This window comes from Ptychodera flava, chromosome 11 (assembly GCF_041260155.1).
Source record: "Ptychodera flava strain L36383 chromosome 11, AS_Pfla_20210202, whole genome shotgun sequence".
NCBI lineage: Eukaryota > Metazoa > Hemichordata > Enteropneusta > Ptychoderidae > Ptychodera > Ptychodera flava.
Window position 1 is genome coordinate 27,139,869 of NC_091938.1, and position 72,089 is coordinate 27,211,957.

The window sequence follows — 72,089 nt, forward strand, 5'->3', positions numbered from 1 at the left end:
TAGGTAATAGCTGATAATTATGAATTGGAGCTTGGGAATACGAACTCTTAAAATGCAAGAAGTGCAGAGGTGAATAAAAGATTGATACATAAATGCGACCAAGAACTGGATGGAACAGAAAAGGACTAAGAGACGGTAGACAGACAGGAATGCATGGAGAAAGTTGAAAGAAGTAGCCTACAGTATTGACAAAAATGTCGAAAATTAATATTCATGAAGGGAAACTAAACATACCAAAAAAGTACATAGACAAAGTGCAGTGATATTGAGTACGATATGAAACCAGAGCACAAGAGAGAGAGAGAGAGAGAGAGAGAGAGAGAGAGAGAGAGAGAGAGAGAGAGAGAGAGAGAGAGAGAGAGAGAGAGAGAGAGAGAGAGAGAGAGAGAGAGAGAGAGAACGGGGTAGACTGGCAGTATATCTCTATGATGTGATTGTTAGCGAGCTGATACGTGACGAATAATATTGCATGCATCAGAATCAATCACTTTATTAGTGATAAAATTGGCATCACACCCTAAAGGCATGACTTCGATACCATCAAATCTACCAACTGGTTAGAACGTTCTAAACACATTTTATGTCGTTTCATCGCATCAATTAATAGTAAATATGGCCAAACAAAGGATGGGGGCGCTGTTTTTCCCTACAAAAATTGAATGAAATAAAGCAATACCCTGATCTAATCAACTGATTTACAGCAACTAATGTTAACAGAAAAAAGAAACAGGCAAAAGGTAAAATAGAAAGAAACGTTTTGTTTCATTAAACAGCCTTTCACTATATGTTTTTACAATACATTTGAAAGCAGGCACAGGTATTGACGCGAAAGCTATCTCTATGCAGAAAGAAATTACTAGGGGTCAAAGAGCTGTAGTCGGGGATAGATCAGTTATGACATAACACCATGTCGCACACATTTGGCATCAGTCAACAAAGATTGACAACTTAACGAATCTGGCTTTTCTCGTTGAAGAAAGATGACTTTCCTAATGAAACCAAAAGTTGGGCTAATTTGATTTAAGTGTCAAAACAAACTAATCATTGACAGATTAGTACAACTTTACTGTTAACACAATACGCCAACCATGATCAAAATAAGGAAACAACTCTTGAAACAACCTTGAAAAGCACTAACGGTCACTAAAATTTGAGGAAACGAGCAGTAGTAAAGCTTGATATATGTCCTATACAAAGCGTCCAGGACAAGACTGATAAGGGATCAATTATGACACCAAACGCAGGATCGCACACATGTAGAGTCAGTCAACAATGATTGGCTCTGTAAATAACAAATCTGTCTTCTCCTTTCCGAGAGAAGATGACTATCATCGAACCAAAAGGATGGGACCTTAATTTGGTACCAAAACATCGTTGGGAATAAAACCAAACATAAAAAACCTAGCTCAGCTCTATCACGAGACTTTTAGACTATGCTGATCTAAATTTATTAGTTGCATGTATTTTTGCAGCCACCAATAAGGTTGAAGAAAGCATTTCGCCGAAATGTTGTTTGAATTCCTATGTCGTGCTAGGTTAATGAACCTATTATCAGCGCTATGTGCCAGGAGATATGAAGAGACATGGTTAGCTATTCTACTAAATAATAAAGTATTCTAACGGAATCAATTATCTGACTGACTAATTCGTTTTAATGAAGCCCCGTCTGATATGTCTCTTATACCGCAGTCTACATAGGGCGGCCAAGGTAGGCTTAGAAAGGACAGCTTTTACCAACTGATGTTACAAAATCTAAATTACTTAACATATCTGTACAACGTAAATCTTTATCAAAATAAAGTACGTTATTTTACAGAACCTTAAAGTTATCAATTTTGATAAAGTAATGCGTTTTGAGGTCATATAAAACTGTTCGTCACAACAATCCCTACTGTCACTAACTTCAAACATTTGTGAGCTCTTTCAAAGATTGCACTTTTGGTAATTGCGTTCTTGAATGAAGGATATTTTTGATTGCTTGAGCGCGAAATGCTTTTAAGTGATAGGCAGTTTTCAGGACCCTCGTAACTCGAAAAGAGCTTTTGACGAATTCTGTAAAAAAATCTGGGAAGTCTAAGAATTTTGTGTAGATCGGCTTTAGCGCAAGCACTTGTCTGCAGTTCGTCAAATTTTCGCGTTAATAATCTTGTCGAATGATTTGACCTTAAGGTTCCGAATCAAATGCAGCAATGAAAAGCAAAATGTACATACATTGTGCCTAAATTAGACTATGTGCCTTTACCTTAAAAAAAAACTTGCGCCTCCCTTACATAGATAGAATCTAGAAATTTAGCAAAACGCTTCAGCATCTTAAGGGAGTCTCGAGTCTAGCTATTTATGCAAATATTTCTGCACTTTTTTGCTTGCAAAGTTAGTTTCACAGCATGATTATTACTCCAATTTATTTTATGAATAGGCAACTTAATTAAATTATTATCTGCAGTCAATCACATTATATTAGGATCCAAGAGACGGGGCCTACTAAGGACTTGTTGTTCTGGCTCGTGTGCTGACTTTATTTAATGATAGCTTTCGAAATCGCTGATTTCAACAGGATAGAGTTGAATGACTACGGGGAGAGGAACAACCTTGACCCGTTATAGCATTCTATAGGTAAGAAAAAGTGTATATACTTAATATAATTTCACTTGGAGAAAAGTAAAATGGTACTGCGGCATTGATATCTCGGATAAGTAGTTCGACCAAGTTCTGCGTGCCAACCTCGTTTAACGGAATAGCAGCGAGGCTGTGATCATTATTAAAATATTGACCAGACAGAACTCTCCTCTAGGCAAGGGAGATAAAGGGTATTTGGTCCGCTATTACATTTGCTATTAGAGGTTGCGTCATTGGCCCGATCACATGAGCCCCGTCACAGTGTCATTTCCTTGAGCAGGACACTTTATTCCTCATTGCTTCTCTCAACCAGTGATGGGCACCCGGTAAGATAGTGGTTGTAATGTGTGTGCGTTTTCCTTTGCTGCGCTGAGCTATTGTTTGCTCCTCAGGGTACCAAATTAGGTCCAGTGACCAGGGGTTATAATTATTTTAAAGCGCCTTGAGCACAAGTACTCAAGAACCCGTAATTGTAAAGCACTTCGAGCGCAAGTACTCAAGAACCCATTATTATTAGCTACCCCTATTATAGTTCCACTAGTTTCGCATACGGTTTCATGAATCAAACGGCCAAAGTCACTGTGCCTCAGTGACTTTGTTAGGGCGGCTACTTTTCGTAAGCGTTATATTGTTCATTTATTAACGTGTTTATGGTGTGACATGTTCGAATAAAATAACTCGTTAAGTAGTAATCACATACATCTATTCCCATGGTTACTTGCTCTTAGGATAGGCAATAATTCAGTTATCGTTTTACTTGATATAAAGAGACACTAAAATTTAAAAGTGAGCTCATGGTGTCATCATTCTTTCATAAATTAGAGCTCTGGGGATCACTTCAGTAATGATAAACCGATTAATGATAAAATATCTTGCCTGTGGCTACTATGGAGAATACCCTTACTTTTCTAAAAACCATACTTGAGAAAATGAAGAGGGGTTTATCTGGGCCGCCATTGTAATTATTAGGCGATCGATGAGTGTCGATAAAGGACCTGTGGTGGCGTGGAGAACTTTCCCTAAAATGCCACTACAATAGTAAGAGGACAAACTCTTGAAATGCAAGGAAAGCAGAGGTAAATACAAAATTAATGGATAAATGCAACTAAGATTAGGATGAAACAGAAAAGGAGTAAGAGAAATGGATTGATCAGTACAGTAGACAGACGAGAATGCATGGAGAAAGTTGAAAGGAGTAACCGAGCCCACAGAATATGTAAAAATGGATCAGACACAATGTCGAAAATGTGGGGAAATTGAAAATACAGACCGAATATATAGGCAAGTACAGGTGGTATTGTAACCGATATAAAACCAGTGTGTGACTCTGAGAGAGAGAGAGAGAGAGAGAGAGAGAGAGAGAGAGAGAGAGAGAGAGAGAGAGAGAGACTGGGATAGACTTGAAGATTCATACTGTGATAACTCTATGATGTGATTGTTGATGAGTCGATATACGTGACGACGAATATTGCATGTATCAGAATCAATCACTTTATTAGTAATAAAAATAGCATCACACCCTAAAGCACGAATTTGTTACTATCAAATCTTCCGACATGTGTTCTTCTAGTCTAAGAACATTTTACTTTCATTTGACGTCGTTTTATCGCACCAATGCCATATAAATCTGGCCGAACAATGGGTGGTGGCGCTGTTTCCCCGACAAAAATTGAATAAATTAAATCAACACACTCATCTAATCAAACTGATTTACAAGGCCATCTACAGCAGCTATTGTAAACAGAAATAAATCAAACCGACGAAAGGTTACAAAAGAAATAAAACTTTCTCGAAACAGCCATTCACAACATGTCTTTATCATACATTTGAAAGCAGGCACATGTATCGACCCGAGGGCTATCTCAAATGGATGCAGAAAAATTACTGAGCGTCGAGTACTACAGCCGGAGATAGATCAATTATGACATCATATACCAGATCGCACACATATGGAATCAGTCAACAATGATTGACCATGTAACGAATCTGGTTTCTCCTCGTTAAAGGAAGATGACTTTCTTAGTAAAACTAAAAGTTCGCGAAATTGGATTAAGTGCCGAAAACAACTAATCGTTGAGAGATTAGTACAGCATTTGCTGTTAACACAACGCGCGAACCAGTAAAATGTCAAAACCAGGGAAATAAACTATATCTCTTCAAACAGCGTTGAACAGCACTAAAGGTCTCTGAAATTAAAGAAACGAACACTATTAAAGTTTGAAATATGTACCAATACAAAAATACAAGGCGTCAAAAACAAGGTCGAGAATGAGTTAATTATGACATCACAGATCGCACACATATAGAGTCAATCAACAATGATTGTCTCTGTAACTAGCGAATATGACTTTCGCGTTACGAGAGAAGATGACTATCATCAAACCGAAAGAAAGGGATCCTAATTTGGTCCCAAAACATCATTGGGACAAACAACAAACATAAAAACCTTGCTCCGCTTTATCGCAAGACTTTTAGACCATGCTAATCATAAAGTATCAGTTGCACGTATAGGTGCAGCCACGATTTTCAAATACCAATAAGTTTGAAGAAAGCATTTCAGGGCTCGAAATTAACTTGTTTCCCTGGTAGTCCACTTGGGATACCATTTTCTGAAGTTGGTAGCCCAGTGACAAGGTCTAGTAGCCCATGCATGAATGAAAAATATTTTGTAAAGGATATTTTTATTTATCTAGACGATGAAAGATTATTTATTTTTCATGATTATATCCAGGAAAGTTTCAATAGAGCTGTGTTGATCTTGGCTGATACAATATTTTCAAGGGTAGCACAGTGTTGGCTTTCGAAGACAACAGTCTCCTTCATCAGATGTAATAGCAGAATCGACAAAGAAGCACAAGGCCAAGTGCATTGTGGGTAATGGACAATGCCAAAGGAAAGTGTCAAAGTGAATCAAAGAGTTTAAGCAAAGGTGTGAAAACACTGTATGTTGAGTGAGAACAATGGTAGGAAAAACTGGGGCAAACAAAGCCAACATAGTTATTCGTAATGTGTTAAAAATCTGTAATCTCGATTGAGTCCTTCTTTGACACAATCGAAAGTTCGTATGATATTGAGTTCTTCAGTCTCTCTTCGGATGGTGCTTTTAATATGGATCTTTCACAGTACGGCCACACGAAAATCATTGATAGAATGTCCAGCTAGGTAAAAGTGTTGAGCAAGAGGTTCATATATTGTGTTGCTCTGTATGTCGAACTTGTGATTGTTGATGCGTTTCCGCAATGGCTGTCCTGTTCGGCCAATGTATACAGCGGATAGACATACAGGTGATAGCACAGATGACGTTGGTGGAGTCACAGTCATATGATCGTTTGATGTTGAAAGTCTTCTGATGGGGTCCGACTACAGTGGTGGCGGTATTGATGACAGGGCACAGTTTGCATTTGGTTTCATTACAGGGTGTTGTTCCATGCGATCGGATGGTCGTAGGGAGTTTACTGGTGACAATGCGTTGTTTGAGGTTCGGAGGCTGCCTGTAAGCTATGATCGTTTTTGCTGCGAAAACTGTTGTCTTCGAAAGCTAATGTTACAGTAAAACAGTTGATCGACATTGTGCTACCCTTAACAATGTTTGTATATATCAAGGAAGTGAATTTTCTAGTCATTTAACATCAATACCTGCAGATCATAGCCTTAGGAGACCGGTATAGCATGTGTAGTGGACAACGGTGACGCCTCAAAGTTTGACGATCTATTCACACATACGCAGAGTTTATATGCAATGTTTTATGTTCGCCCTGACAACGACTTTTTATTCAGCACGTGTAAACATAACATGGCTAAAAACGGATTAGCTATGAATTTCAGGATTGCAACTTGGTACCGTCATGTTCCAAACACTTTCGTGGCAATTTTGGCTATATTTTTCATGGGATGATCTGGTACACTTCGGAAAGAGTAATTTGTGGATGGCCCGACAGCTTTTTCTTTGCAGTTTAAATAATTTTGTGTTTAATTGTGATTGATACATTGTGAATAAATAACTATAAAAATGAATTTGCATTGGCCATCATTTCCCGAGCCTGTCATCCAAGTACATCACTTCAGATAATATTTTATTGAGTTTTTCCTAACAAATTCGATTGCACTGTCGCCTTTTAATGAAGTTATAGTATACCCTTTCTGTGTCCACCTGGGTTTACTGTATGGGCGTCCGTCATCTCACAGCGATCAACATCATATCTACCACAATAATTTTATGCCCCAGGCTTTGGTAGTACGTGTGGCCTACCATTTAATGGGTTTTGGTACCCCCGGGGAAAAGTTGGTAGTCTATGGACGCCGGACTACCGCTAATTTCGAGCCCTGCATTTCGTCGAAATGTTATTTGAAATTCCTATGTCCATCTAGGTTAATGAACCTATTATCAGCTCTATATGCCAGGAGATATGAGAAGACATGGTTAGCTATTCTACTAAATAATAAAGTATTCCAACGGAATCAATTATCCGACTGACACATTCGTTTTAATGAAGCCCCGTCTGATATGTCTCTTATACCGGAGTCTATTCAAGGCGGCAAGGGTAGGTACAGAAACGACACCCTTTAGTAACTGATGTTACAAAAACTAAATTCCTTCAGCTAGCTGTACATCATAAATTCTTATCAAAATAAAGTATGTTATTTTACAGAACGTAAAAGTTATCAATTTTGATAAAGTAACGCTTTTTATGTCATATAAAAATTTTCGTCACAACAAATGCTGTCACTAACTTCAAACATTTGTGAGCTCTTGCATAGATTGTACTTTCGGTAATTGCGTATTTTAATGAAGAAAATTTTTATTTGCTTGAACGCGATATGCTTTTAAGTGATAGGCAGTTTTCAGGACACGTTCAACTTAAAAAGAGCTTTTCACCGATTCTGTCGAAATTCTACGAATCCTGAGGACTTTCTTCAGATCGGCTTTAACGCAAGCACTTGTCTGCAATTCGTGAAGTTTTCGCTTTAATGATCCCGTTGCATGATTTGACCTTATGGTTCCGAACCAAATGAAGCAATAAAAAACAAAGTGCACATACTATGTGCATAATATTAAGTTACTTGCCTTTACTTTATCAGAAAAAACTTGCCCCTCCGTTATTCAGATGGAAGCTAGAAATTTTAGCAAAACGCTTCAGCATTTCAAGGGAGTAGTAAATCTAGCTATTTAAGCAAGCATCTCTACACATACCTGCTTGCAAAGTTAGCTTCACAGACGGATGATTACTCCAATTTATTTTATGAATAAGCAACTTAATTAATTTATTATCTGCAGTCAATTATATTATATAGTAGGATCCAAGTGACGGGGCCCGCTGAAGGACTTGTGGGTCTGCCTCCTGTGCCACTTTTATTTAAAAACAGCTTTCGAAATCGTTTTTTTTAACAGGACAGAGTTAATGACCTAGCAGAATGCCATTGTATACGGGGAGAGGGACAACATTGACCCATTAAAGCACCCGATAGGTTAGAAAAAGTCTAAATATTTAATATCGTTTCACTAAGAAAAAAACTTGGTAATGCGTCATAGATATATCGGATAATTATTTTTATCTAGTTCTGTGTGCTAATCTCTTTAAACAGAATAGCAGGAAAGTTCTAGTCATTATTGAAATATTGACCGGTCAGAATACTCCTCAAGGTAGGGGTATAGAGGGCATTTCGTCCGCTATTACATTAGTTACCACTGTACGTTCCACCAGACTGTATGTCTACCTACATTCTAACACGTCTGAAAAGGTCCTTCTCTCATTCGGTGTATGAATCAAAGGGCCAAACCCAAATCCTCTACGTTATGCAAAGAATTTGCCTCAGTGACCTTTTTAAGGCTACTTTAGTAAGCGTCTAATTGTTCATTTATTCGAGTTTTCACGTTGTGACATAATTCGCATAAAAAAGCTCGGCGTAAGAAGTTATCGCTGATATCTATTCCAATTATTTCTTGCTCCTGGAAGTCAGCCCATTGTGTCAATATTCCGTCGTAGATTTGAGCTGCTGGGGATCACTTCACTAATGATAAACCGATTCATGATAAAATATCTTGATTGAGGTTACTGTGGAGAATACCCTAACTTTTCTAATAACCATTGTTTCTAGCGAAAATGAAAATGAGTTTATAAGGTATAGAGAACTTTCCCTTGATGGTAATCATGAATCGGAGACTGAGAATACGAACTCTTGGAATGCAAGAAAAACAGAGGTAAATGATTGATTCATGCATAAATGCGACTGAGAAAGTTGAAAGAAGTAGCACACACCGGATCGCACACACATGGCATCAGTGAACAAAGATTGACCATGTAACGAATCTGGCTTTCCCTCGTAGAAGAAAAATGACTTTATTCATGAAACCAAAAGTAGGGGTAATTTGATTTAAGTGCCTAAAACAAACTAATAATTGACAGATTAGTAGCTGTTTACACAACACACGAAGCAGTGAAAGGTCAAAAACAAAATAAACGATATCTCTTAAAAACAGCCTTGAACAGTACTAAAGGCCACCATTAAAGATTACAATATACCCCAATACAAAAATACAAACCGTACGTAGGGGGTCAATTATGACACTACACACCGGATCGCACACTTATAGAGTCAGTAAACGATGCTTGGCGCTGTAATTAACGAATCTGGCTTCTGCTTTCGAAGAGATGATGTCTATCATCAAACCAAAAGGAAGGAACCGTAAATTGGTCCCAAATCACAGGTGGGTCGAATAATAAAGTTAACATAAATAAAAAGTTTTTCGAGGACCAAGGTCAAATGAACAAAGTCAAAGCACTCTCGATATACCGGTCGCTTGGCATGTTTTCCGCGCAAAGTAACCACAATAATGATCCAGTCATTCAGGAAATTGAAACTGCCTTAATTTCCTTTATTGTACGTAAATATTATTACATTTGCATAAATGTAAAACTGATATGGCAAAAATATGTTCCGATATAACAACTTTTCATGACGTCAATCAGCTTGTAGACTTTCGTTGTTTTTTGTAGCATGAACTTGTTTTTGTAATCTGATAAAACCAACTATACAGTACCATACAATAATTTAGTAGTTGTGGCAAAATGTTTGGCGAATACGTAAAATGGATACTGGCACAGTTAAGTTTCAGTTTTCAGATAGAAATTCCACATACGTTCCCTAATTGAAAACACTTTCTGTTAATGATTCATAGAAAAGTCATCTACAAATTCACACTGTAACACCTCGAAGTGTTTGAAAACGTGGCTTTATTTTTCAAAGTTACAGAACAAGGTCTTCATATAGTACAAATAAATTGTTGTCGGCGATTTGAAATTCTGAGAAATACAATGAATTAACCACAGCTAGTACGTGATAATACATGAAAATAAAACTGTAGATGATGTACAGTGGTTATAGATATGATTTTCTGCAAATGCTGAACTCTATCCTATAGCGAACAATTGATATAAGAACTATTATAAGAATACGATGTAAGTACACTATAATTAATACTGGTCCAGTACTAAGCGTGTATGTTTCAAGATGCCAAGAAGGATTACTCTTCGCAGTTTGCTGTATATTGTGACAAACATGAAATATGTATAAATGGTTTCCCCATGTGTGCATATACCGTAAACACTTTTGAATAATTATAAGCTGCTTATTTCTTTAGCGTAACTTTCCATGATTCTGATTACAAATAACATGTTGTTAAGTTTACAAATAATGCTTAGTAAATCTCGGAAAATAATAAATGGGCAACATCTTAAATCAGAGACCTGACCAACTTGGCTAAATTAGCTGAAGTAGGATGTTAACTAAAATACACGTATACCGTAGTCGTACCATTTTGAAATTTCTAAATAATCGAAATCGATCGTGTTAATGAAAAAATATTCATTGTAAAGTTACCGCATCTAAAAACGTAGCCTCTTGAAATTGACAATTGTCCGTAATAGTTGAATAATATACATCTTCATCAGTTTCAGGTTGCAACTCGTCAGTTGACTCGGGATCGTTTTGCGACCCGAGCGCGTGCCGGAAAGGGGATTCGATGTATGATTCATAAACAATGTTAGCAACTGAACCGGTGTCTCCGCTTAAGGGGATTTTGTCTCTTTCTCCATAGCTGTGACGTAGGCTGCCAGGTATTAGAGACTCACCATGGCGTCTTAATGTATCATTTCCATGGCTATGCACGCTTTCTGGTTTAAAGTTGTCGTCTGATGAATGTGTGACATGTTGATTTTCAGGTAACAGGCAAACGTCGTTTATTTTGCCACGGTCCAGATGGTCTGTATGTTTGTCCGGACTTGTCGAACCTTCATACAGCATATTATCAGCGGAACTAACATCCTGATCCTCCAATACTGCATACTCTACCACCTTAAAACCGTCTGCTGATTCGTAAATCTCATTCTCTTTAAAACGGGCTTCCTGGAAATCGATATCGGGTATACCATTTTTAACAAAATGTCGCATGGTATTGCTGCTAGTCCTATATCTATTTACGCTCCCTCTAACTTCCTTTCTTGAGGACCGTGTGGTTGTGTCACCGGCCTCGTCCTCTGAATCAGGCGCTTTTATAGTTGCAAATTGTTTCGCAAGCCCAATGGTTTGTTCAGAAGAAGTATACGACACATGCGAATGTGATGAACCTACTTTATTCTCGATGTTCGACAATTCGACTTCCTCAGAAGCTAGCATTGTTCTGTTCCGCCTACCCGATGCCAGTGTAACATCCCTGGTATTCTGGGTATTTGACGTCTTACATAAGAACCTGTAAATGCAAAGAGAAATAATAATTTGCCCTTCATTAGAGTTTGGATTTATAACTGATGAAGGATTTTATTTAAACGCCTGAGCAAAATATTCGGATAATTTCAAGGGCAATTTTCAAATGCCTTTCACCAACAACCCATTGAACTCATGCAAGTGGTTAACGTTGCATCACTATATGCACGTGGTGGATGGAATAGGCTAATCATTGCATTGTCGGCCAATAAAACTTCGTCGTATTCTGACGACAAGTTTTTCAAACAGACGGGTATTAATGTTGCCAATGCACAGGTAAAGGAAGTTGTGAAAAATCGAGTACAATGACAGACAAAAGCACAACACTCACCTTTGGCGCCAGCAGATGATCAACAAAATAAGAATGACGATAAACGCTGATCCAGCACTGCAAACTACAACAATATCTGTAAGGAAGAAGATGTTTCAATTTGGTCATACATTAATGATGGTTGTACGCCTTTTAAGTAGTTCCCATCACTTTTCAAGTTGGAGACAACATCGTTCATTATTTTATGAAAAGCGGTATGATTTTATTCAGATTGCTTGAGATTCGACAATGTTGATCGAGCCTTGCTTGATGTCCTTAAATAATTTACTTCCGGTTAATTGTCTGACAACTGAACTTAGATAAATGAATAACTGAGAAAAGGCATAATTCATTTATTAGTATATTAAGTATACATTAACAATTCTTACACCAATTTTTAATCAGATTTTTCTCCTAGACTTTTCACCATCATATATATCAGTGTGTTGTCAATATCTCATACAAAATATTTTAAGGAGTATACAGAGTGGTCTGAAAATGATCCGTAGAGCGAAACTGAGAAGGAAACTGTATATTATTGTAAGTTTATGACTTTCGCATGTTTATTGATTACCCACAACTGCTCATTGCCAATTCTTCGTCCCGAGAACCATTGAACTGGGATATTGTAGCATTGGTTAGCTTAAAAGCCTCGCCGCATCTGAACGTGTCATTGTTTTCCTGCATTTGATCCTCCGAGTTTTCAGTACTGGCGCTGCCGGGTTGACCTGTCTTGCCAAACGGAACAAACAAGGCATGGAATACTGTGTGAATGTAGAGCTATCCAAGGCTGTACCGCTGTTTGATAGAAAACTAGAATGCGCCTCGAGATTGGGTGCAGGCTTTCGGACCCTCAAAAATTTTCAGCATCCTGGTTTGTTGCTTGTTTGAGCACATTTAGAGGAATGTGTGGTAAAAAGAAGTTTTAGCGAATATCGAAACATTATTTTTTCTGTTGAATTACCTCAGAGATTAATGGTCCTATTTTGTTCAAATATTGCAAAACTTTGACCGATCTGCTTGTCTAATTCATTTCAACTGTAAAAGAGATTTTACATTTTTCATGGAACAAAATGGTTTAAAGTTTCCTTGTGTATCAGAACATATGCATATTTCATACTGAACGGCATCACTAGACTTCCTCTTAGAAATATCCCAGTGACACAACCGAATGTATGTAAAGAAAAGTGTAAGTATAGTCCCCGGATGGTTTTGGCACTTAGCTCCGAATTTAGAAATGCATAGCACCATTATCTTCTAAATATTGTAGGTAAACGAATTATAACACTAGGTAGACATTTGTTTCGCTCCAATTTAAGTTTTATCTAAAATTTTTAATTGCCTTGTTTATGGTACAAAATCAGATCGCAGCATGTTATGTACTTAATTTCACCATTACAAAGAGAACTCACCGGCACAATCGTACAGAGTACCGTTCCATGTACCATTTTCAAGGCATGTTACTGTACAATTTATAGTCGATGGGTAATCCGTATTATAGCTCTGCAAAACCAATGTTTCTTCTGGTAAAAACTTGTGTTTTCCATTGTACTTCCAGAAGCCATTGTCGATGCTTTCATTCAACGAGCACTTCCATACAGCTAGATAATCAATAGAAAAAGATGTTAAAGATAGAGCTATTAATCTTCAAAAGCTCTCTACCTTCAAGTTGCCAACAGTAGTTTACCTTTATAAAATGCAGTGTCAAGTTTCTCAGTCCATAATATAAATGTGTATTTACTCCCTTAACGTTTCAAATTTCTCTTATTATATTCACAAGAAATATATCCATGTGTAGGGGTTTAGCCGTAAAAAGGTTTAACACCGTACACAGATCATAAAAACCAGTAATAAAGGTGTCGAATAACAAAACATTAATTTAGATTGCATTTGCTTCGGTAAGTTTTTATTTTTTTAATTTTTGGTAAGACTTTATGCTAACAGTATTTTGGTCATTGACGTCCTAATCGACATATTATTCGAAGCCACATATAGCATTAAATGAATGAGTATATACGATCACTTAAAGTATAGTTTTTCTGCATGTTAAAGAATGACAATGATGCACTATCAGTATTAGCTTCTCCTTTCCACTATATGGATTACAAGTGCCAATCATATCAAAACTTTAAATGCCATATGGAATCAATAAGGTTCGTCTGAAAATAGTTGGCGCGCTCATTCTAGTAAGCTTTTTTCTTGTTGCCTATTATTCTAGTATATAGGTATGCAAAAGAAAATTGATTTCAATGTCATTTACCATAATAGAATATTGCTATTCTTCCTTCCTGAGTAAATGTAACCTCTGCTGGCTCTTCCTCCGAGGAAAGTCCCACCACAACCTGGTTTGACTTTGAGTACGGTAACTTCGGTAATCCTCGAAAGTTACTGGAGTTGTATCGTCCGAGGGATGATCTATGCGTATTATCGTCTCCAATTTCAATGAAGTCGTTATCGCGAAGGAAAAGCTCAATGAACAGTATCTTCACTAATGAGTTCTTAATTGTATTTATATACCAGGTATAAAATATACGCGACGGAAAGGCAAAAGGATAAAATGGAGGCAACATAATACCGTGTTGATCGGTTCTTTTTGCTGTATACGACTTCATTGTGGCTGCAAGACATTAATGCAGAAAGAAGCGCTTTTTAATGTAAATAATTGGAGTTAAATGTAAAGGGTCTGTAGACAGATACATTAATGTTAAACTTAAGGAAGGCCAGGTGTTTTTTATTCACAAGTTTTATTAAAGAATGTGTAGCATGATCAGTGGAGTATTGTGACAGGATGTGATAATGTTTTTAGAATTGATTATTCCTTGTTCCCTTTCCTTGCTAGACGACATCCATACTTTGTTCGTTTGCTTCCTCAGCTAGTCTACATTTTAAGTCAACTTAAGCGTAATGCAACATCGCACAACTGAAAAGGGAAAATACTTAAACATGACCTGTTCTGCACGGTATCCAAAACATACATTGTCAACAGATTTGGCAAAGAAATTATAGGACAAACATGGTGATTGCAATATTGTAATTTTGTGGATCGCAATGGTGTTCATTTAATTACGTACTTGGACACATTGCCATCATGCATTTGAACTTGCACTCTCAGGTAATACAGGAAGGACACAAACTGCCGTGCTTGTTACCCCCTGACGGTTTACATATCCTGCACTTACCTGATCTTACACATATGCCTAATCCAAGCTCAAAATGACGGGAGAAAAATGTAGGGATAAGTACATATCCGGGAATTAGCAACGGAACCTGAGAGAATTCGCTGTTCAATAGCTACGGCCTGCACTATATATAAAGGACTGCACTCTTCTCTGTGATATTGAATACCAATAAATGCCAATTGCTTTTCTTTACTGAACTGCTTACCATTTGCTCTCATTCATTGGATTTCAGTTCGAACACATGATGATTCCTCAAAAATTTACCGATCCGTAGTGTAACTACCCCCAACGTAACATAATTTACTGAATTCGTCACAGGTATTTTACGTATATTTTAGAACTGGCGTTTGTTTTTTAAATATAATCAAAATAACTTTCACTCTTTCTTCTTCACTGTTGGAATATAAACTTATCTGAATATTTGGGCCTCGGTTACCTTTCCATTTGAATATGAAAGTAGCCTCTTCATCAGGGTTTCTCTTTCCCGAAGACTGCAAGACAATGCCTAAATGATTCGCTGTCGAAACAAATTTATTTTGCTTCAGTTCTCCACAGGTACTTTTCCTCATTTCGTTTTCGTCCCCGAGGTCAATGATTTCCACCAAGTCACTCCCATGTGAAAGTTTACAGTTTATGAAGGCACTTTCGATAGCGGTACCCATCGGAGCTAAAATAGTCCATGTTTTCAAGTACATCTTGCCTTCCTGACATTTTGGAAAACCCCTTGAGTATATTCTGCCCCCTCGACCAGTCAAGAGTGCTCCTTGGCTACAGTTTCTTGCTGCAGAGAATTTCAGTTCAAACTGTGTAAGACACACATGGAAAGTCAGATCAATTCGGGGAACTTATGATTTTGTTATCCAATGACCTATATAGCTATCTATATACTTCTGTATATTTGTCAAATAGCAGTTTTCCATACTGTCAATTATGTTTGAATTTTGTGAACAAATCAATTTTGGATATACTGAAAAGCGTGAAAAAGCTCATTTCTCTTAGTTTTGGCTCAGTTACATTTATGCTTTGCTACAGTTTTATCACAAAGTAAATCGTTTCAGGTATTACTCTTCGATAGATGGAGTCGCACTATGTCACCTGCGAATTTTTCTATTATTTATCAAGATTTCGATATGATTACTCATCAAACACTAAGTACCTGGGACTTAGATGTTGAGCGCTTATTCAGAAGGGAAAGCAGCTTGCTTTAATTCCTAAATAATCGCGCCAGCGGCTTACTGACTGCACATGCGCAAGTTCTTAATATACTATATACTATATAATAATACTATATCATATACTATACAATATACGAGTAACCGAAAGTGTACCCTACTGAATTCTTTGGCACCGCCATGTTTTCTCAGTGCTTTTAAATAAACAAATACGAAACGTGCAAAATATTATTTTCTTACTCGCCATTAATAAAATATATCTCTATTATTTGCCAGTAAGTATTATTATTCTGATACAAAATATCGTAACTATCACGCCTAAAAAAGAAAAAGAGAGATAACTGTCTTGCATATGAACTAGGACATACACAAAGAATACCGGGATCGAATTTTAGAAACGCGCCCTCTATGTTTATAACCAGATGCAAAAATTGCCAGTTTTTAGACGAAAGGCTAGTTTTTAGCTTGGGCAGTGCAGTTACTATTACAACGATGGCGATGGCACGATACGTCCCATGTTAAACACAATAGGTTATTATGGTAAAAATTGCCAATATTTGCCCAACAATTTTTCACATTAAAATCGTGTACGTGTATATAGCAAGTAACAATTAATTCTATTTTATCCTTTACCGGTACTTATCATGAATCAATACAAATAAAATTTCTGATCTTAACCCTTTGCGCGACACAAGGGCTGAGCCCTATATGATATTATATTCTATCGAATGAAAGTCTGAAGGGTTTTTATCTCCATCATTTGACGAGTTGAAATATTTTCGTTTTCTCGAATTCCATTTTCTTAGATTAACAGATGAACGTGAATTATGGTACTGCTGTCTTAAATGTGTAAAGTTTTATTCTCCGTACAAATAATATTCCATAATGATTATTTGGAGTCATAATGCATTGTTACAGTACTGCAAACAATTTTGTTGAAAGCATTAGTGTTAGAACGCTTTTGAGATAGTTCATGCAAGAAACGCTTTTTAATAGTTTTCTCACCTTCAAATTGTATAACAAACATTGACGGAGCGTTGCGAGTACCGTACATCGCTTTAAACGTAATTTTCATTTTGTTCGATAGCATATCCGGTATAAGTAGATTTGAACCGTTCAACTTTGTGTAATGTAAGCGTTGACTTTGTGTCATAGACAGATCGTCAACCATTATTGTATCTTGAACGTTCCTCAACTCAAAGATGACGAATCTGCTACTTATAAAGGTTGTCTTCGTTGTTGTTATATGCCAATAGCAATCAAACAAGTGGTTTCCGTATGATCCCGGAAATCCAGGTGAATGTATGAAACCATTGTCCTTTGTTATGTTGACAGAGGAATCACAGATACCTATGAACCCTAGGATAAAAAAATGGAATATAGTTGTTAGGCATGGTCGTTTTAATTTTGTGCGTTCTTTTTAATGTTTATACATGTCATATTGACAGAAGTCGCAGACTGGTCATGTAAGAATATGGACACTCACAGAGGCCGTCATCTTCAAATGTGTGGTTTCTTGAGTGATGCACGGATGTACTGTGTTTATCATCTAATTTTTGTTGCGTTTTATCTCATTTCTATTCTTAAACTTAATTGCTGTGAATAACGTGTAATTGTGAAGCTTAAAATATACAATTTATGTCAACAATTTATGTTGCAATATTCAAAACAAATATAAAAAAGTTTTAGCAAACAAATCCCCCTCCACTTATATAACATCATAGAATAATTGTATAACAAGTCTCTAATCGGTAGCTCTGAAATTCATATATATATATATATATATATATATATATATATATATATATATATATATATATATATATATATATATATATATATATATATATATATATATATAATATATATATAATATATATATAATATATATATATATATATATATATATATATATATATATATATAATATATATATATATATATATATATATAACACATTCACACATACATATAAGCATTGGTTAAATATTTTAAGCGTTTAGAATATTGCTTTTACTACTGTCTTGTATGTGCTTCGTCGGATCAGCGGCGTCATTTCTTGGCGTCAGCGTCGCTTCCACCGCTGAAGCAATGACTGCGTACTATGTTATCAATGTTCGATCTCGGGCGTGAAATTTCCGTTCGACGGAGATCGTTCAATGTTTGAGTCTGCATTCTCCGGTTTTAGGCGCTAAGAGTGTGGAAAAAATGTTTCTTATTCACGCACATGTTAAAACGTTGATGAAATATCCCCTTGAGACTGGTATTCACTCAATAGGAAACAATACGCCCCACATAGCGCTCGGTTAGAAGATCGTTCTATAATGTCGCGCACTGTACTCGAATCTCGTGTTAACACCTATTCGGCGGGGTTATTGCACATTTAACACATTGACATATCGTAGTAAAAAGTCAACGTATATATTCTTTATCTACTATTTCATTAACCCAAAAAGGTCCAGCTCGGTATGCAAATTGTACACAGGTTTCTTCCGAATTAAATTCTAATTGTTGATCTTTTTGTGATTTGTGACGTACTACATTATTGTTCTTGTGGTAAGAAATGGGCATGTTTCTGTTAATTATTGTCTATTACTTTTTTCCTGACTTATATGCAAATATATGCTATGGAAATATTTCACCGTAGGACACTTACCTAGTTGTCTGCAAATAACGTCCGCCTCGGACATGGTCCAGTCTTCATCTGTGCCACATATCCTCATCCAAGTTGTGATATTTTGATCTGAAATCAGTACTTCAACTACGCCCTCATATGGCGTGTTACCTCCAACAATACCGACTTCATCTGTAAATAAGTACAACGCGGACTGATATACTTGCAGCTTAACAGTCGAAAAACAAATGCAAAACAGACACATTTTAGAACACACAAACTTTTTCATAGATAATACTCAGGAGACGGTTCAAGACTTGTGGCGATACAATACTCCCGTCTCATGCAAATCACCCATAGTGTTTTTACTGATGTGTAGGAATCTGCAAAAGTGGATGTATGTTTAAAATTACAGATCAAGTAAAACCTTAACATTTATCATTACAGATTGTAAACATTACATTAAATTCAATTAAATTTATGCTTCATGTTCCAACCAATAGTTGCATACGAGCACTTTGTTGTTACGACACGCAGTTGAAATACAGTCTGAAGGGACAGTGGAAGTGTCCGACGGTGAAAGTAAGTGCCATAAATTAAATAAATTACAGGAAACTCTAAATCATTCATATCAAAACAGCAAGATTGTCCTATCAAAGAAACTTTCACATCTCTATTTTTCGTAAGGAAATACAGAATAAAGTTTCAGGTTTTACTATCCACCGTATTTCTGAATACGGATGTGAAACTTTGTAGTTTTTGATAAAGAGTCCTGAGCGTTAACGTTGAGAATGGTTATGCTATTCCAAGCCACACAAGCAACGGAATATGCAGTTGGCTGCGATAAATTAAAGGATTAAAGTCCTTAAAGCTGACATTTCTTATATGTGCCGAATTCGATTTCTTCACTTTATCACATTACTGGGTGAGTACATTCTTCATTGCTCCATGATGATACGATGCTGAGTTTCCAAAGCCATATAAAGGTCCCTGGGAAAGACTGGTGACGTCAGGACCAATTGCAGTCTGTGCGTTGAAAGCTTACTTATGGCCGACATTGCGCATTTTCAAATCACAACCCTTTCATATCGCACCGTTGCCAGGGCTGGTATTGCGCCCGCAGCACTCAAACTGATATCGGTAAGCTTTACTATACAGGTCAGTATATACAGTGTACACAGATAAATATAAAGATAGGGTGAATTCCATAAGTGATGTATGCTATATGGACTCTTATTCAGCCTCTTGTGCACCTCTAGGTGATTGCTGTCCATCATCTGCTTTTGTTTTTTTATTCTCGTAGAGTAGAGGAAATTTGATAATATTTGAACTCACTTGAATAAATTCCTGAATAAAGACCATATTTCACATTTTGCATGCAAAATTTACGATCGCGACAGCAAGCCTGGCGTGCTTAACATCCGGTGCAGGTCGTGCTAACGAGTGCAGACATTATTATTGTGTCTGTTTGACCGTACTTTGACCCCTACCCCCAAAATAACCTCGTTTCATTGCCCAATTATTATGCGAATTTTACATCAGAGTCTATATTTTATAATTGTTTAGAGTTATATTTTAAGGATCATATTAACTACATCAACTCGGGTTCCATTCATTTGAAAAACTTGTTAGCTCTTCAAAATCTATATAGTATTTATTCAATTCTTCCCATATTGGTTGAACGAGCTTGAATACTCGGACAACGAAACGTTGTTGGAAGAAACTAAATAGTTTCAGTGTCCCCCCAAACGGCCCTTTTCAGAGCCATCACATCCTATGAAAGAGAATTATCGTGAATATGTCGATATATCTGTATTTCTTTCTGTCTGTCTGTTTGTCAGGAAGTCAGTCTGTCTCTGTCGGAATCAATCAGTCATCTCTGCAGGTACTTTTTAAAATGAATACGCTTTAAATCTTTTCATTATATTAGTTGCTTTCTACACAAAGGGCACTGCTGCAGTCTCTCCAGGCTGGGAGAACACAATGAAAACTGCAATACCCGAAATAATAGTGCCACCTCAGCAATGTCGATTGTGTAAATCACATGTGCGATTGCACACTTTGCTCACTTAGGACTACTAGAACCATGGGGGTAATAAAATGATACCTTCATGGTAGCTACAAAATAATAATATTTTACGATTTAACGTCAAATTATAATTTCACAACCCCTTTCTGGTATATGTTTATCAGCAAGGCTTAATTGACAATAAATTTGTGGAGGAATCATTCAATTAGCCCTTTAGGCCCTGTGTGGTTCAATTTTAATCTGCCGAAACAAAACGACCCTTTCAAAGCCACCACTACCTACAAAACGGTCATGGTAAACACCCTATCTCATTTTATTAGGCCTACTTGCATATCTCCCTCAAAGCTGAAAAATAGCGTTCTATTCAGCATATCTATTGCTTTTAATACTGATTTAGGACATCAGTCCAGTCTTTCCAATTGGAGCAGATCAGACCTGCATGCTGCACTTCATGAATGCGATGATGTTGTCGCAAAGGCTGTGTAGAAGGTCCGTGCTTAATAAGCCACGTATAGACGGTGTCAATCATGTCTTCGCCTCTCGACTTGGACCGTCATTTATGTTTTCGATGTCAGGTCTTGTCATCTTCACAATTATTGTGGTCTTTTGTACGGTTTTTTAGTTTCTGACGGGCTGACAATCAAGACAATAATCAGCACATTGACGCTGGTACACGGTCTCTGTCGGCCATTATTTTTATGTTGTTTTCAAACAATATTTCAAACATACTAGCATGGCGCTTTTGGATTTCATGGTACTTAGGTTTCGGTGAAAGGCTCTGACGATCTATACTGTTGTCACAAGTTCATGTAATCACGGTCCTTCTAAGAGGGACCGTGATGAAAATCTGACTGAGAGAACACTTTTTAAAGTGCAATTATGATATTCTATCTGGCGATAAGTACTTGTACACACCATTGAATGTAAACAGTTAATTGTTTTTCGACAGGCTTAAAAACAATAATCCGTTTAGACATTATCAAGACACTTCCCTGTACCAATGAAAGCAACGTTTGAATGTGGGTCGTATCGCCATCATCTGCTCAATAAGAAAACGATATCTCTCTGCAAACATTTGTAACGTCATCATCCGCATATTTATGCTTATAGCCGCAATAGCGTACCCACCGGAAAACAATAGAATCTCACACCTCCGAGGACCGTGTAAGACAAAATATCAAAAACGAGTGTGAGAAATCTGATCCCAGGTCCTTTGTGTGTGAGATTCTTTTTCTCAAATGACCACAAAATGCGTTTAACTTACACTGGAAACATTTACTTTTTAACTGTATCCTACTTCGAGGCCATCTACATGTCACTAACGCGAACTCTGTTGCGGGTTCCACTGTTGATACATTAACTTCTGCTACGGACGAGATGTCCACAAACGGAAATGGCTATATGTTCCAAGTGGCCTAGGGTCACCAGTTATTCGTAAAATTCGGCCGTTTCTTTGTGATTCTGTCACCAAAGACACGCAACATTATCCAAAACTGCGACAATGCTGTCGTCTGCCCCGTATACTCTTACCCGCTTACTTTGTAGTTCCAGTCAGTGTGTTACTCATCATGCTATTGGATGATATTTTGCACATTGAACGAAAGACTGTTAATCATCCAATCAGAGCTCGTGTAATATTTCTGAGATTTCTGATTTCTGAAAAATCGATCCAACACTCGAGTGTGGGATCGATTTTTCATACACCGTCGACCCCACACTCCCAGTGACCAGGAATGTGAGAAAGCCCATAACCAATTATTTTGTGTATCCCTGATTTAGGGCAAATCATTCCCTTCCTAGAACAGAAATCACTAACAAATTTACGGGATAATGTTAAGGTAATTTCATTTTTTCATTTTTTTTTCATTTTGATCTTATAGGCTAACATGATTCATAGACATTTTTAAAGTGAAGTGAATATCATGGGTGATAACTATGTAGCGTATCCAAAAGTTGACCGCCAGACTAAAGCTCAAGAACCCATTTCGGTATCACTGTTTCGCCAATTGTTTGCGAAAAAATTGCAACATAATAGAATGATGACTTAGGTTCTTTATTATGACAGCATTAAGTTGCTTTGATTCGCTTATCATGAAACATTCAAGCTAATCGAAGATGTTTAGCCAAGGTCACGGATAATAAAATTTTGCACCAATCCTTAACAAATTTTTTCGAAAGATGAATACTGTAATGTGTTCTTTGTAGAACGTATTGCAATGTCGTTTATCACCCTGACAGCAAAACTGTTTGCGATATTATCTCCAGGTATTGTTTAATCGAAGAGCACAACTCCAATGCAGAGGTAGAAAGACATACTATTCATAGCCTCTCACCTTGCGTTTATGACTGATACGTAATAATTAATTATTTAATGCATCATTCTTTTCGTCTACATCGAATCGATAAAAATACGGTTAATATGAAAGGCTTTATAACAACTTCTATCTCTGGCCATAGCATTAACCTCTTGACCTTCATTTCACTTTCGGGTGTATAAAACGAAGAAGTGATGATGATAAATTGGTCGACAGATACGTTTGACAACACAGCATGTCAACTGAAAGACACCCGAGGGAAGCCTTCTTCAACGTTAAATTGTCCTTCGAACACACTTTTCGCGTACATATATAGTCATGCAACATAGACTTTCTGGTACGATGGTCTAATATGGGAAATAGAATTACATTGCCTTCGACTTCCTGTGCTCCATTTACGAAAAGATGAATTGACAGTGTCACTAATCCACGAGAATGTCATTTGTAGAATAATTACTAGTAAGTTTTACCTCTACAGCTTGCACTGTGATTTAAAAGAAAGATGATGAGAAGTGCCAACATCATCGCTATACGAGGTGTGATTGCTCGACTTTGATTTCGTGTTTTTAACCGTTTAATGTTCGCATGTCGTTTATGTCATGTGTTCTGCCATTTGCAAAACACGATGACTGTGCCTGCGCCGTGTGATATGACAACTTTCGATCGCCACTTTCAGTGGTTCATATAGCTTATTATATGTTTGAGTTTACATTGATGATCCCACATCAGTTTGCATCCATTTCTTTGTGTATAAACTGGTGTACAATGAGCAAATATATACATTCCTCCTATATACCATGACTTTCTTCTTCAAGTGAAAGTGTCTTAACCTAGCTGAGTGATCAAAGCTGATGGAATGCCAAAACTTTTCTCAATTTCTCTCTTGCTCTAGTGACGTTGTCAACTTTCTGATTTGGACACCCTCTCGATTAGTAAGTCACACATCACTTCATAATTTATATTTTTATTTTAAACCAATTATGAGCAATATTAAATAATACGGCTAGTTTTCAATCGGATTCGAACCCACAACATACGGCATCAGTTGCCTAGCAGAGAGGCCATAGACAGAACCGCTCGGCTAAATCTCCACTCCCAAAAAAAGAGTGGTTCAATAGCCGGCTAAGTTGTTACATTTTTCTGACTGAGACCGCTCAACACGTTGTAGAGTTCGTGAAGCACTCACGCACGCATGCTCACTATCATACATCGCACATACACACTTTATCGAAGCGAAGAAACGAATTTATCGAAGTGTGATGGTCGATTTGATAAAGAGTTAGAGTCTTGTCGATATGATGGACATTGGCTTACGAAGCGTTTAATTAGCACTGTTGTCGCAAATTCAGTACAGAAACCACCATCTTTTGTTTGATCGAGAGTTCTCTAAGAGATTAATGATCCTTAGTTTATGAACATGACTAAGTTTTATCTAATGTTACAGCACCGTACTAAGTTGACCTATCTCTGCTACGTAGAATTTTCTCATACTAAGCCTTTCACCAATCAAGGCTGTATGAGGTATGACTCGGACACCAGTTTATAATTGTTTTTTTTCGAGTTTATGAAGCATTGCAATATGTGTTTTAGCTCTGTCAAAACAAAATAACTACTACTGATACTATACGCATATACGCGTGAATAAGTACACATTGATAATAAGTCGTTTGCACTGTCCCTTGAGTGACCTCACTTCCTGGCATTGTTTGGCAGCGTTTGATAAGCTATACTAGTTCTCTAATCCCTTCCACCATGTGACAATTTGCTTACAAAATCACACAGTAGAAAACATTTGTGACCTTATCTGATTCAAAAGGACAGAAAATAAGTTATCAAAGTACAAAGGTTCACTTGGGAAAAAAGAGAGGCCCTGTGCAGGGGTGAAAACATGTTGATATATTGCAAACTGTTTTTCCTTGTATTTGTTACAAGGATAAGACTTTGCATGTGTCTAGTTTATTGTGTACCACTAGCTATGACAATAAGTCAAGATCACGATGTGCATTCGTCTTTGGGACTGGCGCTTTGCATGGTGGCATTTGCAACTTTTTAATATAAAATAATGGAATGTAGTCATTTGTGTCAATGTTTTTTCATCTTTGTTATTGTATGCTGTCTACAATGTCGTTTATCATTGAAAAACAAATCACTACGTATAGGTAAGGCATGTGGCCATAGACTTGTACCACGTTTGAAACGAATAGGTGTAGGAATTCTTAATTACAGCCCTGAATATGAAAAAAATCGTAACAAAATGGCCGCCTGACGACCATATCGGATGGGATCGTTGAAAAAGTTAATGTGCATTTGTATTTCGTAAGGTTATGGTCTTGTAACATTTTGAAACGCATCAGTTCTTGCATGCCTTGCTCTTTACCAGTAATATTCGATACAAAATAGCAGTCTGACAGCCACATTGAAATGTATTGTGAATCAAATCGACGTACATGTACATGGCATAGGATAATGTCGTTGTACCTGAGCTTTGCACCAAATCTGTCCCGACATATCTTACATGTAGTAACAGCTCTAGACAAGATATAATCGATGCAAAATAGTAACCTTGCGGCCACAGTGGAATTTATCGTGCATCAAATCGACGTTCAAAGATAAATCGGAAATTTATTGAATGGCAGAACTGCTCGTTTAGGTTACAATATTAATAATTCTAAGCTATATGCTCGTGTATTTCCAAAATGTGTACCGCGATCCCGCTTCCGTCGGGAGATATATGAACCAAACTACACGTGTATAACTTACACCCGACGGTATTACTGGACCCCCCCCCCCCGTAGAAAGTACCACAGTGACATCACCCAATGTTAGTGTACAGAGAATTACTTGAACAGTTCCTTGGATGGTTCAGGTACTGGGCTTGGCATTTGGTACACATGGACAGCTGGAAGCTCGAAAGACAAAACATACACGCCACAAATCTTCTCTAAATCGATGTTCAATTACCATTTTTGCCCCCACAATAACATCGATATCACCATTAAACCACAGGATATTTGTTCTTCTCCGATTGAACATGAAGTTTATCGCTATGTTTTAATCAAATCTTTTTGATGATACGGGACCAAATCATAGCATATTATATGCATTTCGCCATCATTTTAAGAATCAATTACTTTATTGGTTATAAAAATAGCATCACACCCGTAAGGCATGACTTTGCTGCTATCAAATCTACCGACATGTGTTAATCTAGAACGCTCTACACTCATTTTAAGGTAAAGTACTACGAATTACGTCAAAATTAAGTTGTGGTGTCATTTTCTTGAAACTTTGCACAAATATTCTTGGAAGTTGTGCAAGTGCAAAAATGAAATAAAAAATGGGGGTCACCACGCTTGTTTCCATGGAAACGGACGTTAAAATGGCGTCGTTAGAAATAAATAAAAATGATATAATTCACTTAAACTAAAGAAAGCAATTATAAAACGCTTAGTAAATGAGTTAATTTTAATAAATACCAAGACTTAAGATCCATAGTTATTGAATGTATAGTTTTCATGATGTTTGTGAAGAAATTTTAACATAAGTATCGATTACAAAATGACGATATCGAAATTATATCACTATATAATTTCGAACTTTTCTTCCTGTCGCTTTGAATGGTGTCATTTTGACCAAACTTGGCGAATAAACTCCTGACATAATACCATTTAGTTCGCGCTTTTAATAAAAGGGTGTCACCACGCTACTTTTTACAATATCTCCAGGTGAATGGGTAATTTGCGCCATATAAATGGGAGAGAAATGTTAATTTTTCGCTCATATTGATAAAAACCAGCTTCCTAGGGGGTCAAAATATGACAAGGTTATAGGTCACATGTATTTCTAAGACTCTGGGTCAAAAAATTAGGTAAAAGCGCAATTTCAACAATGACAGGTGATGTTAAATACATGCGCTACAAAATAACCCATTTGCGGCAGGCTGGAGTTAAATCTGCGCAGAAACGTACTAAAGCGTGTGCGCGTCCGAATTCGTCGCCCTTCACCTTAAGTCGTTTCACCCGGATGATGCAATGTTTTCTCTGGCCGAATACAGGCCTGGGGCGCTGTTTCCCCAACATAATTAAGAAAAAAAAACCAAACAACTATATTGATTTACAGGACCATTTACAGAAAATATAAAACCGGCGAAAAGTTAAACAAGAAATAAAACGTTTTATGTCTTCCAACGGCCTTTCACAACAATTTTTTTTCCAACATTTGAAAGCAGTAACTGGTGTTGATGCGAAAGCTATCTCAATGCTAAAGAATTACTAAGCGGCCAGAACTCTCTGTGCTGTTAGTAGTGTGCAGTTAATTAAGGGTTCATTTACATATTTAATAAACTGTGTAATTAGGTATATAACTCTGAAATTACTGCACCAAATTTGATGATACCTGCTACAGATATTGATCTGATAAATATCTAATTGTGCTGTGAAAAATTGAAAAGTGTCAAGTTAATCAAGGGTTCATTTACATATTCAATGAACTTTGTAATTAGTCATATTACTTTAAAATTACAACATTAAATTTAATGAAACGTGCTACAAATGTTGATCTGATAGATATCTAATTGTCCCATGAAGCATTGAGCAGTGTCACGTTAACAAACAGCTTATTTGCATATTAAATACTTTTTTAATAAGTGATTTCACCCTGAGAGTACTGTGCGAAAGTTGATTAAACCTGCTACATACAGTGATATAACAGATATATTATTGTTCTATAAAGTGTACTACTAATAATGAAACTGTTTTCAAAACAAGTGAGCACATTCAGTTCAAATCTGGTTTACAAAAAAATACTTCGACACATTCAGTTCTTCACGCAGTGAATTATCCCATTTAAAAACCTATGAATTTGAGTGAAATTATGCCGCTGACCTACAAATTCTTCCATGTGCACTGCGCTGCGCGGGTTGAAATTCCGTTCTATCCGGACGGTGTATGCGCTGAGCAGACGCGCTGAATGCATTACCAGTCTGATCGCGCTCTCTCACTGCAGTGCGCGACGGACATCCTAAAAACGAACTAACTTCGACTTTTTGTGCTTAAATTGGACTCAAACGTGTATAATAATAAGGTTATTCACAAAATACCGGGATTTATGTTCTCGTTCATCGCACGCTTCGATAATTGTCCTCGTCGCTACCCTTCTTGGAAAATACCACCGCTGCACGATTGTACTCAGACATAAATCCTGGTATTTTGTTTAAACCTTTTATAATCAGAATAAAATGTAAGTACACAGTAATTAATACTGGTCCAGTACTAAGGGGTATGTTTTGAGATGCTAAGAAGGACAACTCTTAAAAGTTTGCTATATATTGTTACCAATATGGAATATGTAAACGGTTCCCCAGTATGCCGCGTATGTACATCCTATAAGAACTTTTGAATAATTATAAGCTGCATGCTTCTTTAGCGTAACATTCTATGATTCTGATTATAATCAGATCGAGAAAAAAATTAAATTGAGCGATATCCTATATAAATTAAAGATTGAACCAACACGGCTAAAATATACGTATTACAGTCGTCGTACCATTCTGAAATTTCTAAACACAGAAATCAAACCAGTTCAGGAACAAAACCCATTATGAAGATACCGCATCTAAAACGTAGCCTATTGAAATTGATCATTGTCCTTAATAGTCGAATAATGTACATCTTCATTAGTTTCTCTGATGGCGCCGCCAGGATTCGACTCGTCAGCTGACTCGGGATGTGATTCGGTGTAAGATTCGTAAACGATGTTGGCAACGGAACCAATGTCTCCGCTTAAGCAGACTTCGTCTACTTCTTCATAACTGTGACGTAGTCTTTCAGGTAGTAGGGACTCACGATGGCATATTAATGCATCGTCTTTAAGGCCATGGACGTCTTGTGGTTCAAAGTTGTCGTCTGCTGTATGTTGTGAAGTGAAGCTTGAAACATTGGATTCTTGCTGCAATGTGACAGGTTGATTTTCATGTAACAGGCTGTAGTGGTCTGTTTCGACACGGGCCAGATAGCCGGTATGTTTTTCCCGACTTGTCGAACCTCCGCCATGCATATTTTCCACGAAACCAACATCCTGATCCTCCAATACTGCATACTCGACCACCTCAAAATCGTCTCCTGATTCGTTAAGCTCCTTTTCTTTAAAACGGGCTTCCTCGAAATCGATATCGGGGATACCATTTTTAACAGAACGCCGAACGGAAACACTGCTACTCGCAACTCTTTGGACGCCTTCGATGGCTTCGTTCGGTGAGGGCAGCCTCGTTGTATCGCCGACCCTGTCCTCTGAATCAGGCAATATTAAACTCATATATAATGGTTGTTTCACACGTCCACCAGTTTGTTCAGCAGAAGTAACCGACACATCCGAATATGATGACCTCATTTCTTTCTCGATATTCGGCAATTCAAATTCCTCGAAGACCTGTGTTGCTCTTTTCTGCCTACCCGATGACAGAGTTACACACCTGGTATCTTGTGTATTTGACGTTGACGCCTTACATAACGACCTACAAATACAAATAAAAATCATGATTTATCCGCCTTTCCAATCTTGTTATTCACTCAAAGAAGGCTTGTATCAAAATGCCGCGGCAAAATAGAAGGATCATTGAAGGACAACTGTAAAATTAATACTGTGGCCAACGACCAATTATTTTTTGTACAAGCGGTTTACGTCGCATCATTACAAGCACTCAGTGGATGGAATCTGCTTTATCCTTACGTCATCGTATTTTCACCGCAATAGTTTCATAAGGAGAAATATTGTTTCTGCCAATGCAAAGGTAAATGAATCTCTAAAAATCGAGAACAATGAAAGAGAAAAACACAACATTCACCTTTGGCGCCAACAGATGATCAACAAAATAAGAATGACGATACACACTGATCCAGCACTGCAAACTACGACAATATCTGTAGGGAAGAAGACGCCCAATGGTTTAGTGCATAGCGTATTGGTGGTTATACGTCTTATAAAGTGGTTTACTCAACGTTTGGGAAAAAATATCGCCCATTATTTTGTGTGAAGCGATATCATTTTATTCAGACTGATAAAGATCCGATGTTTTTTATCGAGCCTTGCTTAGTATCCTAAAATAATCTCAGTGAAAGTAATTGTCTTAACGGTAGATAAACGAATGAAGTCACAACTAAGAAATAGTGTAATTTAATTATAAGACTCTATGATGAAATCAGAATGGACTAAAATCAAAATGTACACATGAAATACACATTTACAACTGGGTTGTCAATATCTCATACAGAAGGCTGAAAGAAATATAAAACATGTTTGAAATTAGTCCGTACAGTAGCTACTGCGGAGCAATTGTTAGTTGATAACTTTCTGAGGTTTATTGGTTACCTACAATTGATCATTGGCAATTTTTCGTCCTGAGTACCATTGAAATGGCATATTGTACCATTGGTTGGCGCCTCACTGCATTTGAACGTGTCATTGTTACCCTGTCTTGGATCCAAGTTCTCCGTGCTGCCGTTTTCGGGTCGGCCTGTGTCACCGAAAAGGACAAACGAGACATGAAGTACTGAACATGTATGAATGTAAAGCTATCCAAGGCTGAACAGCAGTGATTGAAAGGTTAAATACATCTCGATATTAGATACAGACTTTCGGACTAACAAAATCTTTTAATGTTGCTTGGTTGCTGCTTGTATTAATCCGTTTTGAATACCGTGTGGTAAATGAAGTTTTGCTTTGCTCATATCGAAAAGTTAATTTGGTCTATTTAGTATCGATTTCTATTCAGTGTAACATTTCAGGAAGATAGAAACAACGTCGTTTGGTGTAAATTTGAACATTGGATTTCGGAGCCACTAAAATAATTAAGAAAGCGCTATTAGTGTCTTTAGAAGCAGGGGGTCGTTTATTTCACCCCGGGTTCTACTCATGCTAGAAAGGAAGACCATTTACCAAACTTTATCAGTAGACAACACAGTCAACTGCTGTGAGATATTTTATTTTCAAATATTCAAATAAAACTAACGTTTCCATGTTCTGACTATTTTTGGTATGGGCTAGTAAACATAGTATCGATGTGTTTAACTGCAAAATCAGCAGTGTTTACGGAGTGAATGGTCAAAACGTTCACTTATAAAGAATCATTAACAGGTACTAGGTACCAACTGAATCTGGTGTTGGCGTTTTGTGTCTGCAATGATAGAGTCTCGTTATGTCTTTCTAGCAAATTAGTAATACATCTTTCAGCAACAGTCTTTTCAGACTGGTGCCCTTGCCCTGTTTTTTTCTAAACAATGATTAAATGGGTCAAAATTACAGTATGTTCGGGTTATCAACACATTTGTCTGGATTTTGGCATACACATTTGTGTCAATATATTGTCTGTTTTGTTTGATGTTTAACAACTTAATTGATCAACGAAAAATATATTCATGTTGTTGTTTGATTTTATCCATTTGCAACGTTGCGTTATGATGTCACATTGGAATGTACTGTGTACTCCACAGTTGAAAGTTTACTCCTAAAAGCAATGGTAAAATAAACGACCCTTCTACTTTCACAGGCATTTATAGCGCATAGTTAATTACTTTAGTGGCACTTCAATACAATGTTTATGTAATCGTAATGACATGGATACCAAACGACATTTTTCCTATCTTCTAGAAATGTTACACTCAGTCGAAATCTCTAGTAATTACATTAATTTTTGTTCAGATATATTGGTAAGTTTTAGGCTTTCTCACCATGACAGTCTTATGTAGGAAAATAAAGTATGACATTAAGTGGAAGTTCGTTCCTCCCCAATTTAAGATTTATCCAAATGTTTTAATCGCATGTTTTTGATCATACGAAATAAGATCGCAGCAACTTTATGAATAAAATTTCACCATTATGAAGATGACTCACCAGCACAAGCATACAAAGTACTGTTCCATGTGCCATTTTCATTGCATGTTATTGTACAATTTATAGTCGATGAGTAACCCATTTTGATCGGCAGAACCAATGTTTCTCCCGGTAAAAACTTTTGTTTTCCATTGTACTTCCAGGAGCCATTCTCAATACTGTCATTGAACGAACACTTCCAAACAGCTAGATAATAAAAGAAAAATGATGATGTACAAGATTGTGCTATTAATCTTCGAAAGCTCTCTAATACCGAGTTGCAAAAGAATTTTATCTTCATAAAATGTAGTTGTAAATTTTTCTTTTATCTTCATAAAATGTAGTTGTAAATTCCTCAGACGTTTTCAGACCTGAATTATATATATATATATATATATATATATATATATATATATATATATATATATATATATATATATATATATATATATATCACGAGAAATATTATATATATATATATATATATATATATATATATATATATATATATATATATATATATATATCACGAAAATATCTCCATTCATAGGGATTTAGCTGTGAAAGGGTGAAACATTAACAAAGGTGTCCTGTAACAAAACATTAACGTAGCTTAATTCTTCAATTTAATCTTGGGTAAGGCTTTATGCTAATTGTTAAATCATTAACATCAAACTCGACGTGTTACTTTAAGCTAAATGAATATTGTAGGCTCTCTTAACCATACAGTTACTCTTCATTTCAATGAATGAACAGGATGTACTAACAGTATTTGGTTCTGCGTTACACTTTGATAATCATATAGATTACGAGCGTCAATCATACAATCGCTTACATGTGATATTAGATGGGACGGAATGCACTGTAGGTCCATCCGAAAATACTATGTGCGCTCTATCTAGTACATGATTTAGTGACATATTACTTTGTATAAAGGTATGCAAAAGGAAATATATTTCACTTTTATTTACCATAATAGACTATTGCTATTCTTCCCTCCTGTGTAAATGTCACTTCTTTTGGCTCTTTTTCCGAGGAAAGTCCAACCACAACCTGGTTTGACTTTGAGTACGGTACTTTTGGTAACCCACAACATTTACTGGAGTTGTATCTTCCGAGGGATGATCTAGTCTTGTTATCGTGTCCGATTTCTAGGAAGTCTTTCTCTCGAAGGGAAAACTCAATGAATAGTATCTTCACCAATGAATACTTATCTGTTGTTACATACCAGGTATAAAATATATGCGACGGGAAGGGGTATGGATAAAATGGTGACATCAAAATCCCATGTTGACCAGTTCTGTTTGCTGTATATGACTTCAATGTAGCTGCAAGAAGTGAATGAAGAAAATGGTCACTTTTTAATGTAAATAAAATAATAAAATATTCAAATTCTGAACAAACACAAAGTAATTTTAAATTAAAGGGAAGTCGCGTTTTTCTATTCACAAGCTGTGTATAAGAATCTGTAGCTTTATCAATGGATTGATACGAAAGCATGTTATACATTTGTGATATTCCTGATTTCTTCTTATCTCTTTTGTTACTTTGCCAGCTGACATCGATACTATTTGTGCGTTCCCTTCCAAAGTTGAAAGTCAACATTTTAAGTCGCTCGCAATGTCGCTCAACAAAGGAGGGAAATACATGAAATTGTATACTTTTGCTCTATATCCATCATCCAAACAGCTCTTGCGATTAAATTATGCGGAACACGATTGGAACTTGGATATTTTAATTTTCCAAGTTCATTAAAAGTGTTTGATACCATATAGCTAAAAGTTACAATTTACCCATAAGAACAATTGTATTGCAAAAAAAAAGAAAAGCAGATGAGCTTACATTTGCAATTAAAACCAATATTAATACATTATTAAATATTCCAAATTAGTTCCAATCACGTTAAGGCAGAAATTGTAAGGAATATATTGTCAATTCGTGGATGATAATGCCTTTTATGGATTTTACGTACGTGAACAAATTGCACCCATGTACTATATTTTGATCAGAACACGATCGGAACTAATTTGGGATAATTGGATGGTGAATTTATGTCGATATAATATGCAAACTTGACATCTTCTACTTTTCTTTTTAAGTTACACACTTGTTTTTATGAGTTAATTTTAATGTCACATCATCCAGCTATAGGGCACTACACACTTTTGAGAAATTTGAAATATACACAGATCAAATTATCGCAAATTAATTCCAATAGTGTTTCAGTCACATAATGTCGGAAGGACATTTAACGTGCCAGGAGTTCCGGGAATGTTAGCCCCTGAACACCTACATATCGTCCAAATACCCTTACCTTATACCAATGCTTAACCCAAGTTCAAAATGGCGAGAGAAAAATGAATGGATAGTTCATGTCTGGGGAGTGACGAGCCTGACACAGTGTGCACTGTGATACATTTGTAGCTACGGTCTGCATCTTAGCAAAGAGTCTACACTCCTTTGTGATATCCAATACCAATAACACCAATTGCTGTTTAACGGAATTGTTTACATTATGTTGCCTCCAAATTTTGTGGCGCTGTAGCTATCTACAATAGTTTTATTTATTAGTTATAGGTATTTCACGGATATTTTTTGTGATTGATATCTTTACTTTAGAGAAAATCAAATATCATAACTCTCATAACTCTCATTGCTCACAGTCGACATCATGGATTCAGGCTTTTCTAAATAGGCCTATATCTCGGCTTCAGTTACCTTTCCATTCAAGTATAAATATGACCTCGTCATCAGAGTTTTCCGACGACTTTCCCGACGACTCTAAGACAATAACCAAGATATTCGATGTCGAAAAAAATCTCCTTTGGTTCAAGTCTTCACAGGTATATTTCTTGATTTGCTTTCCGTCTCCGACGTCAGTCATTACCACAGACACACTCTTATGTGGAAGTTTGCAGTTGATGAAGGATTTTTCGACCACTGTACCATTTGGAGCTGAAATAGTCCATGTTTTGACGTTTTGGTCCGATTCATTACATTTTGGAAAACCTCGTGAGTATATTCTGCCCCCTTGACCAGTCAGGAGTGTTGGTTGGTTACAGTTCGTTGCTACAGAGAATAATATTTCAATTAAATACAGTATTTTTAAATATATATATATATTGGTCAGCTTTGGAAAATTATGATTTCGTTTTCCGTTTATCTCTTTATGTGTTTGTTCGGGTGTGGTTTTCAACATTGTCAATTGTATTTGAATTTTTGCAAACAATCTGTGAAAGATATAAACACACCTACGCATATGTTCTAAGTTCCGCTCATTTATGCCAAACAGAGACGGTGTCAATAGTCTGATTACAAAGTAATAATGTATCATATCATATTCTCACATTCCTGGCTGCTGGGAGTGTGAGATCGAGAGTGTGGGATAAATCGATCCCACACTCTCAGAAACCGTCCCACACTCTGCAGTAAATATTACACGACCTCTGATTGGATGATAAGCAGTATGTTTCGTTCCACGCGCAAAATGTTATCCAATGGCACGACGAGTAACACACGGACTAGAACTACAACGTAGGCAGGTCAAAGTACAGCGGCAGACGACAGAGTTGTCACGATTTTTGATAATATTGTACGTGTCCAATATGAATTTAACGCGTTTTGTGGTCATGTGAGAAAAAGAATCTCACACACCAAGGACCTGGGATCAGATTTCTCACACTCGTTGGGGATATTTTGTCTCACACTCGCCTGCGGCTCGTGTGAGACAAAATATCCCCAACTCGTGTGAGAAATCTGATCCCAGGTCCTTGGGGGTGTGAGATTCTATTAGTCTCACACTGTTACTTTTCTAATTGTTATCGTATGATTTATCAAAAGGATATTCACAAATATTAGCGGGTACTAAGAAACGAAACATTTAAAATCTATTCAATTCGTTAAACTTTTCTAGGGAATGACAGTCTGATGGTTTCAGTTTTTTTCATTTTATGAGTTGAAAAACTAATATTTTCTCAAATGTCCAATTTCTGAAACAAGCATCGCAACCTGCAGGGAAATGATAGGAAGTTGCTGTGTCCTAAACGTGTATTATGGTGATATGGGTATGTATGATATGATGATATGATGATAAGGGTATGTATGATATGATGATATGAAGATATGGGTATGTGTGATATGATGATACGATGATATGGGTATGTATGATATGATGATATGATGATATGGGTATGTATGATAAAATTCTTCTCTGTCTGCAAAGAAATTTCTCTGTCATTTTTCAGTCCTTAAGCCATCATTGACCAACAGTTTGGCTTTAAATACTCCTTTGAGATAATTCAGGCACTTACCCTCGAATTCGATTACAAATATTGACCAAGCGTTGCTTGTGTCAATAATTTGTGTCAGAAATGTAACTTTCATTCTGTTCGATAACATATCTGGTATAAATGGATTTGAATCGTTGAGTTTTGTGTAATGTAAGCTTAAGCGTTGACTTTCTGTCATAGACAGATCATCAATAATTACTGTATCTTGAACGTTCCTCAATGCGAAGATGACAAATCTGCTTCTTATAAACGTTGTCTTCGTTGTTGTTATATACCAAGAGCAATCGAATAAGTGGCTAGTGTATGATCCCGGAAATCCAGGTGAATATATAGAACCACTGTCTCTTTTTATTTCGACATAGGAATCGCATATACCCATGATACCTAGGATAAACCAATGCATAGCATTTGTTAGCTTGGCATGATTGTTTCAATTTTGTTTGTTGTTCATTACGTTTCAATTGTCTTACTGACAGGATTCTAAGACAGGTCGTGTAAGAATATGAATCACTCACTCACAGAGATAGCAATCTTCAAATGTTAGGTTTCAGTCCTTTACGATGTACTGTATTTGACTGAGTGTCTTTCATCTAATTTTCGTTGCCGTTTGCTATTTCATTTCCCTTTTCAAACTTAATGACTGTTGATAAAATAAATTATGACACTAAACACAAAACATTTTATTAAAACAATCTCTGTGGAAATATTCTATTCACCATTAAAACTATAAAAGTGATCTTTTTGTAGCAAGAAACCTCTTTCTATTATATCTCATCATCGTAATAACTGTTGAGTCTCTAATAGATAGTTCTTAAGATTATTTGTCCGATATTCTGAGAAAATAAACCATGGTTTATCACTTCAATCTATTAGTTGTCCCATACCTTGAAACCATAGCGATCTGTAGAAAATCCAAGTAAATGTTTGTACAGTATTTTGTTTATTAAATTTTCCTCACAATAGTCTCACCTTTGTACAAGCCAATGCTGGATGGCCCTCCGCAAGATTGCAGTCCATTCCCTGCACACGGAGTATTACAGTTTTCATTCGCTAGTACTTCATCTCTTTCATAGCTAGCATTGCCACAATAGCAAAATCCACCATTTGTGGTACCGGCATATAAATATTTTCCATGACAAAAGTTGAGACAGTGCTGAATTGTCATATTTTCACTCTGTGACCATTTTCCATAATTAGTAGGGGCCACATTGTTGTTGAATGGAAAACATCCTAAGTAATCTTCATCTAAAATCAACAAAATTGTTATGCATTAGAGTACATGCGTAGATGTCAGGTAGTAAGGTACATAGGTTGATATGTAGGTAGCTAGATTGAGGACATTTTCGTCTTTGAAGTTGCCATAAACGTAACGTGGACTTACAGTTGCAGGACACCGTGGCACTCTGTCCTCTGCAATCTTCTTCGAAGTCATCGTATTCACAATCTTTGAATGTAGTCTCGTTTCCCTGGCAATGCACACCCCTCAACATCATTCCTGCCCAGTAACTTTTCGGTTTTCCCACGTCAGCACTATCAAACATCGCACCAGGAAAGCCTTGATAAGACAAAGACTTTACTTTACTTCACTTCATCTTATCATTTAGACCCCCTTTAACTGTGTGCTACAATGAGTTTGTTGCAAGGTAAGCGAAACAATGATACTAACACATTCTACTTTACTTTTCTTACATCAACGTGCCAGTCACGCCAATACATCTCCCTGATAGGAGTCGAGGAAAGCACACGCCAGCCGAAAGCAGGAAAATCAACGGTAAGATAATTAATATACATGGCAAGCATTACAAAATTTGTGTAACTATATACTTTAAGATCTGTCTTAGCAGGGCATTTGGCCTACGCCTCCCAAATTCAGCGGTGTCACCGCTTCGTGTCTTCGTCACTTCCTCCGCGGCCATCGGCCATGTTTGAATCTGTTTTCTACCGTTTTAGGTTCTAAAGGTATGGAGAAAACTATTTTTTCACTCCGCAGACACACACATGTATTGACAGAATATCCCTTGCAACAATTCACTGTTACTTTTTCCCGACCGAAATGCTAACGCATTAAAGTAATTTCGTCGTAAGACACTCACCTAGTTGTCTGCAAATAACGTCTGCCTCGGACATGGTCCAGTCTTTATCTGTGCCGCATATCCTCATCCACGTCCTGATATTTTGATCCGAAATAAGTACTTCGACTACGCCCTCATATGGCGTTTTACCTCCCATAATGGCGACTTCATCTGTAAACAAGTACAACAATGGACGTTAAATAAGGACTTTATACTTGTAGCATAACAGTCGAAAAGCAAACACAAATCAGAAATATTACAGAACACTTTTTTAGATAATACACAGGGGATGGTTTACAGGAAGACTTATGGAGATATGATGCGCTCGTCTCAAGCAAACTTGTCACAAACGCAAAAACAATGTTTTGTCGAGTATAAAATCACCCGATGATCATTTATCCTGATATGTCGGAATCTACAACAGCTGTGGATATTTAAAATTACAGCTATATAATGCTAACATCGATCTATGATAACAAAAAGTTTATGTTAATTGACCCTGCCAGTGGTGTTTTACGAGCAAAATGTTGTTACGACTTGTAGTTAAAATATTATCTGAGGGACAATGGAAGTATCGACGGTGAGAAACTCCATAAATAAAACAGGAAACTCCATGACATTCATATCAATATAACAAGATCGCTTGATCAATAAAACTTTACCTCTTACACAGAATAGAGTTTCATGTTTTACTATGTACCGTAATTCTGAACGCAGATGTGAAACTTTGTACTTGTTTTCAAACAATAATTCAAAAGTCCCTGCATGTTGACGCTTTTGGAATTCATCACGCTTAGGTTGAGATGAGAGGCCCTGACGATATATGTAATGCTCATGTTCATGCATTTCTGACACAGACAGAGCACCTTTTCAAGTACGCGTATGATATCGTATCTGGCGATGAGCCCTTGTGCACGCCGTTGTTGGTCTTCCAAAGGCTTTACAACAATAATGTCTTTATTTACACATTTGCGAACAGGGATATCAAGGATAGCTGTACTAATGAGTATGTAAACTGTCCAAAAACGACATGACACGTAGGTTCTGAAATGGCGCGCGCGGTGACCAGAACAGCCTTTACTTAGGCCTAACTATTTAATGCGTCTTTTTTTGTTTTCATCAAAACGATAAAGTGCGTTTTGAACATGAAATCCCCGATAATGACTTCTATCTCTGGCCATACGCTCGGTTTTTTGTTTCACAGTACTTCTTTATATTCAATTCATGTTCGGCTGTAGAAAATAAGGAAGTGAGGGTTATACTAGTAAATTCGCTGACAGATGCTTTTGACGACACAGAATGTCAATTGAAAGACACTGCTGAGAGGAGTCTTCTTCAACCTAAACTTCTCCTTCCGGAACATTTGTGTGTAAAGATAATGTCAAGGCAACAAAGACTTTCTGGTACGAGGGTTAATATGGAATTGAGAAATACGCCTTCAACTCCCTATGCTGTATTTACGAAAAGATGGATTGACTGTGTCACAAATACACAGGAATGTCATATGCAGAATAATTACAAGGAAGTCTTACCTATACAGCTTGCACTGTGATTTAAAAGCAAGATGATGAAAAGTGCCAACATGATCGCGATACGAGGTGTTGTTGTTCGACTTTGGTTTAGTGTTTTTAATCGGTCCAATGTCCGCGTGATGACGTTTATATCACATGTTGTGCCATTTGCACGACACCATGGCTGTGCCTGTTCCATGCGATAAGACAACTTACGATTGCCACATTGAATGGTTTTATGTAGCGTATAAATATATTTGAGGTGACATTAATTGCCCTAAATCAATTCGCATGTCAATTTCTTCGTGTATAAACTGGTGTACTTTGAGCAAATGTACTCATACCTCCTCATATGCCATGTTACTTTTTCTTCAAGTGATAATGGCTTGCGAAGCGTTTGATTCGCAAAATTGTTGCGATATTCAGTAAGGATTTCTATTCCTTCATTCTCAAGCAGATTAATGATCCTTAGTTTATCAACGTGACTAAGTTTAATGATCTAACAGCAGCGTACAATGTTAGCCTACCGATTCTACCTAGAATTTTCTCATAATAAGCCTTCTACTTATCATGGCTTTATGATGCATGACTCGCACTCCAGCCATTATTTTTTTTCATTTTATGAAGCATTGTTGTCGTGTGTTTTACCTTTACAAACAGGGTAGCTACGACTGATACGAATATGGTTATAAATCATTACATTTTAGTGGTAACAGGTCTTTTGCACTAACCCAAGAGTAACCTCACTTCCTGGCATTGTTTGACGGTATTGTAAAGCTCAACATCTTCTCTAATCCGTGCAAATATGCGACGCGTTGCTTACCAAATGATATAGTAGAAAACATTTTCAACCTTATCTGATTCAAAATAATAGAAAGTAGATCATTAGAGTACACAAAAGATTCATCGTGAAACAAAATAACACACATGTGCATGGATATGATTACGTCCTTGTACCAGCTTTAAAATTTGGTCTGGGCTTCACCAAGAACAGATTCCGGACAGATACATAGATGGATAGACAGATGCACAGACTCTAACCAAAACCATATATCCCCTGACTTCATCCTTAGGGACTGACAGGTCCTCTTCGTCACCACTTCATCAAGTTCGAGTTGCTTTTCTACATATGTAATTACGAGCTAGATATCCCTTACATTACAGCTAGATACCTAAATTAAAATCTGTTAAGACCAAAAAAAACCCCAAAAAAATAAAAGAAAGAAAGAAAGAAAGAAAGAAAACGTAAGAGGAGGGTCTTTGAATCATCCTCTGTAAGTAATAGCCAATCGTTTAAAGCTCAATGTAGGGGTGTACTATGCCACGCACCAGGATTGGTATTCCCCCATTAAAATAAGACATCATTCAATCAACGGTCATCACATTACGGCGCCTGAGAAGAAAATCGCCTGGAATATGGGAAAGGCCGTGATTGCAATGTTCATTGAAGATAAACCATTTGATAGCAAATTTGGTTTAGTTGGAATGGAAATGAACGCGGATAAAAACCAGACAGTTGACAGAAACAATAATAGAGGGTGACGAGGGAAAAAGACAAAATACATTCAAAATGCTATTATATACGGGGGAAGTGTGGGGATAGACCGCCAGGCAGATTATTTAAAAAAAGGTTACACTATGCCTGAACAATACAAATCAAAACGAAACATGAGAGAGAGAGAGAGAGAGAGAGAGAGAGAGAGAGAGAGAGAGAGAGAGAGAGAGAGAGAGAGAGAGAGAAGAGAGAGAGAGAGAGAGAGAGAGAGAGAGAGAGAGAGAGAGGCAGACAGACAGACAGACAGATGAGGAGAAGGAGATTGACAGACAGAATCAGAAAAGGAAACAGAGACAAAGAAACAGGGGTGACAGGAACATTCACTCTGTGATAACTCCATGGCTTGATTGTTAGTGAGTCGATGCGTGACGAAGAAAAATATTGCCTGTATCCAAACACTGCATAAAAACCCTATAATACTTACTGTATTAACATGGATTATTTCCTGTATTTGAGCTGAAGAGTGCATATACAGATGAATACAGTCAAGAATCCATTTTTTTTATTCAGCAAGCCTGTATTCATGTGAATTCACGTGTATTATACTATAATACAGGCAACTCATTAATGTGAATTTATCTGAATTATTGGGTTTTCATGCAGTGAAATCAACCATTGTTTCAGCGATGTAAGAAAACAACATCACACCCTTAAGGCATGATTTTGATACCATCAAATCTAAACATGTCAATCTACAACATTGTACATTTATTCTATGGCTTTTCATCGCGTTAATGCCTTGTTACTCTGGCCGAACATAGGACGGGGCGCTGTTTCCCTACATGTGAATTACATGTACGTAATGTAAAGCTGGTACAGACCGGACTAGTTCACAATACAATAAATTACTGAGAGTTTAGTTTGATTTGTACCAGCGAAATTACTTTTCTATAACTTTTTTCAGATCTGCATAAAAGCAATAATGTCAAGCCTAAAGGTAATTGACTATTAACATTTATTAGAAGTACGTTTAAATATTACAGTATAAATATCAATCACACGTTAAAAAGTCACACCTTACAAGTACTACAAATGCCATGCTTTTGGGAAGCAACTTATAACAAATTGAAGGGTCATTCACTGAGAAAAGTCACAGCATGTACATTTCTTTTGGCTTTTCTATTTCGATAAAAAATCGTTATATTTTTGTTGAAAAACAGGTGCAACTAGTCTCCTTACTTTCCATCACCAACAACGCTATCTCCTCTCTCAAACAAGCATATTTTTCTAAACACTTTAAAAAAATAGTGTCTTTAAGTGTACGTTATTACAACTAGTCTAGGAATTTGTCTAGGCATGGGACACATGGAAGACTTCACGGAGGAATATACGATTATAATGGTACAAACTATGATGAATTATGGGAAATTAGTAAGCATTGTGTAGTTTCGAAAGCAATGTTTGCCTTGATATCCATGAACTTGGAGACGTCTGTTAATAGCTTTTAGCTACTCGTTCTCGTGATCTGATAAAATAAACTGTACAACTCCATGCAGTAGATTTGTAGGAAAAATGTATTGGCGAATCCTTGAAATGGATACACCCGATTGTTAAGTTACAGCTTTAACTTAAAATTTTTGTATACATTTCGTAATTGAAAACACTTATATACGATATTTTAATAACCAATAGAAAAATCATGTGCAAATTCAAACTATAACACCTTGCAGTGCTAGAGAACGTTACTTTATTTTCCAAAATTACAGAACAAGCTCTGTATATACGACACATATAAGACAGAGATTGTACATTTCTCATCTAAATCCAAAGGTGTTGGCCGATTATCTCTCTGTGATGTACGCATTTGTGATGTCACCATACAGCCTTCGAACACAGTTGGTAATCTTGATGTTACCATGGATACAGTCGGTAGTATGTCGGCCCATGTTGTTAATATTTGTAGGTCAGCCCGCATGCGTTGTGGAAGATAGAGAAAATTTGCAACATCTCAGATCAGAGCAGAATCGAAAAAATAATTCACGCTTTCATCACGTGTCATTTAGATTATTGTACCAGTTTTGGCCAGCTTACTTATGAAATTCAAAAGCTTCAAACTATTCAGAATTCTGCAGCTCGCTTAGTTACTGGAGCCATAGACCCTAAAGAAGGGAAAACCGATCATATCACACCTTGTATCGATAGATTACATTGGATTTCAGTCAAGTAAATGTTAGTATTCAAATTCTTAGCATCACTGTAAAGATTCTTAATAGTCTCGCTCCAAAGTATAGTAGGTGAATTGCTCACAGGGACACTCAGCGCACACTTCGCTCTCATTCTATTGATGTAAACTTATATCAGCCGATTGGAAATATAATGTATTACGGTGATAGGGCTTTCTCAATTTGTGCACCTCGCCAGAACATAACATATTCGAGCGGTTCAAACGTTTGATGTTTTTAAAAGTAAACAAAAAAGTCACCCTTTCAAGTCTTTTTATTCGTAATTTTCGTAGTTTTTATGATGATTTTATAAAACGTTGCTTTCTTTTAGCCTGTTTACTATGAGTTTTTAACAAGTTTATGTTTCATCCTTCTATTTGTCAATGTTTAGTGTAAAACGCCTTGAGATTATTTTGAATGTAATGCGCTATATAAGAAATAAAGATTAAGATTAATAGTGAGATATAAACTGTTGTCGGAGATCCAAATATCTGTGAAGTACAATTGATTCAACACTGCTAGTGCACGCTCCACTATAGTACTCACATGAAATTACACAGTGGATGCTGTGCAGCGGTCATTTGCTGAGCACGTTCCTTTGGTGCAAATTTGACATAAGAACTAGTATCAGAATGAATACACAAAAATTACCACTGGTCAAGTACTAAAGTCTGTATGTTTCAAGATGCTAAGAAGTCTTCTGTATATTCTGACAAATATGAAAATATAAATGTTCTAAACTGCAATGTGTGCATATACTATAAAACCCTTGAATAATTGTAAGCTGACTGTTTCTTCAGCGGAACGGTTCGGATATTCATGATTCTCATTTCAATCAAAATGTTTTTTAAATTTGCCACAAAGTAGCGAATTAACCAACGTGACTTAATTAGCTAAAATAAAATGCCAGCTAAAATTAACTCATTACCGTGGTACCATTTAAAGTTTTTTTTTCAATTATGTACGGATTAGAAAGTACACAGCTCAATCCACAAAAAATACAAACATCAATTTCTGCAGAACAAGACTCAACAATGCTTATCTAAATAGAAGATTCTGAAATCACAAAATATATACTGTAGCAGCCAATTACAGTGCTCAGTTAACAGTCAATAAAATGCGACTAGAAAGAAAAGAAATCAATAAATATGAAGGCGGGAACAAGAGCCAACACCACCCTAAATGCAAGTTAACAACATAACAAAAATGTAACGGTTAGCATTTCATGTTAAGAGACACCCACGATAACGCTATATTCTCTTCCAGAACGAATAGAACATAAGTTTACACGAAGACGAACAGTAAAAGACCAGCACTACAGATGGAAGACGTCCTGAACATAGGTGAGTGAAAAACAGCAGGACAAGATCCTAGGCCGTACAATGTATCGACAAGAAACCACACAACATTCCAGCAACAGTAAACTTTGTGAAAACGTACATAACTGGATACAGCATGCGCCAAACAAGGATCACAATACCAAATGGCTTTTTTGAAGGCCAAAACATAGTCAAAAGGGAGAGTTACCGTATCAACGTTTTGCCATGCCCAAACACCAAAAATGTATACTAAAATTACACATAAAACTGCAAAATAAATAGAAGAGGTCAACATCATAAGATGGCACAGAAATAGAGAAGAATATAAACATATTACGTCAACAAAAAGTCACATTACACGAGCACAAGCCAAATTGAACATTGATACACACAGCAGCCTCGAATTCATCTGAATTTCCCTTCCAAAACACGGAATACAATACATCCCATGTCGAAGGCATGTCATCAAGAACACTATCAGAAAACGGTGAGATCTCAATCAAACCATGAGATAAAGGGGCGGAACGACATTCTATACACTGATGGTTACATAGTAAGAGAGCGTCAAAAGTAACTCGTCAACCAGTGATTTCACACAAAGATTACAACAAACAACTTACAACACAGAAAAATTCCAGCATTTGACAGAATCGCACAGCATAAAACATGTTGACGACCACATACATTTATCTCTCAATCTAGTAAACACAATACGAACACGACCTCGAACAGAACAAAATTAGATATCCTAGCCTCCAGAATGAAGGATTAGGAATACATAGAATCTGCCAATATGAGACACAATTTATCCACTGAAGATTATCTACAGGCAACTGGTGAAGAAAGTCTAACAAACTTCCGAAATATAGCGTCAAAGAATCGTAGTATCTTACACAGTCTTCCCACTCTGGAGCACGGACTGCACTGACACGCAGATTACAGCCGATGTGTCTTGCCATGCCTAATCGGCTTTATACACAAGACAGTAAAAAATACACACTTCAATACATTAAACACAAACCGCCAATATATGAACGGTTTGTTGAGTTGCTTTCCCTTTACTAACTAACCATTGAAATCAAACGAGTTTATGAAAAAATATTTGTTATAAAGTTACCAGATCTAAAACGTAGTCTCTTCAAATTAATCATTGTCCGTGATAGTCAGGATTAGACTATTCAGTTGACTAGGGCAAAACATTGTTTTGAAACCCGAGCGTGTACCGAACGGGATTTAGTGAACGCTTTGTAAGCGACGTTCGCAAGGGAACCGGTGTCACCGTTAAGCCCATTAGTCTATTTAGTCGAAACAATGGATTCTTGTTTTTCAAGTAACAGGCAATGGTCGTCTAGATGGACCCCACGTTGTTTTCTGGATTTTTCGAACCTTCATACAGCATATTATCCACAAAACTATAATCCTAATCCTGCATTTCAGCATACTCGACCACCTCAAAATCGTCTCCGTCTTCGTAAATCTCATTGTCTTTAAAACCGGCTTCCTCGAAATCGATATCAGATATACCGTTTATAACACAATGTCGCACGGAAACACTGCCACTCGCACCTCCATTGACGCCCTCGATGGCTTCGTTCGGTGAAGGCCGAGTCGTTGTGTCACTGATCCCGTCTCCTGAATCAGGCGATATTAAGCTTATACATGAAGGTTGTTTCTCATGCCAATAAGTCTGTTCGGCAGAAGTAGCAGGCACGTTCGAATATGATGTCGCTTTTTCATACTTGATATTCTTCAATTCAACGTCCTCGGCAACCCACATTGCTCTTTTCTGCCTACCAGTTGCCAATGTTACATCTTTGGTATTTTGTGTATTTGACGTTAACGCCCCACATAACATCCTGTAGATGCAAAGAAAATAAGAAATTGGTATTCCTTTCCCATTAGGATGTTTACCAGGAGAAGGCAATGGATTTAAACGCCTGGGCAAAATATCAGGATCATTTCAAAAGTAATTTACAAATGTTGTAATCAATGAGCCATTGAACTTATATATACAGTTGGTTTACGTGGCATCATAAAGTATGGTGTATTTAGCTTTGTATACCAAAATAACAAATGCATGATAATACGACTCGCAGAGTTTTAAATTCTAACAAAACTAATTTCGATAACATTAGGCAGATTCTTTTACTTTTCTCATAATCTTCTCTTCGGTATTTCACTGCAAATAAAAGTGTTAACTTATTTTATGGCTACCTAACTAGTGTGATAAATGAGTTTGTTCCGACATTCAAAATCAAAAACAGGCCATCCCGAACTTGAGTATTGTAATGATTTGTTATGTCTTGAAAAAGCAAAAAAGCAAGAAGAATATTTAAGGAATCCAAGCGCTCGATCACTACGAATATTTTGCTAACTTAAGATCATCTTTCAAAAAGCTGCGTTACTTTATATTCAAAGAATACATTTCTGATATTGAGCATTCAGAGACACATAATTCTAAGCGTTCTGTGCCTCTGTTCCTCAGAGCATTGTTTTCCATCATAATATACGGATCACAAATCTCAGTTTATTGCACAATCTTTTTAGCAATTATTTTAATTCTTTTTTCACTGATGGAGCGTCTTGGAGATTCTGTTAAAAGCTCATATATTTCAGATAAAGTTGATGCTCTTGAAGCAATACTCAAAGAAATTGACCTAATAGAGAATTATTGTTTTTTATGATTGTTCTATAGAATGGTTGTCAGTTAAATAGAGTGTCTGAGATCAAGGACGTCGGTGTTATCTTAGTTTCTAATCTATCATTTGAAAGGCATATTGCATAAATGTGTAAACGAGCTTTTTTAATGCTCTGTGTGATAAAGACATAATTTAATATATTTTCTTCTCCAAGAAATTTGACATCCCTGTATATATCTTCAGCTTATATAGTAAAAAACAGATTAAAGTACTGATTGATTTTCCGGTCTCCCAACTGCCAATATTTGAGTGATTGTGTAGGTTAAGTTCAAAAATTTGTTTTTTAAATATATATTTGAAGTTTTCTGGCCACTGTAATATAATGACAAACAGCCCTTTCACCTTTATCTCTCGCTTCGGCAGAAGTTTTGGATCTGACTTTTTTAAACGAAATTATTTCAGAAGACTTTCTTGTCCCTATGTTTTCTTTCAATAGCGCCACTTGGATGCCTTAGGGTTCCCTCTTTATTTTAAGCTCCATGTTGTAAGTGAAATTTAAGAAAACTTCCCTTTATCCCCAATGACTATTACACTGTGAAAACGATTGCTTTCGACATATTTTTGCCTAACACTGCTTTTGACACTTTTATGTTCAAATATTTTTATTTTGGGGTCCTTGTATACGTTTTGTACATATTGTATTTTAGAATCCTTTCTGTTACCTCTATCGTTTTGTTTGTGCTATTGTACTGTTTGTTTGCATGTTTGTATGCTGTTTATTTTTTCGGAGTTTGAATGTTCTTAGGCTATTGAGCCTGTTGACCCTTGTAATCGATAAAGCAATGTATCAATGAATTAATCAATCAATCAATCAGCCAATCAATAAAACTTCATTGTGTTCAAAAAAATTAATATTGTTGCTGCCAATGCAAAGGTTAAGAATTCTGTGAAAATCGAGAACAATGAAAAAAGAAACACAACATTTACCTTGAGCGCCAGCAAGTGATCAACAAAATAAGAGTGACAATGAACGCCGATCCAGCACCACAACCTATCGCAATATCTGTAATGAAGAAGACGTTCACATTAATATTCATAGCGTATTAATTTTTTTACGCCTTTTAAAGTGGTTTCAGATTAAAGTGGTTTTCAGATTGATAAAGCGTCAACAATGGTGATCCAGCCTTGCTTTATGTCTTAAAATAATCTCAGTTTAGTTAACTTGTTTTACAATTCCACAATAGATAAACAATTTACGTCAGAGAAATTCCAGTTCATTTATTAACATTTATGATACAATCAAAATGGACCAACATGAAAATGTATATGAAGTATACATTCAAAATTGTCACATTAACATTTAAGCTTTTTTTACATTCCCTATTCAAGCCTTCTTCAAGACAGTTCAGAATTATATATGTAAGTGGGTTGTTAATATCTAATACAGAACTCCTTAATTAATTGCAATATAAACTTACAGCATTATTTGAAATTGTCAATAGAGCAAAAATTAAGTAGGAAACTTATATATGATTACCTACACTTGTTCATTGGTAATTCTTCGTCCTGAGTACCATTGAACTGAAATATTGTTGCATTTGTAGGCGAGTCACAGCATTTGAATGTGTCATTTTTTCCCTGTGTTGGACCCAAGTCCTCTGTGCCCCCGTTTTCGTGTCGACCTGTGTCACCAAATTGGACAAAGGAGACATGAACAAATATATCAATGTAGAGCCTTTCAGACGATCAAAATCTTTCAGTGCCGCTGGTCTGCTGCTTTTGTTAATCATTTTGAAGACCGTGGCAGAAGAAGTCTTGTTTTCATCAAACATTTTATATTGTTTATTTAATTAACTCAGAAGAATTTTGTTTATATTGGTAAGTTTTAGGCAATTTGCTTATCTAATTCTAAAATTCGTTCCGTAACAGAGATCCTATATTTATCATGAAACAAAATGGTTAAAAGCTTCCTTGTGTATCAGTACACACAAACATATTTCAGACTGGACGATATCTCAGGACCTCCTCCTAGCAAGTACACAAATGACACCAATGTACGTGTAAAGTGATCTGTAACAGTCCCCGGATGGTTGGGGCACTGGACTCGGATCGGAACTAGTGCACCTTCGTCTTTTCAAAAAGCAAAGCACAGACTATACAAATTTTCTCTGAAACGTAGGTCAAAAACACCACCATTATAACATCGATATCACCATCATCTTCTTATGTAGCAAGACAAATGATAACAAGACGAATAATAAGAATAAGTAGACGTTTGTTCCTCTCCAATTTAGATTTTATCTAATTGTTTTAATCGCCTTTTTTAAAGTACGAATCAGATGGCAAGATATTATGTTCATACTTTCACAATTTTGCAGAAAACTCACCACTACAAGCGTACAAAGAACCATTCCATGTCCCATTTTCAAGGCATGTTATTGAACAATTTATAGTCGACGGGTAATCCGTATGGCTCTGCAAAACCAATGTCTCTCCCGGTAAAAATCTGTGATTTCCATCGTACTTTAAGAAGCTATTACCAATGCTATCATTGAACGAGCACTGCCATACAGCTAGATAAAAAGTATAATTGATGATGATGCGTAAGGTGATGTTATTAATCTTCACAAGTTCTCTGATATCGTGTTGTCAACAGTAGTTTATATTCATTACTCATAGTTGTAAATTTCTCTGTGCATAAAGCAAAGGAAGCAACAGGACAGGTATTCACTCCCTTAAAGTTTTAAGACTTGGATTTCTCGTGATATATCTAAAGGAAATATATTTATTGGGGTTTAGCTCTGAGGGATTAAAACATCGTGCACATATCATAAAACAATTAATAAAAGTGTCGTGTAACTGAAAACTAATTTGTCTTGAATCTGCTTCGATAAGTTCTTACTCTTATGTTTAAATTTTTCTTGGGTAAGGCTTTATACTTATTTTGAATATTGACATCGTCGTATTAATGGAAGCCACACATAACATTCAGTGCATGAATATTTGCGATCACCCAAACGTTCAGTTACTGTTCGTGTTATTGGACGAAACAAAATAGGTCCTTCCGAAAATAGTATTCGGCTCTTTTTAGTTAGCACATATGTAGCAGCCTATTGCTTAGTATAAAAGTATGCAAAAGAAAATTGGTTTCGTTTTCATTTACCATAATAGACTATTGCTATTCTTCCCTCCTGAAGAAATTTAACTTCAGCTGCCTCTTTCTCCGAGGAAAGTCCCACCACAACCTGGTTTGACTTCGAGTACGGTACCTTTGGTAATCCACAACAGTTACTGGAGTTGTATCTTCCGAGTGATGATCTATGCCCATCACTGTCTCCGATTTCGAGGAAGTCTTTCTCCCGAAGGAACAGCTCAATGAATAGTATCTTTACCAATGAGTCCTTATCTGTTGTTACATACCAGGTATAAAACATATGCGACGGGAAGGGGTATGGATAAAATGGAGACATCAAAATACCATGTCGACCAGTTCTTTTTACTGTATACGATTTCAATACAGCTGCAAGAAATAAATGCCGCGTTTAAATGAAAATAAGGCAAGGCAACAAAATCTAAAATTTAAATGTTAAAGTGTCATGAAAGACTCATTTTAAACCATATGAATCTGTAGTATGATCAATGGTGAAATGATAGCATGTTACATATTGAGGTATTCTTTATTTCTTAATCACGCTATCGTTGCCTTGCCAAATGACGTTGGTACTGTCTGTGCGTTTCCTTCCCAAGCCTAATGTCATCATTAAAAGTCACCTGTGACGTCATATTGTCATTTTGTGAACAGTTATAATATTTATGGATTTATGTACGTGGGTAGATTGCACTTGTCTATTGCAACTTGATCAGTCAAATAATACCTCGAATGAAAATTTAAGGTGTCAAGAGTTCGAGGAATGTTAGCCCCTGACTAATTACAATATCGTAAGCGTACCCATATCTTATGCCCATGCTGAACTGAAGATCAGCATGGTTTGAGGAAAATGAATGGGTAGTACATGTCCAAGGAGTAATCACCCTGGCAAAGTGTGGACAGCGATAACTACGGCTTACGCCAAGGCAAACAGTAAACACTCCTCAGTGATATTGAATACCAATAATGCCAATTATTGTTATAAGGAACTGTTTACATTATATTTTGCATTTGTTCATATAAAGTGTAGGTCGAAAGCAAACTGATGCCTTTAAATTTTGTGGAGTAAGAAGCTGTAGCTATCTGAAAGTTCCGAACAGTTTTGTTTATTGGTCATTAGATATTTAATGTATATTACCTTATAACCGGCATGTTTGTTCTCACGGGCGACATACAAGCTTTAATAAATATTTTGGCGTCTGTTACCTTTCCACTCGATTGTAAATGTGGCTTCGTCACTAGATTTTCCGTTTTTAGACGACTGCAAGACAATAACCAAGTGATTCGACGTCGAAACAAATGTACTTTGCTTTACTTCTTCACAGGTATATGTCCTGGTTTCGTTTCCGTCCACGACCTCAGTTATAACAACCGACACGCTCTTATGTGATAGTTTACAGTTGATCAAGGCACTTTCGATCACCGTACCATTTGGAGCTAAAATATTCCATGTTTTGACGTTCTCCGATTCATAACATTTTGGTAAACCTCGTGAGTATATTCTGCCCTCTTGACCGGTCACGAGTGTTGTTTGGTTACAGTTCCTTGCTGCAGAGAATAATATTTTAGTTCAATATGTATCAAACATACATAGAAAGAAAGGGCGATTCTGGAAAATTATGATTTCGTTATCCATTCACCTATATGATTATCTATATACTTATCTCTATTCGTTAGGGTAATCGCTTCTACATTGTCCCTTGTATTTGAATTTGCCAACAAATCCATCAAGGATTTCCTGTGTAAGCTGATAAAAACACCTAGGCATCTCTTTCTCAATTTTGGCTCATTTATGCTTCGCTGAGACAGAGTTAACAGTCTGATTACAAACTACCTTGTTACATGTATTAGTCTTCGATAGATGTAGTCTCACACTTACTTTTTGACTGTTTTCCTATGTTTAACCAAATTCAATGTGATTATTTGCGAAAAATAAATAAGTGAGACTAACAAAAATGCGCGGAAGTTCTGTAATAAAATCCGACTTGTTCTATCTTTTACATTTGATGAGTTGAAAAGTATTTTCTCAAGAGTCCATTTTCTGAAACAAGCATGTTAACCTTGGGCATGTTGATAGTAACCGTGTTTTGCAAAAACGTTCTCTGGTATTTTTCAGTATTAAAAGTGTTCTCGTTGCACAAAAATAATTTCACTCAAAGTGTTAGTAAGCCTTTGAGATAAGTCAGGTACTCACCTTCGAATTCGATTACAAAGATTGACCGAGTGCTGTTGGTATCGTCAAGCGTTTTAAACGTTATTTTCATTTCATTGGATAACATGTCTGGTATTGTTGGATTTGAACCGTTGAGTTTTGTATAATGTAAGCGTTGACTTTGTGTCATTGACATATCGTCAATAATTACTGTATCTTGAACGTTCCGCAATGCGAAAATGACGAATCTACTTCTTATAAACGTCTTTGTTGTTGTTATATACCAAGAGCAATTTAACAAGTGGTTTCCGTATGATCCTGGATATCCAGGTGAATATATGAAACCATTGTTCTTTCTAATGCTGGTGTTGGAATCGCAGATACCCATTGACCCTAGGATACACAAATACATACCATTTGTAAGGCATAGTTGTTTCAATTTTGTTCGTTCTTCTTTGTGTTTAAAACAATCTTACTGACAGAGGTCTCAGACAGGTCATGTAAAATATGAATCACTTACTCATAGGCATTGTCTTTAAATGTGAGGTTTACTGAATCATTTACGGATGTATTGTGTTTGAATAAGTATCTGATCATATGATTTTTGTTGTCTATCTCATTTCCCTTTTAAAACTTAATAACTGTGGATAAAGTAAAATGGTGAGACTTCAAATAACACATTCTATGACAACAATCTCTGCGGCAATATTCGATACAAGTGTGAAAACGTGTTCTCTTTGTAGCAAGGCCCCTTCCAGTCACAAAACATCATTGTAATAAATGTAGCATCCCATCGGCAATTCTTGAGTTTATTTCTCGAATAATCTATGAAAATGAACCCTTTTTTAGTCAATTCCAACTGTCACTTATCTCATACCTTCAAATCATATCGGTCTTTGGAAAATCCAAGTAAATTTTTGTACGCTATTTTTTTATCAAATCTGCCTCATACTAGTCTCACCTTTGTACAAGCCAACGCTGGATGGCCCGCCACAAGATTGCAGTTCACTCCCAGTACATGGAGTATTACACTTTTCATTCGGTAGTAGTTCATCTCCTTTATAGCTGGGGTTACCGCAATAGCAAAATGTACCATTGTTGATGCCGGCAAATAAATATTTTCCTTGACAAAAGTTGAGACAGTGCTGAATTGTCATATTTTCGCTCTCTGACCGTTTTCCAAAATAAGCATCGGCAGTGTTGTTGTTACTTTGGAAACATCCCAAGTAATCTGCATCTAAAATTGACAACAATTTTTATGCATTAAGGTGGATACGTAGCTGTGCAGTTATATTTAGGCGTGTGCGTAGCTATGTAGGTGGGTAGCTAGGTCGGTAGCTTGGTTGAGGACAGTTCCCGCTTTGAAGTTACTATTAAGGTAGCGGTAAAGGCTATTTTTGCACCAATTCTTTTCTCAGAGTTAATGTCAAGTTTCAAGTGTTAGAATCAAGATATTTAGTTCAAATTTTCAGGATAACTCCCTTAGTTAATACTTTCTCCAAAGAATATAAAAATTGTATATTTGTAGCCATGATTTTGAAATATGACACCAATCAATATTAAAATTTAATTTTTCATATTTTTTTTACATAATAATAATTGGGTAGTATTAATATTACCATATTAGTTATAAATATGTTGACACTATTAATTGTAAGATTTGTACGGCAGGATTTGTAAATAAAATTTGTTTTTATGATTTTACATGGGTTTACATATCAAAAAATTATTAAAAATTCTTTCAATTTTCAAAATGTGATTTTTCAAAAAGTACTTCAAATACAGGAAAACTGTGCCGTACAAATCTTATCTGTAACCTTGTTAATAGGCTGTAAAAATTCCATGTCCATATCTCATTTCAAAGGTTGGATTAAATTGGTATAAAATTATGTAGGAAAACTGTTATTCTGTCAAAAATGTTGAAAACAAGCCATATTTGCACCCCTCTTTTGAAGTCACAGAGCAGTCTTTTTGGTTAATCTCACTTTTGACACCTCTTTGACACTCAAAGAATCTAAAAATGCATTTACAATAGCAGTCACGCATTCTGAATGCAAGCACTGCCTTGTCAAACTTTCCTGAAAAACAGTAAAAAATGACTTTCCCTTTTCAAACATTTTTTAAAAGCTAGGGGACCTCTACCATAGTTAATACACTAAGGACTCCCCAACTTCCTCTTATTTGGTCAGTTTTTCAGAAGTTTCAACGGGCTATAACTCTGCAATGCCTATGACCCCAAATGTCTAGTTTTTTTTATTCCACAGAGAATGTTGACTACTTTTATGTTTTAATAGTTTATTGCAGTGTTTATAACTGACGCTCTAGCCTTTACCGCTACCTTAACGCAACATGAACTTACAGTTACAGGACACAGTGGCACTTTGCCCTGTGCATTCTTTGTATGTACCGGAGAGAGAGAGAGAGAGGGGGGGGGAGAGAGAGGCAGACAGACAGACAGACAGACAGACAGACAGACAGAGCGAGAGTGAGAGAGAGGAGAGAGACTGAGACAGACAGACAGACAGATGGCAAGGCAGACTTACACAGAGAGATAAACAAAGAAAGAGAGAAAAGAGGGACTCTATGCTTTGATTGCTACAAAAAGGCGTAAATATTTGCAGTATGTGTTAAAACATACAGGATATACCGGAATCAATATTTCCCTTTACAAACAATAAGAGGCATCAAATGCTTCAGGAAAGATTTTACTAACATCAAATCTACTGCTACTGAAGTGTTTCCTTCTCGGACATTCTACATTATTTCTACTTCACTTCATCTCGTCCAAGGTCAAAATTTTACTCCATGAAAAGTCACATGAAACTATTCCGGCAGAGTTTTTTAAGAAGTCAATAACCATACATAAAAAGAAAGTTCAATGTACACGAAATTCTACGACTTTAGTTACGAACGAATAACAAATCCTACAATTATCATGGGAAGTCAGACGACACATAGTGTTTATCCAGGTATGCTATGTGCGTTCGTTTGGCTGAAGAGGACGCGATACATCATGACGCTACAGTTTTTACTATATTTTGCTACAGTAACAAACTCTATTCTTTGCGATGAGGATGTTTTATCGACAGCTGGTTTCGTCTTCAGCACTTTCAACTAGTATCAAATGTCCGTGTAAAATGCACCATTAAAACTCGATGGGCAGTTCAAATAACCTCTATTGACGTCATAGATAAAAAGTGCAAATAGATTTTAAGATTCAACGACATGTGATTTGAAAAGTTATACGATTGATAGCTATTTTTCTGAACTTTTATTCAAAGATTACCATGATTTTGAAATTATGTAAGTGTAAACTCGCATATTTTAGCTATCTTTCTAAATCATCGAAATACCAAAACTGCAAGTACATATAAAGAAAACCATTTAAAGCTAAATCTTGTTAACATCGTCCTTGATAACGGTGCAATACACGCTCTTGTCGAACGTCTGGAGAGTGCAATAAGGAGTAATATCCGATGGCGCTAGTTCCATATCGGTAAACGTTGATTCACTTTCTCCGCCGACGTGCGATGTCTCATTTGGGCTGTCAGATATAAATATCGGGTTCCCAGCATGCTGTGATCGTGACGCAAATGCCTTACATAACAACCTGTGTTTAAAAATCACAATGACTTTATCCTCCTTTCCTGTTCGGATTATTGTTAAAAGTCACTTTAGTGAATATCAGAGCAGACGATTTGGATGTATTCTTCGCAGGGCAACTTCAAGTAGGCCTAATGCGGCACGGAACTTGTACATAGTCTTTAGGAGCCATCGAATTGAACATCCCTGCACCTATCGGAAAAGCTGGATACCATTACCACTGATTTTATGGAATAGAAATATATGAATCTCGGAAAATGCAAATTAAAATAAAATATTCACCTTGAACGCCAGCAGATGATCGATATGATAATGGCGACAATGAACGCCGAACCAACACTGCTTCCGAGTAGAACGTCTGTAAGGAACCTTACACAGGGTTTATATTTTGATGCATGATGCATAGTGTATTTTACGCCTTTTACAATAACTTTACAACCGTAAGAGCGACTTAAAAATGTCTTCCAAAAAATAAATATGTTTTTGTTTAACAGTCAATTTTTGTACTAGTTTGGTTTTCTATTAGATTGAATTTATCTTAAACTTTCTTATAGCTTAGTTACAAATGTGAATGATATTATTTCATTTACCTTATTCTATCAAGATATCAAGAGGCATAAATTATAATTTGTATGGCGTATACAGAGATAATTTGCCACATTGCCATTGAAGCTGCATTTAACAATCGCTATTCACGTCATGCTTCCCGCCGCCATAATCACATCCATGTAATCGAGAGGCAAGCAGACTGTAAATATCTTTTACAGAACACTTTAAGGTAGTATACAGTATTTTTGAAACGTTCCTCAAGTTGAAGTAAAGCAACATATGATGATTATGGTAATCTGATATGTCAATCTGTTTGAGGCGTACTATAGAGTTATGGCTGTCGAAGATGGATTTTATTGTTACTTACGATCGCTCACCAGCAATTCTTCGTCCTTTGTTCTATTATGCTTATACGTTGTAGAATTTATTGGCCTAAATTCCTCTGTGTGCTTGTACGTATCGTTACTAACATGCGTTTGGGCTAAGTCATCTTTGTTGCCTTCATCTGGTCGAGCTGTGTCACGAGACAGAACGAGGCATGAAAGGTGCATGTCAGTTATCAAAGGAATGCCCATCTGCCGTTAGTTAAAGGGAAGAATGTGCCCAAGGTTCAGATTTCGGACTCTCAATATTTTTCAACATTTCGGTAATCTTCTGCTTTTATGGACCCGTTTTAAAACCGTGCGGTAAATAAAGTTTACCCCTTTTGAGTGTGAAAATCAAAAGTTTAATCAGTGTAGTGTTTTTTTGTCAGAAATTTACTCTATTTCATTTAAACAAGACATAACGGCTAGTTAGCAATTTTAAGGAGTTTGCCCGTGTAATCCAAAACTTTTACAGTGATCGTATTTATCATTGACCATGAAATATAATTGTTTGTGTTTTCTTTGGGAGAAACTCTTACACGTGCATATTTTACACAGGACTGATTAGTAGAAGATTCCATAGTGACACCACTGAATGTAACTTTCAAGAAAAGTACTAGTACGGTTCCTTGGATGGTTTGGATACTGGTTTTGGGTACTGGGCTGGCGGATCAAAATACAAAACACGAACTCAACAAATTATCTCTAAATTTTTTGTCAAAAACCGAATCATTGCAAAAAAAGAAACTGTTTCTCTCCCATTTTACTTTTATCTAAATGTTTTTATTGTTTTAAAGTTGATGATACGAAATCAGATCACAGCATTATACATTGATGTACATAATTTTAATACCATAAAGAGGACGCACCTGCACAAGCGTTAATAGTGCTGTTCCATGTACCATTTTCAAGGCACGTTATTGTACAATTTATAGTCGATGAGTAACCCGTATGACTCTGCAAAACCAATGTCTCTCCGGGTAGAAACTTCTGTTTACCATCGTATTTTAATGAGCCGTTCACAAGGCTGTCGTTTAAAGAGCATTTCCATACAGCTAGATAATCAAAAGAATAATGATTATGTATATCGTTGCGATGTTACCCTTCGATAGCTCTCTAATATCGAGTTGCCAACAATACTTTATCTTCATAAAATGTAGTTGTACATTACTCAGTGTATAAAGTGAATAGAATGATCGAACGGATATGTACACTGCATCAGAACGCAATAATACGGATACATTCACACCAATGAGTAGCCTGTATTATAGAATAATAAACGTGAATTCACATGAATCCACATGAATACAGGCTTGCTGAATGCAAGCAATGTATTCTTGACAGTATTCATCTGTATACCCACTCTTCAGCTAAAATACGGGCAATAATCCATGCTGATACAGTAAGTGCTATTGGGTTTTCATGCAGTGTCAAGGCCTAAATTTCTATCGATATATCCATAAGAAATACCTCAATTTATGGGGTTATGCCCTGAAAGAGTAAAACACTGTACAAAGATCAAAATAAGACATAAAAAGGTGTCGTACAACAAAACATTACATTAATTTCAACATGCTTCGTTGCGTTTTTACTTTTTATTTTTCATTAAATCTTGGGGGAGGCTTTGTGCTTATTTTGATCTTTGATATGTTGGTCGAAGTATTGACGGAAGCTACTTATGACATTAAGTGAATGAGTATGTGTTCACTGATTAATCAAACGTTTAGTTAATGAATGACAAGGATTCCCTTACAGTATTTGCTTCTGCGTTCCAATTTACATTATAAGCGCAATCATACTACAAGTCATATTAGATGTAAGGGAATACTAGTATGTGCGCTCGTTCTAGAAAGGACATATTTATTTGCCTATTACCTAATATGAAGGTATGCAAAAGGAAATAGATTTCGTTTTCATTTACCATAGTAGACTATTGCTATTCTTCCCTCCTGGGTAAATTTAACTCCTGCTGTCCTTTCATCCGACGAAAGTCCCACCACAACCTGGTTTGACTTTGAGTACGGTACCTTCGGTAACCCATCAAAGTTAATTGAGTTGTATCTTCCGAGGGATAATCTATGCTTATTATCGTCTCCGATTTCAATGAAGTTTTTCTCCCGAAGGCAAAACTCAATAAATAGTATCTTCACCAATGAGTCCTTATCTGTTGTTACATACCAGGTATAAAATATATGCGACGGGAAGGGGTATGGATAAAATGGAGACATCAATACACCGATTTGGCCAGTTCTGTTTGCTGTATAGGACTTTAATACGGCTGCAAGAAATTAATGCAGAAAATTGCCGATTTAATGTAAACAAGACAAATAAAATTTAGAGTTTAATTTTAAAGAGTCTGTAGAAAGATACACTAAATAAATTTTAAACTAAAGCAAAGTTGTGCTATCCTATCCACATGTTGTAGTGAAGAATCTGTAGTATCATCAACGGACAATTATGAAAGCTTGTTACACGTTATGGTAATTTTGATTTCTTAATCGCTGTATCGTTGCCTTTCCAGGTGACATCTGCACTGTCCCTGCGTTTCCCTGCGTTTCCTTCCTAAGCCGAAAAGCACAATTTTAATTGCACTCTATTGGAACTTGACCTAGTCATAAAATACAGGAAGGACTTTTCATCTGAAAAGGGTTCCAGGAATGTTAGTCCGTGACTAATTACATATCATAAATTAACCCGTATCTTATACCTACGCTTAACCGAAGCTCGAAATGGTGACAGGAAAATAAATAGACAATACATGTCTGGGGAGTAGCCACCATAACTCAGTGCCCACTGCGACAAATTTGTTGCTACGGCATACACTATTAAAAAGAGTCTACTATCCTTCGTGATATTGAATACAAATAATGCCAATTATTGTTGCAGGAAGCTGTTTACATTTTGCATTTGTGCATTTAAAATATTTTTGCCGCTGTAGGTATCAACAAGTCCTAAAATAGTTTTATTTATTAGTCACAGGTATTCCACTTATATTGTTATGACTGGTATCTATACTTAAGAGATAATCAAAATATCGTTCACTCCTCTTGTTCACTTTTGACACACAAGCTTTTCTAAATATCTCTGCTTCGGTTACCTCTCCATTCGAGTATGAATGTGACCTCGTCACAATATTGTGTGTTTCCTGACAACTGTATGACAATAACCAAGTGATTCGACGTCGAAAAGAATTGACTGTGCTCTAATTCTTCACAGGTATATTTCCTGATTTTCTTTCCGTCCACGACGTCAGTTATTACCACAGACACACTCTCATGTGGAAGTTTACAGTTGATGAAGGCTTTTTCGATCACTGTACCACTCGGAGTCGAACTATGCCATGTTTTGACGTTTTTCTCCGAGTCATTACATTTTCGAAAACCTCGTGAGTATATTCCGCCCCCTTGACCAGCCGCGAGTGTTGTTTGGTTACAGTTCCTTGCTGAAGAAAATAATATTTCAGTTCAATATGTGTAAATCAATATGGATACGTGTGTGGAAAAACGTGATTTTGTAATCCATTCATCTAATTATAAGTACTTGGTAGGGTGAAGTTATCGACATTGTCAATTGCTTTTGAATTTTGCAAGCAATCTGTGAAAGAGATAAAAACACCTGCACATCTATTCTAAGTTTTTCTCATTTATGCTTTTCTGAGACAGTGTTAATAGTCTGACTACAAATAAATGCATGTAATTTGTATTCGATAGACGTAGTCTCACTGTTACTTTCCTAATGATTTCCCCAAGATTTATCAAAATTTGAATGTGATTACTCATTAAAAACTGTATGACATACCCTCGCATATTAGCGGATGTTGAGAAAGGAAACAATTAAACTGGGACATGATAGGAAGTAGCAGTGTCTTTAATATGTAAAAGTTCTGCTCTGTGTGCAAAGAAATTCTTTGCTATTTTTTAGTCGTTAAAGCATTCTCGCAGTACTATCGACCAACAATTTTGCCTGAAGCGAAAGTATTCATTTGAGATAATTCAGGTACTCACCTTCGAATTTGATAATAAATATTGACAAAGCGTTGCTGGTGTCGTTAATCGTATGGAATGTAATTTTCATTCTGTTCGATAACATATCTGGAATGATTGGATTTGAACCGTTGAGTTTTGTGTAACGTAAGAGTTGACTTTGTTTCATAGCCAGATCATCAATAATTACAGTGTCTCGAACGTTCCTCAATGCGAAGATGACAAATCTGCTTCTTATAAACGTTGTTTTCGTTGTTGTCATATACCAAAAGCAATCGAATAGGTGGTTTGTGTATGAGCCCGGAAATCCAGGTGAATATATAGAACCACTATCTCTTGTTATTTCGACAAAGGAATCACATATACCCATTATACCTAGGATAGACCAATGCATAACATTTGTTAGCCTGGTATGTTTGTTTCAATTTTGTTTGTTGTTCTTAATGTTTCAATTGTCTTCCTGACATAATTCTCAGACAGGTCATGTAAGAATATGAACACTCACACACAGAGATAGCAATCCGTAGATGTTAGGTTTACTAAGTCCTTTACGACGTACTGTGTTTGTCTGAATCTCTTTCATCTAATTTTTGTTGCCGTTTGCTATTTCATTTCCCTTATAAAACTTAATGACTGTTGATAAAATAAATAGTGACACTAAACACAAAACATTTTATTAAAACAATCTCTGTGGAAATATTCAATGCACTATTAAAACGTGTTCTTTTTGTAGCAAGAAACCTCTTTCTATTATATCTCATCATTGTAATAACTGTAGAGTCTCTAATCGATAGTTCTTAAGATTATTTGTCAGATATTCTGAGAAAATAAACTGTAGTTTATCAATTCAAACTGTTAGTTGTCTCATACCTTGAAACAATAGTGATCTGTATAAAATCCAAGTAAATGTTTGTACAGTATTTTCTTTAGTAAATGTTCCTCACACTAGTCTCACCTTTGTACAAGCCAATGCTGGATGGCCCTCCACAAGATTGCAGTTCATTCCCAGCACACGGAGTATTACAGTTTTCATTCGCTAGTACCTCATCTCTCTCTTAGCTAGCATTGCCACAATAGCAAAATGCACCCTTTGTGATGCCGGCATACAAATATTTTCCATGACAAAAGTTGAGACAGTGCTGAATCGTCATATTTTCATTCTGTAACCATTTTCCATAATTAGCAGAGGCCACAATGTTGTTGTTGATAGGAAAACATCCCAAGTAATCTGCATCTGAAATTAACAACAATTGTTGCATTAGAGTAGATGAGTAAATGTAGGTAGAATAGGTACTATGTAGGTAGTTAGGTTGGGAACAGTTTCGTCTTTGAAGTAGGCATAAACGTAACGTGGACTTACAGTTGCAGGACGCCGTGGCACTTTGCCCTCTGCATTCTTCTTCAAAGTCATCGTATTCACAATCTTTGAAGATCGTCTCGTTTCCATGGCAATGCACACCGCTCAACATCATTCCTGCCCAATAACTTTTCGGTTTTCCCAGACCAGCATTGTCAAACATCGCACCAGGAAAGCCTTGATAAGACAAAGACTTTTACTGTATTTCATCTTATCATTTTAACCCCCTTTTAATGTGTGCTACAATAAGTTTGTTGCAAGGTAAGCGAAAAATGATACTAAAACTTTCTACCTTACTTTTCTTAAAAGGTTACGTAATTAATAATAACTATTTTACATCAACGTGCCAGTAAGGCCAATACATCTCGCTGAGACGAGTCGAGGAAAGCACACGCCAGCCGAAAGCAGGAAAATCGACGCTAAGATAATTGATATATATGACAAAAATTACAAGAGTTGTGTAACTTTTATGCTTTAAAAACCGTCTTAGCACGGCATTTGGCCTGCGCCTCCGAAATTCAGGGGCGTCACCGCTTCTTGTCTGCGTCACTTCTGATATACACTCAATAGGATACAATTCGCTCCGTTTAGTACTCGGCTAGCAAATCGTTCTGCATGACGCGCTGTACACAAACCTAGTATCCGCCTGCGGTGGGGTTATTGTATATTTAACACACTGCTATATCGTCAAAACAAGTTAGCGCATGAATCCTTTGTCTAATCGTTTTAATACACCCAAAAATTCAAGCTATGTATGCAAATTGCACAAGTTTCTACGTAATTATATTCCAAATGTTGATCTTTGTTAATTTCTGACAGTACTTTAATGAATAATTGTTCGTGCTGTAAGATGTGGGGATGTTCCTTACAACAATTCACTGTTACTTTTTCCCGACCGAAATGCTAATGCATTAAAGTAATAGACGCTCACCTAGTTGTCTGCAAATAACGTCTGCCTCGGACATGGTCCAGTCTTTATTTGTGTCGCATATCCTCATCCACGTCGTGATATTTTCATGTGAAATAAGTACTTCAACAACGCCCTCATATGGCGTTTTACCTCCCACAATAGCGACTTCATCTGTAAACAAGTGCAACAAAGGGAATTAAATAAGGACTTTATACTTGTAGCTTAACAGTCGAAAAGCAAACACAAAACAGAAATGTTACAGAACACTTTTTCATTGATAATACACAGGAGATGGTTTACAGGAAGACTTATGGAGATATGATGCATCCGTCTCATGCAAAATTGTCACGTTGGTAAAAACAGTATGTTGTCGAGTATAAAAGCACCCAATTATCATTTTACCTGATATGTAGGAATCTGCAACAGCAGTGGATATTTAAAATTACAGCTATATAACGCTAATATTTATGATAACAAAATATGTAACATTAAATTTCATATTATATGTTATTCGACCCTGCCAGTGGTGATATATGAGCAAAACGTTCTTACCACTTGTAGTTAACATATTATCAGCAGGAACAATGGAAATGTCGACCGTGAGAACAACTTCAGAAATAAATTACAGGAAACTCCGTGTCATTCATATCAAAATAACAGGATTGCCTTATAATAAAACTTTAATTATCTCCTACACAGAATAAAGTTTCAAGTTTTAATTTTTACCGTATTTCTGAACGCAGATTTAAAACTTTGTACTTGTTTTCAAACAATAATTCAAAAGTACCAGCATTTTGGCGCATTTGGATTTCATGACGCTTAGGTTGAGCAGAGAGGCCATGACGATGTCTGACTGATACAGCACCTTTTAAAGTACACGTATGATATCCTATCTGGCAATTAGTCCTTATGCACACCATCATTATTCTATTCCACTGGTTTATCAATAATCCGTTTACACATTGTCAATACACTTATTTTTACTACTGAAAGTTACGATTGTGTATACTTTGGGTCGCAATCATCTGCTCAATAACAAAAGATATCGCTTCGCACATGTGTATTACTTCATCGCCTGCTATTTATGCTGATTTGGCTCAGTTATTTCTGAGGAAAATATAGACAAAATCGTATGCCTGTGGGAGAAAGCCAATAACCCATTTACTTGGCTATCCTTGTTTGGGACAATAATTCTATTCCTAGCACAGAAATCACTAACAAAGCAATGGCGGTTTTTTTTTGTTTCCTTCTATTGGGCTTATAAATGTAGTTATGCCTTATAAGTAAAGTGAAAATAATGGTCGATAACCATGAAGCGTATCTTATTTACGGACGACCAAACCGTAGATCAAAGGACCAATTTGGTATCGCTATTTTACCAATCATTTGTGAACTGAATTTTAAAGCATTGAAGAATGGTGATTTACGATTTTAAAATATCAAAGCATTTTTTCTTTTCTTATCATGAAGATTCCAAACTCTTCAAAGATGTTTGGTCAAGGTGGAGAAAACATTTCTGCCATCCATAACGAACATTTTAGAAAGTTAAAATACTGTTTTGTGTTCGTTATAGAACGTATTATGTTGTAAAGGTAAGAAATTAGTTGTAGTGAAAGACTTTAGAGTAAACATAGTTTGAAGATTAAAAAAAAGACATAATATTCACAGCCTCTCGCCTTGCCTGTATTACTGATACGCAATTATTCATAATTTAATGCGTCACTTTTCTTTTTCTTTTCAACCAATAATATCAATAGGATCTCGAGATGCCTTTGTGAAGGATACGTAATCATTCATTGATTTATCTTTTTGTTTTCAACGAATCGAAAAAATGCACTTGAACATGAAAGCCCCTATAAAACTTTTATCACTGGCCATGTGCTTCTTTTGTGTTTTACAACATCAATTCTTTAAAATTCAATTCGCTTTTAGGTGTATAAAGTAAGGGAGTGCTGGTTACAAAATCGCTAACAGATGCGTTTGACAACACGGAATGTCAATTTGAAGACACACCTAATGTAAATCTTCTTCACGCTAAACTTCTCCTTTCAGCATACTTTGTGTGTACAGATAATGTAAATGCAACAACATTGTTTATTACGAGGGTCTAATATGGAATTTAGAAATACGTTGCCTTCGAACTCCTATGCTGTATTTACGAAAAGATGGAAAGGCTATGTCACAAATAATAACACAAGAATGTCATTTGTAGAATAATTACAAGGAAGTCTTACCTATACAGCTTGCACTGTGATATAGAAACACGAAGATGAAAAATGCCAACATCATCGTGATACAAGGTGTGATTGCCCGACTTAGGTTTGGTGTTTTTAACCTGTTTAATGTTCGCGTGGTGACATTTATATCACGTGTTGTGCCATTTGCATTTGCACTACACCATGGTTGTGCCTGCGCCATATGATAACACAACTTTCGATCGCCACTTTTAATTGTTTCACTAAGCACATTAATGTGTTTGAGTTGACATTAATTGCCCTAAATCAGTTCGCATGTTCATTTCTTCGTGCATAAACTGGTGTACTCTGAGCCAATATACTCATACCTCCTCATATGCCATGACTTTCTTCTTCGAGTGATATTGACTTGTTTAGCATTAAAATTCAATATTGTCTCTATATTAAGTAAGGAAACAAAGATACATTCTATGATAAAGAATCCCTAAGCAGAATAATAATCCTTATTTTACGAACATGACTAAGTTTTATCGATGTACCAGCAGATTACAAAGTTAAATATCGTTTCTACGAAGAACATTCTCATAATAAACCTTTCACCTATCAAGCTGTATGATATATGACTCTGACACAAGCAAATACTGTTTTTTTTAGTTTTATGACGCATTGTCGTGTGTTTTACCTCTTAAAAATGTGGTAGCTACGACAGATACGAACATGGTTATAAATAAGTACCCTTTATTTATAATTTGTAATTTGCACTGTCCAAGGAGTGACCTCATATCCTGGCACTGTTTGACGGTAGTTCTCTACTCCGTACAACGATGCGACTCGTAGCTTAACGAATGACATATTAGTAAACATTTTGAACCTTATCTGATAGCTTTCAAAAACGGCATGTTCAACAGAATAGTTAATAGTTAAATGACTAAGCAGCATGCGATTGTATACGGGAAGACTAACGCCATTGACCAATTACAGCACTCTCTAGGCTAGAACTTACTATCGTTTCACTTAGAGAAAAGTAAAATGGTAAGCTTACTGCTTCATAGATATATCTGATACGTAGTTCTAACTGGTTCTGTGTGTTAATCTCTTTTAACAGAATAGTAGCAAGGTTGTGGTCATCATTGAAATATTGACCAGAAAGAACACCCCTCAAGGTTGGCGGATAGAGGTTATTTGGTCCGCTATTACATTGGCTGACACTGTAAGTTCGACCAGACTGTATGTCTACCTACATTCTCAGACGTCTGAAAAGGTCAGTCTCGCATACGGTTTCATGAATCAAACGGCCAAACCCAAATCCTCGACGTTATACAAAGAATGTTCCCCAGTGACCTTATTGGGACTACTTTAAAAAGCGTCAAAATGGCCATTTATTTGTGTTTTCATGTCGTGACAAAATTTAGATGACAAAGCTCGGCGTAGGTGGTAATCGCTGATATCCGTCTATTCCAATTATTTCTTGCTCCAAGCATGTGCAATAATTCAGTTACGGCTTTACTTGATATAAAACGACTACACAATTTAAAAGTAAGCCCATAGTGTCAACATTCAGTCATAAATTACAGTTCTGAGGATCACTTCAGTAATGATGAACGGATTAATGATACCATCAAATTAACCGACTCATGTTCGTCTAGAACAATATACAGTCTCTCTATGTCTTTTCATCGCGTTAATACATTGTGACTCTGGCCGAACACAGGGTGGGGGCGCTGTTTCTCTACAAGTGAATTGCATTTACTTGAATGTAAAGCTGCTACGGATATAACTAGATTCGATAGCAATATTTTCCTTGACACCCATTGCACTTTGCCAGTACTTATTCGCTAATCTGATAAACTATGACATAATGTATGGCAAATCCTTGAAACGGATACACCTTACGGTTACGTTACAGCTTTAACGTAGAATTTATTACATACTTTTCGTCATTGAAAACACTTATGCTCTATGTTAATAACTCAAAGAAAACTCATCTTCAAATTCAAATATAACAGCTCGCAGTGTTTGAGAACGTTACTTTATTATTCAAAGTTATAGAACAAGCTCTTTATAAACAACAAATAAACTGTTGCCGGAGATCTGAATATCTGTGAAGTACAAATAAACACAGTAGTGCACACTCCGTTGTACTACGTACATAAAATTACACAGAAGATGACGTGCAGCGATCGTTTGCTGAGCATGTTACGTTCCTTTGGCGCAAAATTCACATAAGAATTGTTGTAAGAATGAGTACACAATAATTCCTACTGGTCCAGTGCTAAAGTGTGAATGTTTCAAATGCTAAGAAGGACAACAGTTCGACGTTTTCTGTATATTCTGAATTATATGGAATATGTAAATGGCTCCCAACATATTGTTAAACAACACTTGAATAATTATAACTCCATTCTTTATCGTAATTTTTCGGGTTTTCATGATTGCCATTACAATCAACATTTAAAATGTAACTATTATTACATATTAGTATATATAGGGAATTTTTAATAGCGACATCTTAAATAAGGGAATTGATCAACATGGCTTAATTAATTAAAATACGACGATGGCTCAAACACACGTATTACCGTCGTACCATTTTGAAGTACTGTCGATTATTTCTTAATTATCAAAATCAAATGAGTTTGTGAGCAAATATATGTTGTAAAGATACGCTATCTAATGCGTATCCTCTTAAAATTGATCACAGTCCTTAATAGTTGAATAATGTGAATCTACATCATCCTCTTTGAGAAGGTCGTCAGGTTTTGACTCGTCAGCTGACTCGTGCAAAACATTGTTTTTGAACCTAAGCGTGTACCGGAAAGGAGATTCGGTGTATGGTTCGTAAACGATGTTCGCAACGGAAACGGTGTCTCCTTTTAACCAGGCATCGTCTAGTTCTTCATAGCTGTGACGTAGTCTCTCAGGTAGTAGGGACTCACGGTGGCGTCTTGATGTATAGTTTCCAAGGCTATTGACGCTTCCTGGTTTAAAGTTATCGTCTGCTAACTGTTGTGAAGTGGACACAATGGATTCTTGCTTCCATGTGACAGGTCGATTCCTATGATGCAGGCTGTAATCGTCTGTTTTGACACAGTCTGGATCGTCTGTATGTTTTTCCTGACTTGTCGGACCGACACACAGCATATTGTCCACGAAACCAACATCCTGATCCTCCAATGCAGCGTACTCGACAACCTCAAAATTGCCTCTAGATTCGTAAATCTCATTTTCTTTAAAACAGGCTTCCTGAAAATCGATATCAAGAATACCATTTTTAAGATAACTTCGAACGGAAACAATACTAGTCGTATCTCTGTGAACGCCATCGCTGACTTCTTTCGGTGTGGACCATGTCGTTGTATCACCGATCCTGTCCTCTGGATCAAGCGATCTACCCGATGGTCGAGTTGCATCTCTTGTCTTCTGTCTTTGTGACGTAAACGCCTTACATACATGTAACAACCTGCATATCAATACAAAGAAAATCATAATTTACCTCTTTTGTACTGCAGATAAGTGCCTGAAAATTAAAAAAATCAGTATAACATTAATAAAAAACCACAGCATCGGGATAAATTCCTGGACAATTTAAAGTGATAGTAGAAACGACAATATTAACTTGTCTATAAAAATGATTTTCGTCGCCTTACTACAAACGTACGTGCATCGGAGGACTAAACCTTACCCTTACGTTATCATCGAATAATTGCTTTTATCCGGACATTAATTTGTCAAAAAAGATAAACATCGCCATACTGTCAGTCTGGTAATGTTATAGTAGAAATATCTGAAAAGTCGAAAAAAATGAAAGACAAAAACACAACATTTACCTTGAGCGCCAGCAGATGATTAACAGTATAATGACGACAATGGACGCCGATCCAGCACTACAAACGAATACAATATCTGTGAGGAAGAAGACGTAGGGTTTCCATCTGGTTGCAAAACGTAAATGATTTTGCGCCCTTTAAAGGGAATTTTCAAGGTGATGTGATATAAGCCTCGAAATTGAAAGACTTAAACTTTGCTCAAACTTTCCAAAATTAATATTTCAACCATTTTCTTCCAAAATAAAGAATAAAAGTCGATATATGAAACCATCGCGAAAATGAATCCATGACTATTAGTTCATTTTCGCGATGGTTTCATTTAATTTGTCTAAAACCGGGGTCGAATATATGCATCGTCACCCATTTATTCAGTATTTTTCAACATGTCAAACAATATAAGAAGTATTTTGCATCAAACAACATTCATGAAAAATGGCCGATTTTGTTCTTTTGGTAGTATGCGCCTCGAAACTGAAAAATTTAAACTTTTGCTGAAATTTTCTTGAAAGAATCTTTCAATCATTCTCTTTCGAAATCAGGAATAAAAATCAGGGGTCATCGATCAAATTTTGGTACTAGAGAAACAAATAACCAAAGATTTCATGTACTCTTTCATGTACTGTTTCTACGTTTGGTTAGGAGGTGGAATGCGCATCGAGTGCAAATTTTCTTATTCCCAGAACTTACATCATGGCTAGTCTGCTGCTTGTCTAGATCAATTTTGAAGACTGTTCGGTTAATGCAGTGTATTTATTTTCAATGAAAAATGAAAAATAGATGTTGCCTATGTAGTGAACACAGAGAATACCAATCGCTTCTTGTTTTAAATATCGGTAAGTTATAGCCACTTAATTTATATTATTTTAAACTGTACATATTGATAGCACATTTATCAGGGATTATGAAAGAGAATTATTTTAAATGTCCTTGGTATGTGCACCAACTTCACATCCGGCGGCATTTACTTGACCCCACACTACCAAGTGCCCGGCTAACACTTGTAACAGTCTTTGTAAAGTAAAGTGCAGGAAGGGTCCACTGATGGTTGGTTCAGAATTTGATAAATGCGTATCTTTTGCTGTTCAAACTACGAGGCATAAACTCTACAATGCTTCTTCCGCATCTTGTCCCGATAATAACATCAACGTTTTTTCACCATTTCCTTCTAGCAATGGGAAACGAATCATTAGACAAAGTAGATACTTGACTGTTCGTCTACGATGAAATTTGTCTTAATGTTTATTCACGTTTACGAAAAACAAGAAGTCAGAGCTAAATATCACGGTATCATGTTGACAATAACTCACCAACACAGGGGAGTACAGTACTGTTCCATGTACCATTTTCAAGACATATTAGCCTTGTACAATTTATAGTTGGAAAGTAGCCAGTATGCTTTTGTAAAATCAACGTTTCTCCCGGTAAAAGCTCGTGTTTTCCATCATTCTCAAAGTTGCCACTGGACGAACATTTCCGTACGGCTAAAAAGTTAAAGAATAAAAATTAAATTATGAGCTTGATCTTCGGAATTCCTCGTATGATATCGAGTGGCCCAAAGTTGTCCATTTTCACCATAAAATGTATACGTAAATTCCAAAGACTTAGTGTATAAAGCAAATGAAACAATTGGAACGATATCCTCTAAACTCTTTCATGTCTGATCTTCTGGTAATATACCCGACGAGTTAACCCATATTCAGAAATTTAACCTTGAAACAGTTGAACACTTTTCGCGAAACATATCAATGAACAAAAATATTGAATTTACCTTTAATTTACTTTTGACTTGTTGATGGGATTTTTAATTTGATATGGCTTTATTTTGACCATTGGCAACTTACACAACGCTGTGGAGGGTGCAATATAAGGCACTTCGCAATTTTTTGTTTATTATGTTACCATGTTCTAGATGAAAAGCACGCGCTATCTAATGTTCGTTATAGTTTATCAACGACAGGCACACAAAAGCTTATATTTACTTTACAATTATTCAGTTGATAAGGATATAATGTGTTTCTAGTATGTAGATATGTAGCGTTTAAAAGAATATTGCCTTTGATTTCACCTACCATGGTAGAGTATTCTCAATCTTCCTTCCTGTGTAATTTTAATTTCTGCTGACTCGTCCTTGGAGGAAAGTCCGACCACAACCTGGTTTGACTTCGAGTACGGTACCTTCGGTAATCCAAAAGTGCAATTGGCGTAGTATCTTCCTATGGATGACTTATGATCCAGATCATCTCCGATTTCAACGAAGTCTTTATCCCGAATGAAAAATTCTAGGAACGTTATCTTCACCAGAGAACCCTTATCTATTTCTATATGCCAGGTGTAAATCATATTCGCAGGATAGGCGTATGGATAAAACGGAGACGATAAAATACCATGTTTACCAGTTCTTTTTTCATTATAGGACTTTAATACAGCTGCAAGAAAGTTACAGACGAAACAGGTTTACCGAATTCTAAACAAAGTACTTTAGAACAGCGGTAAAGTGTACCCAACATAGGTATGCCAAAGCGAGTAATATATTCTAGGATCTTGATTTCCTTAACTTAATGGAATCGCTCTATGGTTTCATTGATGCGAGGTT

At 36.4% G+C, this 72,089-nt stretch overlaps 2 protein-coding genes across 2 annotated transcripts; both read right to left on the reverse strand.

The window, feature by feature from the left end:
• Window positions 1–27,359: 27,359 nt before the first annotated feature.
• Window positions 27,360–39,864, reverse strand: LOC139143976 (uncharacterized). The gene is made up of 11 exons (XM_070714603.1): window positions 39,754–39,864; window positions 38,243–38,392; window positions 37,531–37,704; window positions 37,119–37,394; window positions 36,171–36,533; window positions 34,579–34,929; window positions 32,832–33,188; window positions 31,882–32,067; window positions 30,365–30,505; window positions 29,837–29,912; window positions 27,360–29,506 (listed from the first exon to the last, which is right to left on the reverse strand). Exons 1-11 carry the CDS (start codon window positions 39,803–39,805, stop codon window positions 28,621–28,623), a joined length of 3,012 nt encoding a protein of 1,003 aa, XP_070570704.1. The 5' UTR covers window positions 39,806–39,864; the 3' UTR covers window positions 27,360–28,620.
• Window positions 39,865–46,188: 6,324 nt separating this feature from the next.
• Window positions 46,189–55,099, reverse strand: LOC139144445 (cubilin-like). Its single transcript, XM_070715144.1, has 8 exons — window positions 55,067–55,099; window positions 53,669–53,944; window positions 52,750–53,100; window positions 51,762–52,103; window positions 50,571–50,927; window positions 48,949–49,089; window positions 48,395–48,470; window positions 46,189–46,624 (listed from the first exon to the last, which is right to left on the reverse strand). Exons 2-8 carry the CDS (start codon window positions 53,862–53,864, stop codon window positions 46,189–46,191), a joined length of 1,899 nt encoding a protein of 632 aa, XP_070571245.1. The 5' UTR covers window positions 53,865–53,944; window positions 55,067–55,099.
• Window positions 55,100–72,089: the final 16,990 nt, after the last annotated feature.

What these genes read in the sequence shown, in the direction of transcription:
- LOC139143976 (XM_070714603.1), bottom strand. Translation starts at nt 39,805, where the DNA reads ATGTTGGCACTTTTCATCATCTTGCTTTTAAATCACAGTGCAAGCTGT. An exon ending in TCACAGTGCAAGCTGTATAG is followed by an intron (nt 38,393 to 39,753) that starts GTAAGACTTCCT and finishes ACTTGTTTACAG; the next exon opens with ATGAAGTCGCCATTATGGGA. An exon ending in ATTTATACTTGAATGGAAAG is followed by an intron (nt 33,189 to 34,578) that starts GTAACTGAAGCC and finishes CACTTCTTGCAG; the next exon opens with CTACATTGAAGTCATATACA.
- LOC139144445 (XM_070715144.1), bottom strand. Translation starts at nt 53,864, where the DNA reads ATGACAATTCAGCACTGTCTCAACTTTTGTCAAGGAAAATATTTATTT. An exon ending in ATTTACAATCGAGTGGAAAG is followed by an intron (nt 50,928 to 51,761) that starts GTAACAGACGCC and finishes TATTTCTTGCAG; the next exon opens with CTGTATTGAAATCGTATACA. An exon ending in AATAGCAATAGTCTATTATG is followed by an intron (nt 49,090 to 50,570) that starts GTAAATGAAAAC and finishes TTGGTGACACAG; the next exon opens with GTCGACACGAAAACGGGGGC.